This window comes from Schistocerca serialis, chromosome 5 (genome assembly GCF_023864345.2).
Source record: "Schistocerca serialis cubense isolate TAMUIC-IGC-003099 chromosome 5, iqSchSeri2.2, whole genome shotgun sequence".
Lineage (NCBI taxonomy): Eukaryota > Metazoa > Arthropoda > Insecta > Orthoptera > Acrididae > Schistocerca > Schistocerca serialis.
Genome location: NC_064642.1, coordinates 14,871,650 through 14,943,738, shown reverse-complemented (window position 1 = coordinate 14,943,738; position 72,089 = coordinate 14,871,650). Strand labels below are relative to the sequence as shown.

General features: G+C 43.1%; 1 protein-coding gene across 1 annotated transcript; it reads right to left on the bottom strand.

Annotated features, from left to right (window-relative positions):
* Window positions 1-32,753: 32,753 nt before the first annotated feature.
* On the bottom strand, window positions 32,754-60,726 carry LOC126481404 (serine protease snake-like). The gene is made up of 6 exons (XM_050105133.1): window positions 60,667-60,726; window positions 51,465-51,553; window positions 46,405-46,520; window positions 43,946-44,202; window positions 33,965-34,113; window positions 32,754-33,828 (listed from the first exon to the last, which is right to left on the bottom strand). The coding sequence occupies exons 2-6, from the start codon at window positions 51,465-51,467 to the stop codon at window positions 33,667-33,669; spliced, it is 687 nt and encodes a 228-aa protein (XP_049961090.1). The 5' UTR covers window positions 51,468-51,553; window positions 60,667-60,726; the 3' UTR covers window positions 32,754-33,666.
* Between the last annotated feature and the right edge of the window lie 11,363 nt (window positions 60,727-72,089).

The window sequence follows — 72,089 nt, the reverse complement described above, 5'->3', positions numbered from 1 at the left end:
TACTAGAAGTAATAAAAGAATCTCGAAATTAGTCCTTTGTCTCTCAATGATAAAAAAGTTTTTTAGAGTATTCCTCTGGTATGACAGTCGAACAAATTTTCTTCTTGTATCTCTGAGATTAAATTACAACATTTTTTAGTTCCTTTTCAGTCTCCACCCACCGGGGATTTCCAACAATAACATGTACGGGGAATCGTCGGAAAAATGTTTGGAAGCTCTATTCCAGCTGAGCTCTACAAAAGATCTCAGCTGTTTCGACTTTGGGTCAGCACAGACACGCAGCTGTGCCGAAGAAAACGGCGTAATTTCTCGCAAACAGTGTCACAGCCGAACAAAGGCAAGTTTTGAAGCTATTGCTGATGCCATTGTACTTCTCATTGTGAGCACCCACAACGTGCTAGAAGTGTCCAGACATCCGGTTTAGCGGAATCACAGTCAATTATTTCTAGAAATCGATCAGAAATCTGTAATAAATGAAACTCCTGTATGCCAGATTCCATTATCGAGGAGGGGGGCGGGGGGAGGGGGGAAGGTGAGATGTAAGTACCGCTTTCATTCACACTGCTTGTCGATGGCCACGGCTCTTTGTATGCGATGTAATGAACGTGGGACTGTGCTTGGCAGCCGTGACATTCACTGCCCAGGGCTCAGAAAGTGCAGAGTCATACTTGAGCAGTTTACAGCTAGGCTCATGGTGAGCCAGTGTGGCACTGCCAGATTGGACAATATAGAACAGCCAAGTCGTGTCACGCTTTGCAGTAGTTATGCCCTTGCTGTTGGAAGTATGCTCAACTCCTCAGATTTTAACATGATAGATGATATTTGTAGTTTCAGGAGAGTAGTTTTTCGGCCGCCTTTTGGGATATTAGAATTAAGTACGAGATGGTCCACCACTTTCTGCAAACACTAGAAGCAAGTGCAGCGTAGGGCATACAGCATGGGAATAACTAAAGGCTGTTGTTTTGTGTGTGAGATGTGCTCAGTTAGCTCTGGGCTAAGATATTGTTAGACGAAATCAGTTTTGTTGCTGTGTAATTCTTTTTGAAGATTTAATATGAACACTGATGTGAGATGGTGTATTATATAGTGGAAAGCAGGTTTTTTGTGTGCCGTGTCAGTCATTGGCATTGTTCGGAAGGTATTTAAAACAATGTACAGATGCCTGTGTTTGGGTATAACATGTCTATCGATTTATTATGAATCAACCATTATAATTAATATATTTATTTTGAGGGTTCACATTGTCTTGTGTTGCATGTCTTCATACACAGACAATTCACTAAATGTCTGAAATAGTATATCACATATGCACTTAAAGGTTGTTTGCTCGAGAAAAACATTTCATAAGAATTGCTGCTAAAAATTATTATGTATCTACTGGTTGTACAAGGAACCTGAACTCTAATCAATTTCGCGACGCAACGTATAAGACTAATTGTACCTCCAACTAACACATTCAGTACATTAGAATGACACAGGTTCCAGTAGCTAAGCTTAAACGTTCCCTCCGTCTTACTTCGGAGCTCTTGCGACAGTCCCACTCACAGCCACCGCCAGAATCCGCGAATTCTTGATTGTGTGTGGCACGCCAGGCAGTTAGGCCGAGTATAGCTCCGCAGACGTACTGGCATATGTTTAGTGGCGGAACCGGCTTAATCCTTTGCTCTGCTGAAATAAGGATTCCCAGTCTCGTTTCGACCCTCAAAGGATACAATTGTCGACTTCCAATTTCTAAGGGAAAAAATCAACAGCTTGCCTGTTAGCTGCAGACAGACGAAGCACACCATACTGTCAACCTGTTGCAACCGTTCTTAGTGCGGCTAAGGACCAGAATAGCACCACAGTCATTCTAGTGACAGCCTAACATGACTGGGAAGCAAATGGTTTCAATGGCGGGTAATAATAGTACCGCTTCACAATTTCCTTTCCAAAATTCTCAAATAAGACACATACATGTAGGCTTGCAATTCTTGCAGCAGCAAATTTTGCCTGGATATATCTTGCATCCAAGGTTACAATTATCATGGAACGCCTTGCTACTGCAAACAGTGCTAATCGGTGCCTTACTCCATAAAGTGCACAATTTTTAAGCGGAAAGATCGAATCCTTGTAGAGCGGTTTGTTACGCGGGCTTTCCTAATACACTGCCTGTCAACTACTGCATCCACTGATGTCTCTCGCTGCGTTCCTAACCCACAGAAAATGCGTTCCAAAAAACGGAAAACACAAACCGAGGCTAGTGGCGAAACCTATAGCGACGGTATCCTCTGTGGTCAGAGTACTGCGCCCTTTTCTCCAAAGACAAGATGTTGCAGACGCAAGGAGAAGAAACGTAGCAGTTTAGAGGCTTCCCTAGTTCAATATTTGAGTAACACTCAAATAATAATTTTTTTTGCTTCAGGAAGGGAAAGGATGTTCATAATTTGAATTGCTGCAAATAGTTATTTATCTTGTAATGTTATAATGTAATAAATTGGTAATTACAAAATACCTACAGAGCCATCACACGACATCTCTTTCACGATACCAAAAACATCGATGCTATCACACAAATGTTGTCAGTTGCACTAATAAGACATTTAAGTGCAGTAAATGGAACACTGTTCCGTTACAAATGGCTCTGAGCACTATGGGACTCAACGTCTTAGGTCATAAGTCCCCTAGAACTTAGAACTACTTAAACCTAACTAACCTAAGGACATCACATACACCCATGCCCGAGGCAGGATTCGAACCTCCGACCGTAGCAGTCCCGCGGTTCCGGACTGCAGCGCCAGAACCGCACGGTCACCGCGGCCGGCGTTCCGTTACACATTGGTCGTTTCCTTCTCCTGTTAACAGCACTTTCCAACAAACTGATGCTTCCTGACAGTGGTTATCGGCGTCTACTTCCAGTTGGACGCGCAAAACGCCAGACATCCTGGAAAAATCATTACACCTTGACATCAGCGTCCACAATACCCAGAGGGCGAGCCGATAGGGAATGTATCTTATAGACCATTTTACTTTTAATGCTGTGTCCCTTGGAATAGGAAATAATATAGGGTCAATTATGTCTGAGTGACTAACCTCGAGCCATCCAGTCCATAAAGTTAGGAGATGAAGATAGGGTTTGGGGTGGATAGTGGGAATACAGAAGGTGGGAAAGGCAGAGGGTGAGGAGGAGTTTGGTATGTGAATAGGGTAGAGGCAGAAAGAGGAAAGGGATGGTAATGCATGGAGTGGCAATAGGGTGAGGAATCTTTATGGGGAGTGAGATAGGTGGGAAGGGTTGAGGCTGGTGGAAGAGATAAATATCGAGGAGGATATCATTGTCTGGGAGAGGGAGTTGACTTAAGTTGCATTGGGATAGGATGTGGAGTACGAGCTGGTGTAGAGACGGTGGGATGTGCTTGTAAAGGTGTTGCAGTATACCAGGGTTCGCACGATAAGTGGGAGACAATGGGGTTATTGGAATCTAGTTTACAGATAGTATAGGAGATGTGGAGGTGTTTGATGTAGGAGAGGAGGGGTGGGATTTCTATGGGATAGTAGAGGGTCCAGGTGGGGGAAGGTAAACAGGTATAGAAATCGACATAAGTGCACGGCATTCGAAGATCTGGAGGAATTTATAGAATTTTGGTGAGGCAGATATCCATGCATCATTCAGGTAGCAGAGGACGGGTTGGATCAGGGTTTTGTAGGTGTGGATAAGAGTGGAAGGTTGTTATCCCAAGTTAGGCCAGTTACTAGTTTAGTGTTAGTCTATTGTGGGATTTCTGTTCGATGGTTACTATGTGATGTTTCCATTTAGTTGCCAGTCGAGGATTAGTCTAACATATTTTAGTGTGTTAGTTAACTGGATAGGACGGCCATAAATGGTGAGTAAAAGCCGTGTAGATGCAAGGTGTAAGTAGCTCGTTCTGTAATTATTGCCCGGGCTTTGGATCATTTAATTTGAGGATCCATTGGTTGCAACAAGAGTTAAATTAAATGAGGTGGTTTTGCAGGGATCTTTGAGATTTACGTAGTGTAGGGTAGAGGGAGAGAAAAGCGGTGTCAACTTACAGGAGGTGGACTGGTGGAGGAGGTTTGGGCATGTCAGCAGTCTAGAGAAGATAAAGAAGAGAAGAGAGGACGAAGCTTGAGGTACTCCCGCAGTGAGATGGAAGATACAGGAGTGGGCGTTGTTAGTGGTGACAAAGGATGGGCGATTAGGTAGGAAGCATGTAATAAGGTAGACATACTTAACTGGAAATGCGTATGTCTGGAGTTTGAAGAGAAGACCGGAATGTCTTACACAGTTGTATACTTTCTAGGTCGAGGACGACGATGAAGATAGCAGATTTATGGGAGTTGAGTTGGTGGAATAGAAGACGGGTGAAGTGAGGATCCGGTCATTAGAAGAGAATCTGGGACAGAGAAACGAGAAGGGGGAGGCGTTTCCTCAGGTGGTGATGGATGCAGCGGGAGACGATGGATTCAAAGACCTTGCTAAATACTGTGGAGAGGTATATGTAGGAGATTTGTGTGGGTTGAGGAAAGTAGGATTTTTGAGGTTTCCCAGAGCTGACGATAATAATCCATAGAGAGGGTGGTGGTGCAAAAGGTTGCAAGAGTGACTAGAAAGGAGAAAGGGCGTTCTTTGAGGTAATGCGTCCATGACTGGGAAAGTGTTGCGTTTTCTATGGAGTGCTTGTTTTATGTCACGTGATTTCCTGCGTTCTGTACTTGCATTATAATAGACGACACGATGACATATCTTCCACGTACACAGCCCCTTTGCAGGCTCCAAGAATAGCAGACAGGGTGTCCAGTGAAGGAGTCCCTGTTTTCACAATTAAATATCTAGAAAACTAAAATCTATTGACGAGTGCAACAAACGGTATATTTATTGTGAAAGCTGAAACAAATTTATACAGAACTTTCAAAATAGTTCGGAAATCTGCTGACAGAGGGCTCCATAATCGCAGTATGTAGTGCCTGTAAATAGTACGCGGCAGCTCAGAGTGGTGAGTTGCACCTTTGAAACGTGTAAGATGGTTAGCTCACCGAAGGAATAGATTCAAATAGTGTATTCTATTTAATAATTAATTTTTATGGTACTGGAATACCAGAGGTAGAACACAGTCCTATGGCAACAAGGAGCAGCTTTCAACCACGATTTAATGTTCCAAAATCATCCTACGTGAAAACAAGTCGCAATCCCTTCGCCAGATTCCAACGGACAGGTAGGCGTGGCTGATGACCTAGCGGGGAATGTTGGTCTCACGAAGACTTTGGCTACTCCTGAAAACGTCGTCGCAGTTTCTGGAATTATTCAAAAAGAAATCCAAGGAGATCCGTCCGAAGAATTGCAATAGAAATTGGTTTTAAGCGTTCTAAAAAACGGAAAATACTAAAACAGTGTCTGCACACGTTTCCGTTCAAAATCCAAAGCCAGCAGACCATATATGCACGAGCTGTGAGACAGTGGGTTGATTTTGCGAACCAGATTCTCACAATGATTGATATTAAGCTATTTGATGTTGGTAGCACCTCTGCACCTAGTTCACAGGTGGAGCACACTTTTAGGTGAATGGAGTCGCGATTTTGGGGTTCCGAAAGTTCCCATTTGTATAAAGCGAATCCTCTGTACTCTCTGAAAGTTCGTGTTTGAGCTGCAGCATTCAACAGAGGCATTATTGACTATTTTTCATGCGAGAAACGATCAGTGGTGAACGTTACGTTGCAATTATGGAACAATTTGTGGTCACACAACGAGCGTTGGAGCGTCGGCCAGGCACTGACTGGTTCAAACAAGACTGGGCCCCACGACGTAACGAACATGTGTTTCACGTCCTTGGTAATACTTCGGGAATACAAATGGTTCAAATGGCTCTGAGCACTATGCGACTCAACTGCTGAGGTCATCAGTCGCCTAGAACTTAGAACTAATTAAACCTAACTAACCTAAGGACAGCACACAACACCCAGCCATCACGAGGCAGAGAAAATCCCTGACCCCGCCGGGAATCGAACCCGGGAACCCGGGCGTGGGAAGCGAGAACGCTACCGCACGACCACGAGATGCGGGCTTCGGGAATACAGTCACTGCGTTGGATTGTTGCAAATTTACTGGTGCAGGGATGGATTGGCCCAGACATTCGCCCAATCTGACTTCTTATGACTACATTTTGTGGAGCGAAGCCATCGCGTCACGCTGGACGGACTTGAATCGGCGACCTGTGTGGCATCTGAATCCATTTTTCGTTGAGACACTACAGGATGTGATGGTAAATTTCTTTGTCTGTTCGCGCAACCTTGTACTAGGATTAGTGGACATTTAGAAAAAGAGTGTGATGTGGTTGGAAAGACCGTTTGCACAAGACGAATTTAATTATGTACGCTGATATTCTACGAGCTGCGCAGACTATAGTGCCATCTGTTATCAGCTTTTCGGACTATTTCGAAACTTCTGTATAACTTCTGTATAAAATACGTACAGCTTTCGCAGTAAACATGCCTTTTGTTCGAAATATTTAATTTTGAAATCAGGCATTCCTTCGCCGGACATTCTCTATGAAGATACAGCTGGAACACATAACAGTATTGTCAGCGCAGTCGGATAGTACATCTTCCATGGAAAATAAGAGTTGCCAATGAACCTGAAATAATGTAAACTACAAAATCCAGACACCGATATCGATGTTAATGAACTTCGACATTATGGGATAATGTGATCGACAATAGCCGACAATCGAAGATAAGGATGAACTTGGCAGGCGTGCAACGAACTGAACTGGTCATTTTTCCTCCATGAAATGACATCACTCAGCCAGGCGTTCTGAGCGTGAAATAAGAGGTACAAAGCAAAGCACTGTTTCACTTCTTAAGCGTCTGACCTCAGCACTAGAAGCCGACGGCCACTTTGCAAATGACGCTGCATTATGCCGCTTAGAGGCTATTCAGTTCAGTATGCTTTCAGGCTGACAAACGTATATTTTCTGCTAACGCAGGATGTAAGTGGTGGTACGGTCTGCAAAACGATTCTCACCCTAAGACTGACTACACTCAGAAATTCCCATACCCAGACTGCGTAAGAAACATTGTCAAACAATTTAAATCGTTGCATTCGCAGCATTACGTCAGCAGTTGGACCGAGTTACTTCCCAGAACTTCGTCAGAAGAAAACATTCATAGAATTCCCTGTGACGCGAAGCAGCAACACATTAAAAATTGGCCAGATGCGAGAAGGACTCGCACACAAAGGGTTCCGCTCAAATTTGGTTATGTATACAGGGTGAAGCGAAAATGTTGCACTGGGAGGGAGGCTTGAGATTATTCGTCCAGATTCAAGAGAACAGTTAGATAGGTATTCAGCTATCACAGGCCCTGCAGACCACGCGCTGCTTCAACAAACTGCCTCCATTCCTTCCTGTTTTGTACCCCTTTCCTCCAGGTGTCTTCAATTCCGAGGACTGCTAGGTCCTTCGCCAGATCGTCCATCCAGCGCTGCCTTGGTCGTCCAATGGGGCGTTTGGAGTTTGGTTTCCCCGATAGTGCCATCTTCGCTTGTCTTCCATCTTCCATACGAGCTACATGGCCCACCCATTGTATTCTTTTGCTCTTTATCTTCTGCAGGATAGTTGGTTGTCGCATCAGGAGGTAGATTTCCTCGTTTTTCCTCCTCCTCCTCCATTCTCTGTTATCTAAAACTGGTCCCCTTATCTTCCCCATTACACTTCTTTCAAATGTTAATAGTTTTTCCCTTTCTCGTTTAGTCATGCTCCATGTTTCTGAACTGTACATTACTGCTGGGCGTATCACTTCGTTGTAGATTTTCATCTTAGTGTTCACTGAGATCGATTTAGAGCCGAGCGTCTCTCTGAGGGAATGCATGCATTTCGTTCCCACTGCTATTCTTTCCTTGATGTCCATTTTTATGTTGTTGTCCGTAGTAAACCAAGATCCCAAGTATTTGAACTGGTCTACTCTCTTGAACCTCTTGCCATCTATCTCAAGAAATTCTACCTGCTCTTGTCTTCTTCCTAATTGCATAAACTCTGTTTTGTCTCGATTCACTCTGAGCCCTACCTTCTGTGCATTATTGTTCATTTTCCGATACATTTATTTGAACTCGTGCTTTGATTCACTTAATCATCTGCGTATGCGAGACAATTGAAGTTACCGTCCATCTCTACTCCAGCCCACTCCTGTTGCCTACATTCTTTTATTACTTTCTCTAACATGACATTGAACAGAACACATGAGAGAGCATCTCCTTGTCTGAGGCCTGTCTCAATCTCGAATGTTTCTCATGTGGCTCCTCGGAAACGCACTGCTGCCTTTGACCCTTCCATACAAGCTTGCACCATTCTCATTAGCGTCTCAGGGATTCTGAAGTCCCGCATTGCATTGTATAGGCTATTCCTGTGGATGCTGTCATATGCACGCAGAAAATCGACGAACAGGCTGTAGATTATCACATTTCCAATATTTTTCAAACAATTGTCTTAGTGTGAATATGTGATCTATTGTCGATCGGTTTGGTCGATAGCCAGCTTGGTACTCGTGTATGTTGTTCTCTATGAATGGTTGCAATTTTGTGAGGATAATGGTGGGCAGCACCAAATACGTTATATTCAACAAGCTGATTCCTCTGTAGTTACCACATTCCATTTTGCTTCCCTTCTTGTATATTGGGCATATTATAGCCAATTTCCATTCTTCTGGTAGTGTCTCCTTCTCCCATATCAACTGGATCAGTTTATATATGTCTACGTGTAAGCTCTCACCTCTCTCCTTGATTAATTCTGATGTTATTCTGTCCTCGCCTGGGGATTTGTTGTTTCTGAGTCCTTTGATTGCGATTTTGACGTCTTCTTGACTAACTTCCCATTCTTCTGCATCTTTTCTTTCCTCCATAGTGTTTGCAGGTAATATCCCATCTTGGTCTGGGCGATTCAACAGTTCTGAGAAGTATCCTTTCCAACTTTCTACAATTCTTTCCTTGTTATTTATCAAATTGCCGTTCTTAGCTCTAATAAAAAAAGTTGGGCTCTGAAATCCACGTTTCCGATTTTTTATGTATTGGAAGAATTGCCTTGAGTTCTTGTTTTGGCTCTCTGCCTCAACTTGTTCTAGCAAACTCGTTAGATACATTCCCTTCTCTGCTCTCTTCAATTGCAAGTTCTACGACCAACGAAGAATTGACAAGAGAAGAGTTAATCTAGCAAAATTAGATCGAGTGCATTTTGAACACACATGTATGAAATCTATGAACGGGTTGCATTATCACATCGTGCAGCGCATCGGAATGTACAGAGAAACGTGTATCACACTGCACGGCCGTACCAGTCGCCATAACTCACTGCATGAAGTTCTGCCTTACGCGTCGAGCGAGCAGGTTGCTCTTACCTCCGCCTGTACCGCAGCGCCGCGTGTGTCCAACTCCAGATAACTCACTCTTGCGTGTGTATCGGCTGGTGTCGCATCGTTCTTAAGGGGCCTGCACATGGTCAATATTTACTGACAATACTAGTTTGCCAGACCGTCCATGTATTGAAGCGACCTCACACTATCAATAACATGGACAAAATTGACAGCTCGATTTAAAATGTCGAACGGCCAAAAGAAAGCGTGTGCTGCAGTTACATTATCTATAGCTTCGAAGCAATAGAAAACGACGAAAAAGAGGAAATGGGTCAGAGACTCGTTGAAAAAAGTAGCGAATCGCTGCATGTTAATTTATTGACTGAAATCACTATGACGGACCCGAAAGATTTCATAAATTACTTTTCGATGACTTCTGCATCGTACGACATGTTATTAGTCTTGATACGAGATAAAAAAAGAGAATAAAATTATATTAATGAGAGAGACAGTCGCGTTCTTCAACAGATTAGGAGTAACTTTGAAATGTCAGGCGACAGACAGGTCATTCTAATGCTTGAAGTATCCTCCGTTAACCATGCTAAAGTGGCAAGTACGATGACTACCCTTGCATAGGCCTATTAAAAGTCTTTCATGTTGTAAGACCCCTCAAAGATTGAACCTGAGGTGTGATGTACAGCCGGCCGGAGTGGCCGAGCGGTTCTAGGCGCTTCAGTCTGGAACCGCGTGACCGCTACGGTCGCAGGTTCGAATCTTGCCTCGAGCATGGATGTGTGTGATGTCTTTAGGTTGGTTAGGTTTAAGTAGTTTTAAGTTCTAGGGGACTGATGCCCTCAGATGTTAAGTCCCATAGTGCTCAGAGCCATTTTTTTTGTGATGTACACAACGGCGAATTTAAAAAATAAACTCCGCACACTAGTGCCGCGTGGCTGCTTCCTGAGGCTCTGTCAACATCTGAATGGAGAATATTGCCAAACCGTCAATATTCCACCTTTCACGTTCAGTATGTATTGACAATACACAGAATGTTTTGACGTTCATCAGTACTGCCCATCAGCATTTCTAGTATTGACAAAGTGTCAATACGCGCCCTCAGACGGGCATGATTTTGACGGTTTGACAATATTATTGAACGTGTGGTCCCATTTATCTAGCGACGTTCTCTGCCCGCACCGTGAAGTCTGTCGAGCCTCCCAAGGCTTTTCCCCGTCGGAGCACCGTTCGTTTCAGTTTTAACAAGTGTGCGAGCCACGTGCAATCAGGATCATTATAAACGCACAGTTGGTTGGTTGATACGATTCGCGTTACTTCTGTTTAGGTAGAAACTGCATATTTTGATTCGGATTTGTATGCTTTTTTTTTAATTTTTAGATACTTTGCAAGTAATCTGGTTTCTCTTTCGGGTTCGTTCTCAGGTGATGTTTACACGTCGTGATGGTTCCGTTAGTCCAGTCCTTCTTCCAGATGCGGCGATCGAGTATGTCCCGGTTAAAATTTATAATCCACCACCTGAAGTTGCGAGTTTACGAGCATTTCGCTCTCATTTAAGTATATGGCCGAAAGAGACAGCCTTTAGGAATTCTGAAACAAACCGTATGGTCGAGGACCGGGTGCCACAAACGGCGCAAATTCACCACGAGATGGGGAAACTCACAGGCGTCTATTTTCTATTGAGACCTAAGCGCTGTAGTGTGCGAGTGAGACAGACGAGGATCTACGTCACAGGGAAACCCAGTAGAAAGCTTTGTGGCCAAGGAGACGTAGCAGTGTTGAATATGGCGGACCGAAGATCGGCCATAAAGGGAAACATTCCATAAAGGGAAACATTCCATAAAGGGAAACATTTACGAAAACTATTTAATTCTGTAGTAACGCTGGGAATAACGCCACAGTAATTTTAATCTGTCATACTCCATAAAATTTCATGGTGAGCCCAATAAAACTTGAATATTGATCATATCTATAATAGTTTAGGATTTATTGTTAACGTTAAATAAACAAGTTTAGTAACAAAGACCTGAATGCTAAAATCTGAACGCTTTGGTCGATCTTAACGATCGACATTTCATATAGAAGCGCATGATTAAAATTACAAATGGTGTAATTATCAACTCTGTAGCTTTATTTGTTTAAAAGATATAGTAAATTTTAATTATTAGTATTTTCAAATAAGCATCAGGCCATCTTGTGCTCCACACAAAACACATTGAACGATGACAGCATGACACCTTATTGAACCATTAGGTAACAGAATATTTGCTGTAAAGTTTAATGGTGAAAGTGGTCAAGCTTTGATTATTTAAATATGTTAAAATGCAAAATAATATAGAATAAGCTGTAGCTAATCCAGATGGACGGTCTCAGGAAAGGGAACTGCCCTAGTCAGTTGAGCGAGGATATTCGGAGCGTGGGAAACACGGCCGGGGATGTGTAGAGTGACAGTGCTGGAGCAGACGCGAAAGCGGACAGTTCGGCTGGAGACACCAAAGTGTGCAGTTCGGAAGCGGATACAGACGCAAAAGCGGACGGTCGGTCTTTTGGCAGCTAGGAAGTGAAACGACTTAGAAAATTTCGCGTTGTGTGGTATCGCGGGAGCAGCCGCGCACCTGGTGTGAAATCTCTTTCGCTATTAGTTTGCTTTCCGAATAAACATTCTTCTAACTAAATCGCAACTGTGTGGCCTACTTCATCGTTAATTTAGTTCACGATATTATTATTACTGTTATTATGTGTTATATTAACTTTATATTTCGCAAACTTGCCATCAGCCACACAGTTTAACCAAAGGGTGACAACTGTCTAATTTAGGACGTGTAAGACGACACGTGCTGTTCAACCTGTAGACGAGTTTGATCCAAGACATTTCGACGAAGAGGAAACAGATGTGAGCCCGAACATCTTCAGGATGTTAGCTCGCAAAGTGGTTGTATTCATTTCTTAAGGCGGAGTCGCTTTCTTTTGGAGTCGTTCGGCATATCCGGCAGCAAGTCTGGTCTGCACAACATCGCTTGCAGTGTTACAGTGGTATCAGAACCGTAGAAATGTGTGTTGGAAAGAATATTCCTTCACACCTGAACGTCTGTGGTTACCGCATTCATGTTACGTATGCAGGGCAAGAAGGAACATGCTTCGTTTGTAATGAAAGTGGCGATCTCAGATCAAATTGTTCGCGTCGTGTAACGGTTTTAAAGCAGTCGTCCTACGAAAAACGTCATCCGTTGGCAGCGGCTGAATTAATGTCGCCGCAGTCTGCTGTCAGTATCTGCCCAGCCTTAGAGGCCTTGGGGGAGAGATTACTCCCCACCGCGCCCGACGTTTCGCCTTTACCGGCACCTTCAGATGCGGTCCCTGCTACCGTCCAGGCGCCGCCACCGGCAGCACAACTCTATAGTCACCCCTCGCCAGACTCGCTTCCTCCCGTGGCGATACTGTGAGCGCTGACGTTAACTGCGGTTCCTGTTTCGCCAGGGATGACGCGGTTGGCTCTGTCGATGATGAAATGGGTGTTCCACCTGCATCTTCTACTACGTCTGTTTCTGTGGGTTCCGATGTTTTAACGGAGACATCGTCTGCTGCTCTGCCTTTACTGTGTTCTAGTGCAATGCCACCCACTCCTAATATTAATACCGTGGAGCAACAGATTACTAAGGATTCTCTTCCGGGTAGTCGGATGCAGACAGTGCATTCCCTTCTCTTCTTTATCTTATGATGATGTTCATCGCTACCGGTTGTGTTTCTCGCATTGCGTTGCGTGGAGTCGTGACGCCTCCGCCCCCCACCACTTCTGGCGGCGGAGCTTGAGGAGCCCCCCCCCCCCCCTCCCACCCACGTCAGTAAGTTAAGGTGTCACGGAGTGGTGTGAAACAACCTTTAGCAATCCGAGCGTGCAGTGTCACTCCGAAAAAAAAAAGCATGGAATCTGCGAATCTGCACCGTCCGGTGGGGAGAATTCAAAGCCTTTAACTTCCTCTCCGCCGTCCGCCGGTGTCGTGGATAGCGGAACTTGATACGTAAATTCTTTTCTAGTTCTCTTTCCATGCCTTACATGTGTTAATTAATGCAGGCTTATGCCTTTCTTATCCTAAATGTTAATAAGATATGCTCTCCTTTACGGCTTGATGCGTTAAAACATTTTATTTATCATTCCCAGGCTGGTGTGTGTTTGCAAGAAGTGTTAAGAAATCTGGATTCGCAGGACAGAGCGGATCAGGCTGTGGAAAGGGGCCCAGATCAGTTGGTGTTAGTTGCACAAACATACAAACTTTATTTTTCTAAAACACTTAATCAAACATGCCCTTAAAAGAATTCAGAAACAATACGGCTGAAGGCCAGAACACAAGTTATTAAAATTGCGTTAAGGAATACACACGGCTGAAGGCCATAGTCACAAAATAGAAGAACTGAGGGCTCAAGACCTGGATAACAAGAATTTCAGCAAGAAAATTTTAAAAGGTTTTAAACAAATGACCATTCAAATTTTAATTTAAGACGTCCGAAGGCCTTAAAATATTTCACATAAGGTTCGGCTGAAGGCCATTTACTGAACATAGAACAACTCAAGGCTTAAGGCCTACTTAACAAAATTAAGACAGAAAGGAATATTCTCAAATTTTCAAATGATTTTTCTAATTTTAATTTAATTCAGCTGAAGGCCCTATCTTAAAATATTTCAAGTAGAAGTTCGGCTGAAGGCGACATACTGAACATTAAAACAAACTAAATTAATACTCAGCTGAAGGCCTCGCACAGTACTTGACAGTAAAAGAAAATCATAATCCCAAACAACAGAACAGTGGCGCTCAGGATTGTTCCAAAGGTCGGCGTGGGGAGGAAACTCTGACACAAGTTTAGGTGTGACAGGCAGCCACGCATAATACTAAATAATCAGATGGCGACACGGCCTAGGTACAGCTGAAGAATCAACCAACAACCTAATCAATTCCCTTCCACCCGACCAACGGCAAAACAGTCGAAAATATCAGCGAGGGCGAAGATACCAGCAGCACTACGTCTTGACAATTGGCATCTAAACACAGTCAAGGCACAATAACCACTAAAAAAAAAATGAACATCACCAAGGCTGTTGAACTACACGCCGTGCCAGACAGCATCAACACGGGGAGGAAAACACACTGTCGGAAAACTACGTCAACGACCAGGGCAAGTAGCCGGGGCGTTAACGGCCACAATGCAGAAGACACCGCTGGTACACTTCACAAATAAGTTATAATCATCTCAAAACTTAAACACCACACAGGAAGACGGCTGTAAAATTTTGCCGACTCCAGCACACCATATGTTCTACATCTACATCCATACTCCGCAAGCCACTGACGCTGTGTGGCAGAGGGTACCTTGAGTAACTCTATCGGTTCTCCCTTCTATTCCAGTCTCGTATCGTTCGTGGAAAGAAGGACTGTCGGTATGCTTCCGTGTGGGCTCCAATCTCTCTGGTTTTATCCTCATGGTCTCTTCGCGAGATATACGTAGGAGGGAGCAATATACCTCTTGTCTCTTCGGTGAACGTATGTTCTCGAAACTTCAACAAAAGCCCGTACCGAGCTACCGAGCGTCTCTCCTGCAGAGTCTTCCACTGCAATTTATCTATCATCTCCGTAACGCTTTCGCGATTACTAAATGATCCTGTAACGAAGCGCGCTGCTCTACGTTGGATCTTCTCTGTCTCTTCTATCAACCCTACCTGGTACGGATCCCACACTGCTGAACAATATTCAAGCAGTGGGCGAACAAGCGTACTGTAACCTACTTGCTTTGTTTTCGGATTCCATTTCCTTAGGATTCTTCCAATGAATCTCAGTCTGGCATCTGCTTCACCGACGATCAACTTTATATGATCATTCCATTTTAAATCACTCCTAATGCGTACTACCAGATAATTTATGGAATTAACTGCTTCCAGTTGCTGCCCTGCTATATTGTAGCTAAATAATAAGGGATCTTTCTTTCTATGTATTCGCAGCACATTACACTTGTCTACATTGAGATTCAACTGCAATTCCCTGCACCATGCGTCAATTTGTTGCAGATCCTCCTGCATTTCAGTACAATTGTTACAACCTCTCGACATACCACAGCATCATCCGCAAAAAGCCTCAGTGAACTTCCGATGTCATCCACAAGGTCATTTATGTATATTGTGAATAGCAACGGTCCTACGACACTCCCTTGCGGCACACCTGAAATCACTCTTATTTCGGAAGACTTCTCTCCATTGAGAATGACATGCTGCGTTCTGTTATCTAGCAACTCTTCAATCCAATCACACAATTGGTCTGATAGTCCATATGCTCTTACTTTGTTCACTAAACGACTGTGGGGAACTGTATCGAACTCCTTGCGGAAGTCAAGAAACACGGCATCTACCTGGGAACCCGTGTCTACGGCCCTCTGAGTCTTGTGGACGAATAGAGCGAGCTGGGTTTCTCACGACCGTCTTTTTCGAAACCCATGCTGATTCCTACAGAGTACATTTCTAGTCTCCAGAAAAGTCATTATACGCGAACATAATACGTGTTCCAAAATTCTACAACTGATCGACGTTAGGGATATAGGTCTATAGTTCTGCACATCGACGTCCCTTCTTGAAAACGGGGATGACCTGTGCCCTTTTCCAATCCTTTGGAACGCTACGCTCTTCTAGAGACCTACGGTATGTTGCTGCTTGTGGGAACGGCCCAGGAAGCAACAACCAGCAATGAACGTAGAGCTGTCACAGCAGTTGAGATTTCATAACAGTTTAAATGATTACTCAACTCCAGCACCCAGGTGCTGTGGGCTCTCGCAGCTAGTGCCTCACAACCCCGACCGCTGCCAGCGGCCGCGGCCTGACCTAGCGCCACGGAGACTTCCTCACTGCTCTGTCGCAACCCACCCACTCCCTCACACACACCACCACACGGAAATATAGTGGTCGCACCAAAGATGGTACAGCAGTACTAGTAGCGATAAAAGCTGCTGCTGCCACTGATGGAGGCAAGTCAGCAACTCGTTATGGTAGTAACTCAGGGAGCAATAAGACCTCACTCGATTGTGAGAAAATGCCAAAGAAGAAACGGCATCAACGCGAGCCGACCAAGGGCTTATTTTTTAATGTAGCACCGGAGAACTCTCCTGGCATGGCCGTCCTATTGAGGGATAGAATTCCGTTGACAGCCTTTGAAACGCTTAGTAATGGTCGAGGTACAGGGTGTAGTTTTTATGATTTCACCTTATTTTTTCTTTATGATCCACCTGGATCTGGTTGTACATATCACTCGCGTTTTTATGAGAAAGATGAGCCGGCCGCAGTGGCCGTGCGGTTCTAGGCGCTACAGTCTGGAGCCGAGCGACCGCTCCTGTCGCAGGTTCGAATCCTGCCTCGGGCATGGATGTATGTGATGTCCTTAGGTTAGTTAGGTTTACTTAGTTCTAAGTTCTAGGCGACTGATGACCTCGGAAGTTAAGTCGCATAGTGCTCAGAGCCATTTCAACCATTTAGGAAAGATGCCATTTATTTACTTTTTCAAAAACCGCCAAAAATTTACGTCCTATTGATCAGACTCTAAATTATAACTGTTGTTGTGAACTTAATGATATGGTGGTATCGTTGGGTCTACATCATGCTCGCATTTGCAGATATCCCACATTAGCGTGATTGATGTATTTAACAGCTACTTCTAGTACTCTACCGTTTTTATTTGTCCGCAGCTTTTGTTAACTGATGTCATTCCTGCCAGTTTCATTGACCACTGTGCTGCTTCAATGACTCTTTATCACGTCCCGCAGTGGATATATCTTGCTAGCCCTTTTTCGAAGCTAAATATTTTACTTCCCCTCTCTTGATAATCTCATTGCTGCCGTGTCCGGGCGGGCAAGCTGTTCCCAAGTGCGTTCGTTATCCCTCTCCAACGGAACGGTGGGCTGCCATTGCCAAACTTCGGGTTCGCACTGCACTCAGGCGTTTTAGCACTAGTACAGCGGTCGAAATGAGGAGAACTCGAAATTTTATTACGCTGTCCTTCATGGCCTTTATAGCAGAGCTCGAGTCGTCCGTTTAGGAGTTATGGATGTTCACTGCGTGAGGTCGAAACTCACGCAACTTTAAAGAACGCAGTTAGATAGTCTTCGTTTGCGTTCCCAGCCATGTTCGATTCTCCAGAATGAGTTGGCATCTCTGTGTCATCTAATTCGGCTTCGAACGGGATCTCAAAGAACATATATCACTACAATTCGTTCTATAGATGGACGTGAGTGGTCATACGAGTCTGAGATAACGCGTGCGTAAACTTTCCCGGTATTTTTGCGATCTTTATACTGGAGTGGAATCAGACGGTATACCGTCCGCTGATTTTATTACCCTCCTTGATCGTGTTGTTACGCCAGTTCTCCGTGAGAAATTTTTGGCAGCTCTTCATCGCGATGCCGTATTTATTGCAATTCGCTCTCCTTCCCGCAAATCGCAGGATTTGGATGGACTTCCCAAATAATTTTATGTTTGGTTTTGCTCTGTGATAGGAGGTACGATAACATCTATGGTGAATGAAGTGGTGCAAAGAGGGATACCATCTCCTTTGATATCGGAAAAATTGTCTTAATTCCCAGGAAGACGCGACGTCTGTTCGTGAGTCAGGTCCGACCGATAACGCTACGTTTGTTGGTTTTCCTTCCCGACATTTTCGCGTGTCGTAATCTCCCAACTCACGTTGCTGAATTTTGGGATCTTATCTCGATTGCTTCCGCTGTTCACAAGTCCGGAGCTTTACTTTATATGGGGAGTTCAAAAAGTCTCTCCTCAGTGCCGTACGATTCTTAGCCGCGCGTGCCGTATGCCGCAGTGAATATACCGAAATGAAACCTAGTGAAAAACAAGTTATTAATTTATTGAATATTCATTTTTACTTACAAATTTTCACATTAAATGTGTCCCCCCTGTTCTTGAATACACAATTCAATTCGTATAATCATGTTTCCAAACACAAGCTGTAACATTTCTTCTGTAACAGAAGCGGTGAAAGTGTATATTGCAGTTTTCAATTCATCGGTCGATTTTGGACTATTTTATAGAGAGTTGCTTTCGTTGCACCCCAGAAGAAAAATTCAGGTGGTGTTAGGTCAGACGATCGTGGAGGCCAAAGTCCCTGTGAAATTATGCGATAATACAGTCTCTTGCCATGATCAGTATTTTTCAGTTCTTGCACGACTGTCACTTTGTATGGTAAAAGTTCTAATTTTTTCCTTACAGCTGTGTGGGCCGTTCCGACACTAACATCGATTTCATGGACGAGTTTTCTTATTGACTTGTTCGGACTCGTGGACGTTTTATCGGCAATATCGAGTAGTTTATCCTCAGACAAAACGCTAGGACGACCACTTCTCGGTGCATCTATCACTGAACCCGTACTTCGAAATTTGTTAATCAAATCTCGCACAGTACCGCCAGCTTTGAACACTTGTTCAACTAAATACATACCTTCTTCAATGGTTAGCACTTTAACAGCGCCAAAAACGAAACAAACGAACAAGGGAAGCCGGCCGGTGTGGCCGAGCAGTTCTAAACGCTTCAGTCCGAAACCGCGCGACTGCTACAGTCGCAGGTTCGAATCCTGCCTCGGGCACGGATGTGTGTGATGTCCTTAGGTTAGTTGGGTTTAAGTAGTTCTAAGTTCTAAGGGACTGATTACCTCAGATGCTCAGAACCATTTCGAACAAAGGAACTATACTTACACGTTCACGTCAACACGTAACGACACACACCAACGACACTACTGACGCTGGCTGAGATAAACAAAACAGTGGAATGTTGGGGGAGTCCACTTGAAGGGAAGTAATCCAGACAGGCGAACAATCATACAGCACGCGCGGCTAACAATCATACGGCACTGCGGAGAGACTTTTTGAACACCCCGTATTTATTTCAGTTATGCGCTTTATCGAGTTACTCATGATTTTCTGCGAGTGTTGACTGCTGATGGTTTTAATAATGCTGCGCTACTGATCTTCACCTCTCTAATTACTGGTATTCAGACGTCTTTTGAAGTGAATGGTGGTCTTACTCCGCCCATAGAAGTGTACGGAAGTGTCCTGCAGGGAATCCCCCATCGACATCGTTATTCGTGCTCTTTCTGCAACCCTTATTTCCATCCATAGCTGCTCGATTGGGTGGTTGGTCGTTATTGGGAGAAAGGTTTATCATCCGCATGTTTGCCGATGACGTAGTGGTACTCACGACGACATACTGATGCTCAATCACGTTTTAGATGCATTCTGTCGTCTTCCGGGAATACAGGTTAATGACCTGAAACGTTTGACTCAGTTTGCGGGTATCTGACGTGGTTGAGATTCCATTATTGATCGATGTCCTATGAAGATGGCTGCGTTGAATTGTTAAGTCCGTCGCGGACAGGATTCAAGGAGCGATCCTTGAACACAAGCGTCTCTCCCTCTCATTACTTCGTAAGTTTCTGACCTTGGAAACTTATGTGCTGAATAAAACTTATTTTGTTGCATAAATGTTTCCCCTTTCTGCAATGACGTCCCGAAAGTTACAACGATTATGGGCCGAGCTTATCTGGCGAAACTCTGTTTTTCTGGTGCGCTATGAGGCTATGGTGAGACACCGGCTGATGTCAGATTTGGGCCTCCCTGACGTTTGGGCCGAGGTTTGTGCTTTATTTCTTCGGCGCCCTATTTTCACGTGTCTCCAGGTCCTCCACTAACTTACAGCCCGTCTTTTCACCTGCCTCCGATCAGCGAGCTTAACCCCTCCAACAGATGTGGGTAGGATAAATGATAAGTTAAGGCATATTCTGGAATTTTTTTATTGATGTCAGTTGTTTGAGGGTTGGTATCCTTTTCCAGTTGCAGCTTTCAGCAAAAATGCTGTTACGTCGCTGGACGTTTCTAAATTGCATTTCCTCTCTGGACTCCTTGTCGCCTGAATTGCATTTCCTCTCTGGACTCCTCGTCGCCAGAGACAGTTTGAAAGATTGCCTGATCTAATGCCAGCCTATCTAGTTTCCCGATGGAAGTGGCGTCCTCTTGGTACCAAGTCATTCATAACCTTGTCCCCACCAACGTTCGACTTTTCCGCATTGAGCTTAGTGAGATATAGCGATGTTCGACAGCAAAGTGTGTGGGAATCATCGTCCCAAAGGAAGCGGTGATTCCCCTTACGCACTTTGTGCCACTACTTGCACTTTGTGCCACTACCTCAGGCCTTTTCGTGTCCATTCTGAGCGGCGGTGTGTTTAAAATGTTTTCCTCGGCGACCCATAAGAAAACCACGCGATTTCAACTCTGGGCGTCGTGCTTCTGACTTCCATCGCAGTGGCGTCAAAAGAAGTGATGAAATGTGGATAAGAGGGTGTGTGACAACCGTACAATCGTATGACAAGCCCACGATGGTGTTGGGTAAAATTGTGGTGAAACTTGGTACTTATGTGGCGTCATTAACCCTGCTTGCACCTCACATGAACTTCTGAGACCTGGCAATTTTTTCGCCTGTGTCGATAGCTTGCCGTTTGAAGAGTCGCCTAGCCAGAGGGTGACATCGCAGGGTGTCATGCATTTGCACAATTACAGAGGAAGGTTGTAGCCACCTGTGACCCAAATGTTAAACTTCTTCGTCGCATTGGGAGACAGTTACGGAGTTTCGAAAAAGTGATCCTTTGACTGTATTACGCAGTGTTCCTAGGTTTTAAGATTTTGAAAATAAACGTCACCAAATTGCGAAATTTTGCGACAAATGTTTTTCGGCGTATGCATAATACAAAACTCTTAAAATTGGGCCAGTCTAGAGCAGAACTATCTTTTTGTGTAAAGAAACACTATGTCAGCTTGTAACATCTATTTTCGACCTATTTTTTATCTGTATCGACATTTCTATCTAAGTTTGCAGTGTTGCTTATGTGAAATGTTGTATCTGCCATGCAAATTCTTTTTTTATGTATACACATTTCAGTTATGTGAATTTTTTTGAACGATGTTGTGAATTTAAGGGGGGTTGGACGTCAAAGGGGCCGACTTGGAGCAGAAGTATATCTCAGGATATTTTAATTTCCAGTGTCTATACTTTTACAAATAAATTCATAAAACTTTGTCAGCATCACCAAGAAGGATTCAGGATTCACACTCATTGTAGTGGAAGTTCGAAAATATAACAAAATAAATTTTTTTCACGTACTAATGGCTGCATTTGTTGCTATAGGTACACTTTTCTTCATAAGTTAGAGCGAGTCTTAGATGAATTTTGCACAGCATATATACCATACTTACAGGTGTATGAAACTCCTTTTAATTTATGAAAAAACGAATGAGCTGTTGTATTTTAAACTTCATGATTACAAAAACACAAATTTTATAGTTATTTACCTCAATTTTAACAAAGTTTTTAATAGATTCGGAAAATTCTAGAGTTTCATGCACCTTTAAGTATGGTTTCTATGCTGTGCAAAATTCATCGAAGGATCTCTCTTACTTATGAAGAAAAGTGTACCTATAGCAACAAATGCTGCCATTAATAAGTGAAAAAAATGATGACAATTCACATGTAAAAAAATTATTTCGTTATTATTTTCGAAGTTCCACTGCTAAGAGTGTGAATTCTGAATCCTTCCTGGTCATGCTGACAAAGGTTAATGAATTTATTTGTAAAAGTATAGACAGTGGAAATTAAAACGTCCTGTGGTGCCTCTCCTGCTCCAAGTCGGCCCGTTTGACGTCCTACCCCCCTTAAATAACTACTGAAATGATTGTTATATAATGTACTGGAAATGACTTGGTCGATAGTTAGGGAACGCAGGATTGAATGTAAACGACGTGGAGAAGCCGCGCAGCTACGGAAGTAGCCTGGCGGAGTGGAAAAAGTCTGATTCGCCCACAAGTGGCAACTCGTCCTTTGTGACGGGTAAGGAGTCTGGGCTGAGCAGTGCTGTGGTTGACACCTTGCTAGCAGCAGCGGATCATTGTGGCTCATATTCCTGGCGTTTTGATGCTAGAAGAGCTTAAGAGCAGTATTCATGGGCCTCGAATGCTGTATTTAGTGACATTACCATGGCATGGTTCTTGGCCCTATAAGAATATAATTCCGACGCTAGGAACATCAGTAATAAGGCGAGGCCAACACTACTGTCATGACTGCATCGTCGCAATGTTAACAGCTACTGTAAATTATGCCACCAGTACCACCAGCCTTCCACTAAACTGTTTATATTTGGCACACTGTAAGTGGACCAGGTATTTGTGGAATTTGGTTGATTTTAATAATAACTCTATCTCCCACCCGTGATTATCCCAAATCACAAACCTGGACAGAAATCCTATCCTAGTGAATTTAATTCGAAGTGTCCTAATTTATTATGGAAAGGCTTATTCGGCAGCTGTAAAAATAGTTGTGACTGCTTTCTAATGTGTGAAGTTATAGCGTTTAAAGTTCAGTTTTATAATTTGAGCAATACTCCACTTCCAGTATAATTTTAAGCTAATCTGCAGTCATTCCGTCAAATAATATGCCTTAATTTAAAAGCTGCCTGAACTCAGTAAAGTTGTTATTGTTGCATTTATGCACTTTGGTCAGAATTACAAAGTTTATCAGTATTCATTCCATGAGAAAGTGTTTGAACTTGAATTTAATGTGGTGTTGACATTTGCACAGTCAATTATATTTTGAATAAGTTAAAAGACTGCTCATCAAAGCACATTTGTTATTTAAAGAGTTAGAGTTTGTTGTGCTTTACATAATCAATAACGAAGCAAAGCAAAGGCTCCGCCAGAGCCACTGTAGTTAGATTTGCATTCCATTTAATTGCTTCAAATCGAGTTTAAGAAAGAAATATTTACTTTGTTGGTTATTCGGATGCAAGCTGGTTAATGCATTGGCGTAGAGACCCTGTACTAAGCAGTGACGTATAGAATGTGATCATTAACAGACCCCCTTATTTAAATCAGAATCATTTCATTCTCTTCCCTGCTCAGTATTGTTGCTAGTTTCATGTGACTTGGTGATTGGTTCCATTAAACTGTTGCATGTAATTCATTTAAGGTACGTGATGTTGAGAGGAACTGTTTACTATCTAATTGGCCATTTGTTTGTCCGACTTTCTAATTAGTAGCACATTTATCTGTAAAGTTAGGTTACTGTGTTGTGGTGTGAGCAGATATAAGGAAAGAGTTTAGTGTGTGTGTCAGGGAAGGTTAGGTTAGCCTTAGCACTGCTTGACACGAGAATGCCTAATTCGGCTGACTATCGGTTTTAATACGTAATGTTACAACTTGCTTTTGTGCTGGGAGAATGTCTGTTCCTGACCCACCTGTTTACTGTTGTTTATACACTGCTGGAGAGTTTCGGAAACGAATCCCAGTATGATCGTTCTGTTTCCATTGTGTTATCCCACGGCCACATCTTCTCAAAAATTCCTCGCAGAGCTATACCATTGGCATCGATTGTCGCTTACCGTTATCTCAGCATAGTGAATGGTTAACCATTCCCCCTGTCTTAGAAGTCGTGTCGCTATGGTGCCCTTTGCAGGGTGTTAGCAGTATGATTGGTTTTATTTAGGCCGGCCGGAGTGGCCGTGCGGTTCTAGGCCCTACAGTCTGGAGCCGCGTGACCGCTACGGCCACAGGTTCGGATCCTGCCTCGGGTTTGGATGTGTGTGATGTCCGTAGGTTATTTAGGTTTAAGTAGTTCTAAGTTCTAGGGGACTGATGACCACAGCAGTTAAGTCCCATAGTGCTCAGAGCCATTTGAACCATTTTATTTAGATGCACTTAACCTTCCATACGCCTTCAGGATAGTTTAAAATTGTGTAAGAGGTTGTTTGATCTAAGACGTTTCGCAGGTCTGATGTACGTCTTGGTTAACGCCATAAAAATGACATCACAAGTCACTATTATACGAGTCTATTTGATTTGAGAGCTACAGCTGTGCATCCCACCAAATGCCGCTTTTGAGTAGTTTTGTGGTGGTAACAATGGTGACAGATATAGTGGGGTGCATCATGCGTACGTTTTTAGTTATTTCAGAGGCTCTTGCTCCGTATTCAAACTTTCTAAGACGTCGAATGAATCGGACCTGTAAACAAGGACTAAACAACACCTGCTGTCGTAAAGGTATCCACAGTTGCGGATTTGCGTATCTACTAATTGAGGCTCGATTAAACGGTACAAAATAAACATAGACATATCTCAATTGGTAACCGATTCACCTATAATCAATTAAGACAGTTCCCTTATAACATTGCGAGAGGTGTGGCCGCTGCGCAAGGTATTCTAAAACGGCGTGTGGCTGGCAGTTTTCTGTGTGGTGTGGGTGGGTCAGGTACGCAAGCGGCAGCTGTGGAGCGTTCCGAGCCACAGCAGCGGGCCGAGGAGGGAGCGGCTGTGCGTGGCGAGACGGTGAGCGTTACGCCCAGTTGTGTGCCGCCGCGTGCTTACGGACGCGGAACAGTACGGCCGGGCTCAGTGCTGAGGCTAAAAGCTTCAGATGTTCCCTAAAAATATGATAACACCTTCCAAACAGGCTTCAGAGAAGGTAATGGCAGTTCTGAAATCGTGGTAAAGAAACGAATTTACGGCAGTTGCTACCATACTAGCTTAGCACCCGCTGCTTGGCTGACGTAGACTCTATGGTCTGCACAGATTTCTTTTGTTTCACTTTTCATTTAATTGAATTTTTGTGTTGGTTACAAACTGCAGCGTCTTCTAAACGTTTCGCGCTAATTAGCATTCTTGTGGTGATATTTCTTTACAAACTTTCATCCCTTAGGAGTTGAATTTCCAAAAACAGACAAACACGTATTTTTTGTTTCTAACCGAAAAGGCAATTACCAGTTTTAAAAGATTTAGCTTTAAAATGCTTTCACAATGTAATATTTTCGTAAAACGTTCCACCCCTTAGAAGCTGAATTTCCTAAAACAATGAAATACATTATTTTTTATTTTTAACTGAGAAGACAAATTCAGAGTTTAATTGGTTTACTTTTAAAAATGCTTTCATAATTAACCATTTAATAAAACATCTCATCCCCTACTTCACCTCCTTAGGGGCTGCTCTTCCAAAAATGCTGAAACACATATTTTTCATTTCCTGTCACAGCAACCAAATACCAGTTTTCGTAGTTCTAGCTTCAAAAGTCTCTTATTAGCGACATACTTGCAAAGAGCCTTTCGTTCCCTACTTCACCCCCTTAAGAGTTGAATTTTGGACAATTGCTTCTTAAACGAGGCCTACAGTATAAGATCCATACCCTCTCCACGCTTCAAGTGTCCATACTTAGTGGTTTGGGCAGGGTGATGATCAGTCAGTGAACCAATCAGACGATATTTCATCTCTTTAGGGGTTCATTTTCCAAAACAGTGACATTCGTATGTTTTATTTCTGACAGAGAAGCCAAATAAAAATTTTCATAGATTTAGCTTTAAAAATGCTCGGACAACGAAATATTTCCATAAACACTTTCATCCCCTTTTTCACCTCAATAGAGTCTGAATTTCTAACTGAGAAGCCAAATTTAAATTTTTATAGATTTCGCTTTACAGCCTCTTTCATAATAAATATTTTCGTAAGAAATCTCATCCCTATTTCATCGTCTGAAAGGTCAATTTCCAAAAACACTGGGACACGTATGGTTTTATTTGCAACCGAGAAGTAAAATACCAGTGTTCATAGATGTAGCTCAAAAATACTTTAGAACTTCTTTAATAATGATATATTTTCAAAAAAGCTTTCACCTAATGTTTCACCCCCATAGTAGTCAAATTTTCAAGAATACTGAAACACATTTTTTTTTTATTTCTAACTGAAAAACCAAGTATCAGTTTACGTAGATATAGCTTCAAAATTTCCTCAATAGCGAAATTTTTAAAAAAAAATCTTAATCACCTGTTTCACCCACTTAGGGTCTGATTTTGAAAAAAAAATCGATGCCTACAGTACAAGATCCACACCTTCTCCAAATTTCAAGTTTCTATCCTTAGCGGTTTGGGCTAGCCGATGAAGAGTCAGTCAGTCAGTCAGGGCATTGCCTTCTATATATAGAGGTTTATAAAGTAAGTGTTAACTAAGTTACTATGATTTATACATCAAATTATTTATAAAATCAATAACAAATGTTAGAGATACGCTACTGATGCGTACAATGCACTGTCGGATAGGTCTTGACGCCAGTGATAAAATGAGTATATTTACCTTATTGTTTAATAGATAAATAAATTGTTATAAATAAATTATTTAGTATTTCATATAATAGTCCAGAAACAAAGAGTTCTTCTCATAAATGGTGCAGGGAATGGCAATTGAATCTCAATGTAGACGAGTGTAATGTACTGCGAATACACAGAAAGATAGATCCCTTATCATTTAGCTACAAAATAGCAGGTCAGCAACTGGAAGCAGTTAATGCCATAAATTATCTGGGAGTACGCATTAGGAGTGATTTAAAATGGAATGATCATATAAAGTTGATCGTCGGTAGGGCAGGTGCCAGACTGAGATTCATTGGAAGAATCCTAAGGAAACGCAGTCCGAAAACAAAGGAAGTAGGTTACAGTACACTCGTTCGTCCACTGCTTGAATACTGCTCAGCGGTGTGGGATCCGTACCAGATAGGATTGATAGAAGAGATAGAGAAGATCCAACGGAGAGCAGCGCGCTTCGTTACAGGATCATTTAGTAATCGCGAAAGCGTTACGGAGATGATAGATAAACTCCAGTGGAAGAGTCTGCAGGAGAGACGCTCAGTAGCTCGGTACCGGCTTTTGTTGAAGTTTCGAGAACATACCTTCACCGAGGAATCAAGCAGTATGTTGCTCCCTCCTACGTATATCTCGCGAAGAGACCATGAGGATAAAATCAGAGAGATTAGAGCCCACACAGAAGCATACAGACAATCCTTCTTTCCACGAACAATACGAGACTGGAATAGAAGGGAGAACCGATAGAGGTACTCAAGGTACCCTCCGCCACACACCGTCAGGTGGCTTGCGGAGTATGGATGTAGATGTAGATGTAGATATAAACTACAGATTAACATCAGCATGAATAATCTGTTCTAGTGTGTCCATTTATATAAATCAGTTAATGAGAATTTAGTAAGTTAATGTCTGTAAGACGACAGTTTGACTAGTGCAGTACTGTAATCGGCACTCAGCTGTCTTGTCTGAAGTGCTTTCATAGGCCGTGATGTACGCACAACGAATGCTGTTGCTGCAAGATTAACTGAACGCCGACAAATTGAAAAGTTTACTCTTACCTTTCGTTGCGTTGTTGGCCTTCAATTGTAGAACTGCGTTGTGTATTTACAGAGTCTAGAGACCATCTAGATTTTTATTTTAATTTCCTCTGTTGCCTCTTAATTAAATAAATAGGCCGTTGACTTCGGCAAATACGTTACTTTGTTGACTGGTAGGTTAACACCTGCCTAATGTATACACTGCACCATTTCATCACAGCTGAGCAATAAGTTCAATGGTTCAAATGGCTCTGAGCACTATGTGACTTAACAGCTGTGGTCATCAGTCCCCTAGAACTTAGAATTACTTAAACCTAACTAACCTAAGGACATCACACACATCCATGCCCGAGGCAGGATTCGAACCTGCGACCGTAGCAGTCCCACGGTTGCGGACTGCGCGCTTAGAACCGCGAGACCACCGCGGCCGGCGAGCAATAAGTAAATTTACAGAGCAGAACTATAAAGACGGCAGCATACTAGAGAGTACACATTACAAAACAGTTTTGTTTCAGGAAAGTGTAGGGTCTTTGACAAACTCACACGTAGCCTTCAGCTTTACTTTCTTGCACACGTGTTTATTAAAAAACAAATTGCCGAATGGAACAGGAATTAACGAATCGTTTCAGAAAAGTGTAAGATCTTTGACAAACTCACACGTAGCCTTCAGCGTTACTTTGTTACTCGCGTGTTTATGCAAAAAAAGGAAAAATGGGAACAGAGCAGATATTAACCAATTTTTTAAACAAGTACACTGCCGGAAAAAAATATTTCCACCTGGTAAGACGATGTCAATTTTGATCCGATAACGGTATATGTCATCTGGAGGATAATAGATGTGCCGATAAAGCTTTCAACACCGTCCGCCAACAGAGAGCGTACTTCCATGGCTACCAGAGCGCCATCCGTGTCTACACTTTAATGGGAAATGTTCACAGCCAGAAGGCTCAGTGTGGCGCAGACATGTGAAGCAAGCAGGCGGTCATGCCACGAAGACGCACTCGTGCTTCCTACAGCCAACTAAACGTGTTTGAAAGGGGGTGAAACTGTGGCCGTCCGAGTGGCGGGGCGGTCCTTCCAGAGAACTGCCACACATGTTGAACGAGCTGCCTCAGGGAACATGCTGGTATCAGTGGTCACGTGAACATTCCCGCACTCGCAGACGACGTTCTGGACGTCCACCAACACAGATGCCCGCCAGGATCTTTGTATTGTAAGGACAGCAGTGGCAAATCGTACAGCTACCACAGCACAGGTAAGACTTGTGAGCCCAGAAATGTCAACACAAAACTGTTGCGAACTGGTTATTAACAGTGTGACTGTGCACGCCTCCAGCCAGTCTTCCACTCAAGCCACAACATCGACGTGCACGGCTCAATTGATCTTGTCAGAGGATTACTTGGAAGATAGAATGGCACGCCGTGCTCTTCAGCGATGAAAGCAGACACTGCCTGCATGCAAACGATGGTCACTTGGCGCACGACGTAGAGCTAGAGAGCGCTATTTCGTGGAGTACATTCGTCCAACACATACTGGTCCCTCCCTAGGCCTTGTGGTCTGGGGTGCGATAAACTACACCTCTCGTTCACCTTTCGTGTTTCTCGAAGGACGCTAACGAGCGCTCGGTATGGGCACAATGTTATAAGTCCGTTCTTTTGCCGTCATTTAACAGGAAGGTAATGTGTAGTTCCAACAGGATAACGCTCGCCCACACGCTGCCCCTGCCCCTGGAACCCAACGCGCTCTGCAAGACGTGAAGCAACTTCCCTGACGAGCACGATTTACGGACTTGCCTCCAGTCGAGCACGTGTGGCGTATGATGGGACGAGGTGTGACCCGTCAGACAACAACTCAGACAGAAACTACGTGAACAGGTAGAGCAGGCACGGCATAAAGTACCCCACAACAGAACTCGCCACCTGTGCAGTGGGCTGGATGTCGGAGTCAGCGCCTGCAGCACTGTCCGTGGAGGCTACACGACGTACAGGGCTATTACAAATGACTGAAGCGATTTCATAAATTCACTGTAGCTCCATTCATTGACATATGGTCACGACACACTACAGATACGTAGAAAAACTCATATAGTTTTGTTTGGCTGAAGCCGCACTTCAGGTTTCTACGGCCAGAGCGCTCGAGAGCGCAGTGAGACAAAATGGCGACAGGAGCCGTGAAAGCGTATGTCGTGCTTGAAATGCACTCACATCAGTCAGTCATAACAGTGCAACGACACTTCAGGACGAAGTTCAACAAAGATCCACCAACTGCTAACTCCATTCGGCGATGGTATGCGCAGTTTAAAGCTTCTGGATGCCTCTGTAAGGGGAAATCAACGGGTCGGCCTGCAGTGAGCGAAGAAACGGTTGAACGCGTGCGGGCAAGTTTCACCCGTAGCCCGCGGAAGTCGACGAATAAAGGAAGCAGGGAGCTAAACGTACCACAGCCGACGGTTTGGAAAATCTTACGGAAAAGGCTAAAGCAGAAGCCTTACCGTTTACAATTGCTACAAGCCCTGACACCCGATGACAAGGTCAAACGCTTTGAATTTTCGGCGCGGTTGCAACAGCTCATGGAAGAGGATGCGTTCAGTACGAAACTTGTTTTCAGCGATGAAGCAACATTTTTTCTTAATGTGAAGTGAACAGACACAATGTGCGAATCTGGGCGTTAGAGATTCCTCACGCATTAGTGCAGCAAATTCGCAATTCACCAAAAGTTAACGTGTTTTGTGCAATCTCACAGTTTAAAGTTTACGGCCCCTTTTTCTTCCGCGAAAAAAACGTTACAGGACACGTGTATCTGGACATGCTGGAAAATTGGCTCATGCCACAACTAGAGACCGACAGCGCCGACTTCATCTTTCAACAGGATGGTGCTCCGCCGCACTTCCATCATGATGTTCGGCATTTCTTAAACAGGAGATTGGAAAACCGATGGATCGGTCATGGTGGAGATCATGATCAGCAATTCATGTCATGGCCTTCACGCTCTCCCGACTTAACCCCATGCGATTTCTTTCTGTGGGGTTATGTGAAAGATTCAGTATTTAAACCTCCTCTACCAAGAAACGTGCCAGAACTGCGAGCTCGCATCAACGATGCTTTCGAACTCATTGATGGGGACATGCTGCGCCGAATGTGGGAGGAACTTGATTATCGGCTTGATGTCTGTCGAATCACTAAACAGGCACATATCGAACATTTGTGAATGCCTAAAAAAACTTTTTGAGTTTTTGTATGTGTGTGCAAAGCATTGTGAAAATATCTCAAATAATAAAGTTATTGTAGAGCTTTGAAATCGCTTCAATCATTTGTAATAACCCTGTACTGATACAGGTGTTTCAGCATGGGTCTATACCTGGTAGCTCAGAATCGCTTGTGCTATTGATGCGTAAATGTAGTCATTTCATCTACTCCATATGCACTGTTATAACCCTAAATCTTGAGTGAACTGGAAATTTCTGAAAAGATGTACTACTTATTTTCGGCAGTGTAATGTTCTTATGTCGGTGCTAAACTATGGGAATATGGTTTTACAGTTTCAGTTGTTAACAGTACATGTAATGCGACTAGAGAGTGAAACTTGATACTTGGTCCTCAATATTATAGGTTAAAGTTAAGTTTCTTAAAAGTTTGACTTTTGTATTGCTGTTAATTAATTTAATGGCGTAAAAATATAAGTGGCGTTTTGTTATTAACATCAACGTGAATCACTAGTGATTCAAAAATATTATTTACGATGAAATTTAGTTCTTATTCATAGCAATAAATACTCCATCCAGCAAACATGACAAAATGTTGAAGGTTTACGGTTTCTCCGTCACGTGAGCTTTCTAGTGAGATTAAAAATTCAGAAAAGGTAAATAATTTTTGTAATACCAAACTTTGTAAATTGTCTTTTCATGAACCTCAGTGTTACTTCCATGTCGTGGTAGGTTTCAAGGCTATTTAAGAATTGTCGCCAATAACATGCAACGTTGTTGGGCATTAAATTGCTTCGCTTTTTGTAGTATTGATTTATTACGCATATTCAGTCATGGTAGAAATTTTGGCTTGTCACCAGCCGTCACTAATTGCAAGAAGTTAATACGTTCGCTATGTCAATAAGTACATGTCAGCATTCCTGAAAGCAAAGAGAAAGTTGTTATTTCAGTTACAGATGTTATTCGTTAAACAGCAGCTTAAACACATCAACCGGACTGCTCGAAAACCGAAATAGTTTCATTGTTTCGTTGTTGATGTCAGAGAAAATCCGGCCACGTCTTGCTTACCATTGGTGAGTTGATTTGCCGGAAATCCATGAAAATTACTGCTGCCTTAGTATCTGAGCGTGCCACTGGTACCTCGCACGGATGATAGCAAAAAATACTAATTTGTTCCACGTGTAGTCAGATGGTGCAGTGATAAGGACATTGGACTAGCATTCGAGAGAACAGGGGTCTCAAATTCTGTTTCGGCCGTTCAGATTTAAGTCAAATGTTTTTTTTTTTTTTTTTTTTTTCTAAACCGCTTGCCTTCTGTGATAAAAACCGATGTTCCATAGTTTTTTTTTTTTTTTTTTAACAAGTTTCGTCTGAAATTAACCCAAATTTATAGGATTGCTAAGTTTAAAACCTAACCATAATTTTCTTTTTAGTTGAACCACGTATCAATATTTATATCGTGTCCTTTTGTGCTCCCCATTGTGTATTTGGTCATCTCCCTGCAAATTAGCTTGAACTAGTGTTTAGTAATGGTTGGGTTGTGAATTGGGCGCAACTTGGAGCTGGAAGCAGCCATGCCCTGAGGTTGGGTAGCAGTCGTATGAGGCTCGAGTTGGCTCTCCGTCTTGGAGCTGGTGCCATCGGGTTTCTTCCATCCTCTTTGCGTCTTGAAAACAGAGCGTATTGTGTTTTAATTATTCTTCTGGCACACATGTCTCTGGCAGTAAACTATGCCTTACGTACGAGTAGTTACATGATCAGGAATCACTTATGCCGAGATATGGATAATCCCCACAAAAAACGTGTTCAAGACAACTATCAGTAAGACTGAAAGAAATAAGGTCTTGTTATGGGAATAAGAATTTTATTATACGTAAATACGGTAGCTAAAACTCATTACAATTGCATAAATAAATAATACAATACTGGTAGCGTATAGGACTAATATCTACAAAAGGGTAACACTCCAGTACGTACATAATTATAGGATAAAAATTCAGTTCCTTTGGTGTCGTTGCAGTCTATATAAAAACACAGTGAGAGTTTTGTTTATCTCTTTCTGACATAATCATTAATTTATGAGTATTATAATAAAAGGACGATAAATTTTTCTATACCCTATAAAGGAACAGTCACGGAGTTCAACAGCATCCACTATGGATGAAATTCAGATAAATTTCTTGCAAATTGTCAGAAATGAGTTTAAAGACAACGAAAACTGAGCTGGTCAGAGTATTCCCTCAAACCAAGAAATTATCTATATAATTACGAAGACAACTAGTCACAGATTCATGCCATTCATTCACACTAGTAAAGCGGGCTACTACTGAATTAAGAACTTTTGTCACAATTACTCAAACTTCTCTATTTAGCCGATCTTTTATTAACAGTACGTGAAATAAGAACGAAAACAGAATCTGATATTCATTGTCTCTTAATTCGAAAGATTTCTGCAACACACATCTTCAGTAAGTTTCATCTGCTTCACTCAAATTACGTACATCCATTTTTATTTATCGGCCAATGGAACTAACTATATGCGAGTTGAAAATTTTCACAATACTGTTTCGGTATTCATATTCACATACATCCACTTTCAAAAAATAAATAAAAATAAACTACTTGTTACGAAAAACTTATGTCACATTGAACAACTCATTGACACACAGGCGTCACATACTACAACTATGTGACTAACTGACTGATCTCGCTCTAACAAGCACATTATTACAGCCACAAGTAAACAGGCTTCTTATTGTTACAGTTCACAATAGAGGACTGCTATTCACACTTCCGATTGTTTTCCCAAACGGTGTATCACTGAAGAAGTCCAAAGATTTGTCCTGAGTTGCAAGAAAGAACCATATAGAAGAACCAATGATTCTATGGCCAGACGTATTTTTCTATCCAGTCAATGTAGCTGGAAACACGGGTGTATAGGCTTGGGATGTTTCCTCCGCATGGACTGGGTCCTATGCTAGTTATTCCGACGATCGAGTAGGTGAAGGTGTCTTCTTTTGCAAGGAGGGGACCCCCAGAATCACCCTGAAAGAGAAATACACGTCTTCAGAATGGTGTTCTACACAGCAAAATTTTGCTTCTTCTTACAAACGAATGTACGTTTGGCTGAAGCGATACTTTAATGTATTTGAAGAAAAAAAGACATTTATGTATAGCTTACGTCACAGATGGCAACCACTCCTTGTGGATCACCAGCGCAGATAACAGACGAATCGAGGCCTTCTGGGAACCTCTGCCTGTACTGCTGGCAGCGTGAGAAGGGAAGCGACCGGACGGTGCCCTCTTGCAGAACTCGACTCTGCTTTGTACCTGGGTAGAGGAATATGTGGCTGTAACATTACTTCTATTTTGGATTTTTTTTTTGAGAGTTTTCAAATGGCTCTGAGCACTATGGGACTTAAAATCTGAGATCATCAGTCTCCTAGTACTTAGACCTACTTAAACCTAACCAACCTAAGGCCATCACACCCATCCATGCCCGAGGCAAAATTCGAACCTGCGACCGTAGCGGTCGCGCGGTTCCAGACTGAAGCGCCTAGAACCGCTCGGCCACACCGGCCGGCTTTGAGAGTTTTATGCTCGGCAGAAATATTCCGTAAATTTGCATTTCTGTTGACAATTCATGTGGACATATAAATATTTACCATTATGCTAGAGGAGAGGTGTTAAATACTCACCATTTTCCGGCATTAGTTAGCTAAAAGGTGCCAAGAACAAGCGAACTTCTAGGTGAGCGTGTAATGAAACAGCTCAGTTACACAAAGACACACTTAACACAGCTACTATATACTACACGAACGTCTTTTTGTTCACACAATACTGTCAATGTGTGTAATGAATACTTTTCAATTCTGCACATTCATTCTGATTTTTCTTTTTTTCGAACTAAATGTGTAATCAGTGTGAACATTTCAAAGGGATTGTATATAGTGAAGCGAATGTAATTCCACGCTGGTTAAGGCTTGTCCTATATGAGTCCATCGATAATTATCTGAAAAGACAGGGTAGCCCGTGCGTGACTGAAGCGCAAAGCAGGTTGGCGCGCACGCTGACAAAAGTGAAAGAGTTGGTATGAGTGTGTGCTCGTGGTATGAAGCAACTCGTTGGTGCAGCCAGTGAAGCCGGAAGTAATGACTGAGCAGATGAAATAGAGCTGGGATGGACGCCATGGCCCGTAATGAGGTGTAGATGCAAGAAGAAGGTGCGCACGACGTGCTTGCTGCCAACATTACGCAATAGTTGTGAACACGTATGAAATGACCATGCGTAATCCGCTGTATTCATCAAAAAGAAAGTTAGTAGGGTGAAGATTAGGTGCTTTTTTGTGAATTTAGATCTACACGTCTTGTTAAATGTTTTACGCTCGTTATGCTGACTTGAAACTACCCTAAATCCAATTGTTTTCTGTATTTCCCGTTATGTATAGCTAGATGTCACCAGAATAAGATTTTCACTCTGCAGCGGAGTGTGCGCTGATATGAAACTTCCTGGCACATTAAAACTGTGTGCCGGACCGAAACTCGAACTCGGGACCTTTGCCTTTCGCGGGCAAGTGCTCTGCCAACTGAGCTACCCAAGCACGACTCACACCACGTCCTCACAGCTTTACTTCCGCCAGTACTTGCCCGCGAAAGGCAAAGGTCCCGAGTTCGAGTCTCGGTCCGGCACACAGTTTTAATCTCCCAGGAAGTTTCAGCAAGATGTCATTCAGAAACGTACTAAACGGATAGCAGTTCTAAAGCGACTGCTATCAGTGCTGTATCAAAGCTTTGATATTTTGAGTGTAACGATTAAATTGCAACTTTCATTAAATTTACTATTATCTTGGAACTTTAAACGTTTTCATCCCTGAACTGCTCTCACTGTAGAATTAAAACAGATTGTCACTAATTATTCAGTTTGAATTTACGTGATCGAATCAGTACCTTCAGTATATGTGCTATTAGCAATGTTTCTGCTTACTTGAAACTGTCACAGCAGAGATTATTCAAATTCAAAAACAGATTTCATCTCTCCAAAGAAAAGTCTCAATCATATTTCCAGTAAAAATAAAACTTTCGGGGGGGGGGGGGGGGGGCGGATTTTCTAAATATCGGTATTGGGCACTATCTCAGTCTGTGTGTGCTGTGCTACCACAAACATTGTGTCTTCAATAAAGGATTATAAAGTAGGTGAGAAGTGAAATGCTTAGATTGACAACCACTGGTTCAATGTGCCATTTGCTATCGGAATTAGGATTGTTTTATAAACAGACCACAGTTACCTCGAGCTCCGACTGCTTGTTAGAAAGCACGTTAGGTACAGTGAAAGTATGTAGATAGATAAGTTACAGATCAATTTACAATAAAGATGTAGTAATTAAGTTCAGTTCGAAATACAGTAAAATAAGAAAACACTAACTTGTGATAATTAGATCATTGTACTAACAGGATAGAATGTTTAGACGAGTAATAATAAATTCATAAATAAATAATTACTATAGATAGATGAAGAAGGCCGTTAAAATGGCAGATGCTTTATAAATTAATTTGGAGTCTGTTACCTGGGGTCTCCACTTTCGTCTTTTGTGTGGTGTCATCCTAGTTCGTTCTCATTTTTTTCTCCATCTTTTATTCTCTACTCGTGGAGGCACAAAGGGATTTTGTAGAACCTGATTCCCTTCAAATACTAGCAGTCTGCTAGGTCAAAGGGAAACATATGGAACATTTCCAATTGCAGCATATGCCTCATGAACGAAAACCTTGCTCGCAACTGGAGAGATACAAATGCGAGTATTTTATGTCACCCGTCGTCCCTCACAAAAGCAAAAATTTGTGTGTGTGTGTGTGAATAGTCCAACCATAACCATAAAAATTACCATTACCATGATACCTGTGACCACAGGGTAAGGAGAAGAGCTGAAAACTTCTGCAACTGAGGTTACTACCGTTCTTTCGGACATATTCAGAAAGCAGACTTTGAAAAGGTTTTAATTCTTGATTGCTTAAGGTGCGTTTCTCAATCAAATAACGTCTTACCACCTGAATCATCTCTCAACACCCAGAAATCGTTAAGTGAATTCAGCAGGATGTCAACAAAAGCAGTCGCAAAATTACTAATGCAAATAGTAGATGAACTAATATGACACAGTGTGTCGGTTGATAAACTTCTTCAGAAACAAACACTTGCCAGAGTGAGGTTTCCACATTATAAAGTAGAAATTACCTAGCAACCCGAAACATAATAGCAAGGCAAAAAGAAGCAAACGTACAACATTCAGAAACAAAGAAGGATGTTACTTTGTTTCCCTAACTTGTAAGAACGCGATCACTTAACGTACTTGACAAAGGGTGAGAAAAAACTGATGTTCCGGGAAATTTAAATGAAAAGTTTTGGCACACACGTATAGAATTACGCAGCTGGGAGAGCCGACGTTCATTCCTGTGCTGTAAGCTGCCTCCTCTCCGAAAGGTTTCAGACAAAAACAACGAACAACATAGCCCTTTGCACTTTACAATAATTTTTGCTTGTGGGTGCTTTTACTCTTCTCATAGACAAAAAAATGCAAAATAGGTCCGTTCATTGATTAAAAATAAGTGAAAAGATTCTGCGGGATTTGTTTGCATTCAGCGCCAAGGATTCCGTAACAGCTTATAGCAGTTGGTATCAGGAATGAAAGAAACAATAAATCCTCTTCATGTATTAAACGATTATTGCGTCTTCAACGGCCCAAGACAATGTAATTATGATTAACAAGTGCAATCGTGGATATAATCATTCCTGACAATGTAGCAGTAATTAGAACGAAACAGTAAACATTGTGGATTGCCCAGAAATGATTGGCGCCCGTGTGGCCGAGCGGTTCTAGGCGCTTCAGTCTGGAACCGCGCGACGTAGGTTCGAATCCTGCCTCGGGCATGGATATGTGTGATGTCCTTAGGTTAGTTAGGTTTAACTAGTTCTAAGTTCTAGGGGACCGATGACATCAGATGTTTAGTCCCATAGCGCTCAGAGCCATTTGAACCATTTGCAGCAGAAATGATTAGGATGGTAAGCTACGTATTCTTCGCATTGAAGTAACTGCTGTGTTCGCGAGAAGACACGAGACACAGCCATAAACTGGAGAGCGCTGAGCTATATACAGATCAGGCGCAAGTGAGAGGAGGCTAGAGCGGCCACGCAAGACAAGGCCTGTATTACTGCTCCATCTCCAGTCACATAAATAGTTCCCAAAGGACCGTCTGTCGGCCCCATGCGACTATAAACCGATACACGGCTCTGCTCAGCACAGTATCTCAACACACTCAAGACGTCATCAGGACCGGGAGTCAGAACTGATCCAAAGTCGCCATCAAGAAGACCCGAACTGGACAGCCAACAACTGTCCTTCATCTACATCTGCATCTACATCCTGACGCTGCGAACCATTGTAATGTGCATGGCAGAGGGTCTGTCTCACTGTACCAGTTAACAGGGCTTTCTCCCATTCCATTCACGTACGGAGCACGGGAAGAACGATTGTTTAAATGTGTCTGTACGTTCTGTAACTATTCTAATCTTGTCCACATGATCCCTAAGGGAGCGATATGTAGACGGTTGTAGTACAGTCCTAGACTCACATTTAAAGCCGGTCCTCGAAATAGTATTACGTAGGCTTTCTCCTCTGTCTTTAAGAGTCTGCTGGGACAGTTCCTTCAATATTTCAGTGACATTCTCCCACGCGTCAAACAAACCTGTGACCATTCGCGCTACCCTTCTCTGTGTACGCTCAGTGTCCTCACTACTCGAATTTGGTGCGGGTCCCACACACTTTGAGCAATGTCCTGGGATGGGACCCACGAGTGATTTACAATCAGTCTCCTTTGTAGACTTACTGCATTTCTCTGGTACTCTACCAATAAACGAAGTCTGACACCTGCTTTACCCAAGACTAGAGCCTACGAGATCGTTCCATTTCGTGTCCCTGCTAAGTGTTAAGGTACTTGTACGAGCTGACTGATTCCAGCTGTGACATAGATATTGAGATAAACGATCGCGCAATTGAAGAGCAGCTACGATCGCTTAGTAGTGGAAAGGTGTCAGGACCACATGAGATACCTGTAAGATTCTATAAACATTATACGAAAGAACTTGCTCCCCTTCTAGGAATAGTTTATTATCGATCGCTTGAGCAACGAAACGTACCTAACGACCGGAAAAAAGCGCAGGTCATTCCGTTTTTAAGAAAGGCCGTAAGATAGATCCACACAATTATAGATCTATATCGTTGACGTCAATCTGTTGTAGAATTACGGAACATGTTTTGCGCTCAAGAATTATGACGTTTTTGGAAAATGAACATCTCCTCTATAAAAATCACCAAGGAATCCGCAAACAGAGATCCTACGAAATTCAGCTCGCTCTGTTACTCCATGAGATCCACAGCGCAGTGGACAACGGTACCCAGGCTGATGCCGTGTTCCTCGACTTCAGTAAGGCATTTGACATCGTCCCGCATTGCCGTTTAATGGAAAAAAACATGAGCTTACGGATTATCGAAGCAGACTTGCGACTGGATTCAAGACTTTCTTGCAGATGTAGCTCAACACGTCGCTCTTAACGGAACAAAATCGACAAATGTAAAGGTAATATCCGGAGTACCACAGGGAAGTGTGATAGGACCTTTGCTGTTCTAATAGACAGCGTCGGATGCTGTTCAAGGCTATTCGCAGATGATGCAGTTGTCTACACCAAAATAGCAACTCCAGAAGATAGTATGAATTTGCAGAACGACCTGCAGAGAATTGATGAACGGTGTAGGCTCTGGCAGTTGACCCTGAACGTAAATAAATGTAACATATTCCGCGTACTTAGGAAAAGAAATCCACTACTATACAGCTACACTATTGATGAAAAATAGCTGGAGACAGCGTCTGCCGTAAAATATCTAGGCGAAACTATCCATGTCGACCTTAAGTGGAATGACCGTATAAAACAATTAGTGGGAAAACAGATACCAAACTCACATTCATCGGAAGAATCTTGAAGGAAATGTAACTCATCCACGAAAGAAGTGGCTTATAAGGCGCTTGTTCGCCCGATTCGTGAGTATTGTTCATCTGTTTGGGATCCTTCCTTATCAGGTAGGACTGATAGAAGAGATAGAGAAGATCCAACGGATCACGGGATCGTTTAGCTGGCGAGAGAGCGTTACGGAGGTGCTAGACAAACTCCACTGGCAGACGTTACAAGAGGAGCGTTGCGCATCACGCAGAGAGTTACTATTGAAATGTCGAGACAGCTCTTTTCCGGAGGAGTCTGACAACATATTACTTCCCCCTACATAGATCTCGCGTATTGACCACGAGAAGAAAATTCAAGAAATAAGAGCCAATACAGTGGCTTACCGACATCGTTCTTCCTACGCACTATTCGCGAGTGGAACAGGCTTGGAGGGATCAGATAGTGGTACCGAACACCATTAGGTGGCTTTCGGAGTATCACGTAGATATGGATATTACAGTAATAGTATACAATGTTTTTTTTCATTTTGTGAAGTGCACAATTTCATATTTCTGAACATTTGAAGCAAGTTGCCAATATTTCCACCACATTGAAATATTACGAATGTCTGAATGAATATTTGTGCAGCTTCGTACAGACGGTACTTATTTCTAGAATATTCTTCATCTGCGAAAAGTCTTAGGTTGCTGTTAATATTGTCCGCAACGTCATTAATGCACAACACGCGTCTCCGGGTTACACACGAAGTTACTTCTACATCTGTCGATGACTTTCCAACCAAGGTAACATGCTGCGTTCTCCTTCTCAAAAATTCCTCAGTCCAGTCACAAATTTCGGCTGATATCCCATACGAGCGCACTTTTGATTATAAGGGTAGTTATGGTGCTGAGTCGTTAATTTTTCTGACGTCGAGAAATACATCCACCTGATGATCCATGGCTTCAGCATATCATGAGAAAAGTGTGATTTGGGTTTCACACGGTCTATGTTTTCGAATTCAATGCTGGTTGGCATGCAGGAGGTCGTTCTGTTCGAAATACATCATTACGTTTGAGCTAAGAATATGTTCTGAGAGTCTACAACAAATGAATGTCACGGGTGTTGGACGGTTGTTTTATGGATCACTCCTGCTACTTTTCTTGTAGGGAGGTATGACCTCTACTTTCTACCACCTACTGGCCACGTTTTACTTTTTTTTTCTTTTTGTTCGAAGGCTGTGTGACAAACTATAACTAGCACAGGGGCTAACTAATCCGTAAATTGGGTATAGGATCTGACAGGTATTCAATCAGGGCCTGATTTAACTGATCTAGTGATCCTAGGATTAAATTTGGATTTAATACCTAGTTAACTAATCTTTTAAGTGGTCGTAGGATTAAATTTGCCAGTACCCCCACATTTTCCTTTGTAAAGGAGCGTCTGAAAACAGTGCTGAGAATTCCTGATTGTGGTTTGCTATTTTCAATTTCAGTTCCTGTCTTGTCTTGAGTGACTGGACATAAGTTTGATGCCACTGACAGCTTTTACATACGGCACGAATTTCTTTGGGTTCTGTGGAAAATATTTCGACGATATTCTGCTACTGTAGTCATTGAAGGATCCACGCCCTGCTCTCTTGTTGCCAAACGCGCTTTGTTTACCATATCTCTATCTATAGCTCTACGCTTTTGTTTTACCTATTACACAGCAGCCCCTTTTTCCTTATAAGTTTCTTTACATCGACTGGATACCATGGAGGGTCTTTGCCATCATGAACTCTTCTACTGGGTACATATCTGTCCAGTGCATGATAAACTATTCTCCCAAACTTCAGCCGTAGTTACCTCCACGTCCTGAGCTAAAAGCTTCAATTTCCTGAGATATGGCACTACTGCTTCGTTGTGTAGTTTGTTGAACATGTTTCCTTTGCCATTTGTACTTTTTGTTAATCATTGCTGCTATTACTGGCTCATGGTCACTGACAGCCGTTTCTATGTGCGCGTCGTCAAAGAAGTCAGGTGGACTTCGCTGTATTCACGACCACCATACTAGTTTTCAAATATTGATTAATGCAAGTGAACATTCAGCTACAGTCCAACGTACAGGCTTCATACACCAGTTGAGTAGCATAACAATTCTATTAACAAGTTATTGTAAGTAATTACTAATTTTTTTGCCATCATTTCTGCTACAGCTGTTGCGTAACCCTATTTGGCCGGCCCGGTGTGACCGAGCGGTTCTAGGCGCTTCAGTCCGGAACTGCGCTGCTGCTACGGTCGCAGGCTCGAATCCTGCCTTGAACATGGGTGTCTGTGATGTCCTTAGGTTAGTTAGGTTTAAGTAGTTCTAAGTCTAGGGGACTGATGACCTCAGATATTAAGCCCCATAGTGCTTAGAGCAATTTGAACCATTTTTGAACACTATTTGGCCCTATGACGAGGTCGTATAGTTGTTGTGTGCAAGCAAGCCACCTTATAACAGGAGTAACCTTCTGTTGGAGGTGATTCAGTTCTTGCCATATTTACATGTTTGATGTCAAGTATACTTGGCGAGTACGACGATAACAAACATGCGCGTAAATAACGTCCTCAGAACGACGTCATTAAGGGTTCATTTTAGCCATGGAGAGTCATGTCATTTTTATCCCTTTTATTAATGTTGACTACCGCTTTGTCTTCAGCACCTGTAACCTCTTGAAAATGCTGAAAATGTCGAAACTGGAAAAGTGAATGCTGTCATAAATGTACAGTCATGGGCGAATATGAAGACGTTTAAAAAATCGTATAAGAATGTGAGCCCGCAACAACAAATACAACTGTGTATGTGAACAGTTGTTCAAATATTTGCGAACATAAAGTAAGAATAGTAATTTTTATTTATTTATTTCTCTTTTATTTATTTATTTCCGATTGGGTGAAAAAAAGAAGCTGTGAACTTTAAAGTTCGCAAGAAATATACTAAGCGATGTAAAACTGATCCAGCGAATGGTGGGAGTGTACTTCAGAGATATTGCACGGTACAATGCTTTTCCTAGATGACGAACAGAAATTTGAATAAGTGAGTTAAAAAATCTCTGACTTAGAACTGTTTTGGCGGGAAGTCTTCGCAGTGCAGATAATGGGGAAGCCGGAAAAATTACGAACTGAGAAAGAAAAGAAGTCGCAAAAAAAAAAAAATTCTTATAAACCCAGGAAATGCACAGCAGGTGGCAACGAGAAAGAAAATGAAAAGCCCACTAATGATAGTGAAACTTCAGCGAAACATGTCTTGCATATAGAAGAAAAGATAAAATTGTATTATGCTGAAGGCTGACCCCTCCAAAAACAGATCTATTTACAGGAAAACGCAGAGAAAGGAGCTTCAACCTCAAGGTGATACACCAACTCGCTAATATGACAGCTGCTGAGTTCAATGCGTTACTAAATACTAAAACTCACACTGTAAGATGAAACTGAAGACCAATTTTGCATTATCAAGTGGGGTGTGAAATTCTTATGTACATGCTCATATCTTACAACCTTACTGGTTGTAACGAAAATGTTGTGACTGATGAAAATCTGTACTAGACTGGGACCCGGACCGTCTCACCTGGTACCCGTCTCCCCGTCGGTGCTTTACCCACCGTCCATCCATGTTTTCATCGTCACTACGTTTCATGCCACTTCATCGTCATTGATTTCATTCCCAGCGAATCAGATTCAATTTACGCCAGCCCGGATAGCGGCGGGTGTTAAAGCACCGCTTGCAGGTCTGGGAGTTGCTCCGACACCGAATGAACGACGAGGTTTGGTGTGTTGGCCAACCTGGATGTGGTTTTTAGGCGGTTTCCCACGCCTCAGTCAGTGAATAGTGGGCCCGTATCGAATCCCCCTCAGCTGCACGATTCGCAAACATTTAGAGAAACTTTCACTTAGTTTCACATGAACAACACTACACATAGATACTCGGGGTGCACATATTCCGTTCTAGGGGCTAGCTGGGTGGCGACAGCAACGGCATCCGGCCACCCCTTTGACTAACCGTGCCAGGTGCGTTAATAACCGTACCGACCCTGCGCCGATGCGGCACAAGGAAAACAAGTAGAATGTAATTCAGTGTACGTTGTGGTATTCGCAATGACTTTTCACCGTGTAAAGCCGGAATGTAGTGGAGTTGAACTGGCGCCAGACGGGGTGCTTACCCAGGGGGTTGGTGGCCCCCCAGCCGGTGACGATCAGAGCGGCCGGCGGGTCGCCGCCCCTGGTGTAGAGGCAGGCCGGCGAGACGGTCCTGCTGAACGAGACCCTCCTGTCCAGCCTGAGCAGCGCGATGTCGGCCCTGTAGGAGGACCTGCTGTAGTCCGCGTGGATGACGATGTCGCTGATGCCGTAGCGCGAGCTGCCGGCCCTGGAGGAGCTCAGGTTGGCCGTGCCCAGCTGCACCCTGACTGGCGCCGGTCTGCAACACCACAGCAAAAGTCCACACTCAGTTACAGGGGCCAAGGTGGGACGTGCGGAAAGGTGCGATCTTACGTTGTAATACACTGAAGCGCCAAAGAAACTGGTACAGGCATGCGTACTCCGATACAGAGATATGTAAACAGGCAGAACACGGCGCTGCGGTCGGCAATACCTACATAAGACAAGGGTCTGGCGCAATTGTTAGATCGGTTACTGCTGCTACAATGGTAGATTATAAACATTTAAGTGAGCTCATAGCTTCTCGGAAAACTGCTTCTTCCAAAAAAATGCATTTGACGAGGGTGCGGGTCTGATTTTGTTTATAGCTGGATGCAAAATGAAGAATGTAAAGAACGCTGGCACGAGGTCTGTACGGATGACGAAAGTTGCTATTTACCTCTGGTCAAGAGTTTTGTGTCCAACAGATACGTGTTAAGTAGCCTTCCAGCTACTTCTACCATTTCGGAACAGTAGACGTTGCTGTCCGGTACGGTACGAACCATGCATTGCGTTGTGGCGTAGGTTAACAGCCACGCCACTCGGAAGTAGCCGAAAGGCACGCGTTAACTCACGCAGGCTAGAGATAGGTCTGAAACAGGATACGTAATGAATGCTATAAAGAAAAGTACGTAGCTGCTGGAATACTTAACTTTAATCCATCCTTGTTGTACATCGCTATTGACGATACAAGTGAGACTCTGTAGATTCAGGCAATAAATTACTAATGGGGCCTTGCTAGGTCGTAGCCATTGACTTAGCTGAAGGCTATTCTAACTATCTGCTCTGCAAATGAGCGAGGCTTCGCCAGTGTGCATCGCTAGCTACGTCGTCCGTACAACTGGGGCGAGTGCTAGTCAGTATCTCGAGACCTGCCTTGTGGTGGCGCTCGGTCTGCGATCACTGACAGTGGCGACACACGGGTCCGACATGTACTAATGGACCGCGGCCGATTTAAAACTACCACCTAGCAAGTGTGGTCTCTGGCGGTGACACCACACATTGAACAAGAGCTCCTGTGTTTAGCTTAACCTTCGTTGAGAAAATCACGTCCGCAAAATGCTTCCTATTATAACTGCAATCCTTAGAGGAGTGACGTAAGAAGTCATCCTCTCAAGTGTCTTCCGATGCCAAGGGAATTACTGTGTCGTGACAGATGGCACCTTAGTTTCTTTCTATAGGATCAGCGGGAGATGGGTCTCCTTTCCAAGGTTGATGGACACCAAAAATACACACTAGGTGGAATCAGAAGTGTATTTATTAGCAGACTTTACTCCCCCCCCCCTTTTTTTTTAACGGAAACGCGTAGGAGGTGGCTTACAAAACACTCGTTCGACCTATACTTGAGTATTGGTCGTCAGTGTGCGATCCGTATCAGGTCGGGTTGACAGAGCAGATAGAGAAGATCCAAAAAGCGGCGCGTTTCGTCACAGGGTTATTTGGTAAGCGTGATAGCGTTACGGAGATGTTTAGCAAACTCAAGTGGCAGACTCTGCAAGAGAGGCGCTCTGCATCGCGGTGTAGCTTGCTGTCCAGGTTTCGAGAGAGTGCGTTCCTGGATGAGGTATCGAAGATATTGCTTCCCCATACATATACCTCCCGAGGAGATCACGAATATAAAATTAGAGAGATTCGAGCGTGCACGGAGGCTTTCCGGCAGCCGTTCTTCCCGCGAACCATACGCGACTGGAACAGGAAAGGGAGGTAATGACAGTGGCACGTAAAGTGCCCTCCGCCACACACCGTTGGGTGGCTTGCGGAGTATAAATGTAGATGTAGATGTAGGAGATCTCGACGGTCGTTTCGGAAATCCCATGGTGTGTCCAAGAAGGACAAAGCTTCAGCAGTTACTTATCCGACATCTTAGGCGATGTCGTAAATAACTGAATATGGAATACTAAATGTCCAGCGACTGGGAAGTTACTTCTCCGGTTCCTCGAGATCATGAAGACGTGGCTAGCAGACTTCTAATTCTTTCAGCTGCCAGCGAAATTATCCTGTCAGAGTTTATGTATCCTTCATTCAGCAAGTAATCCAAATTTTAATACGGGTGATCTGCTTGCATTCATTCCTGAATCACGCCTCACAAGTAGTTTGCAGTTCACACTCGGTTCCTCAGATCGAACAAACTCGCTGTGTTCTAGTAGATGGACGGCAGTGTGCCGGGTGACCTTATATCGGCAGCCAGCAGGACGTGACGCACCTGTCCCTGTTGTTGCAGCAGTGCGCCGCCGTCAGCACGTACTGGTCGCTGATTAGGGAGCCGGCACACAGCCAGCTCAGCTCCTTCTTGCCCGGCACCTGGTAGCCGAGGGCAGCCTGCAACACCAACACAACACAACACGTCACTACATGCAGCATCAGGAGTAAGACATTACTGATTCTTGGATGCAGCGATATGTGGCGGCAGCGGGTCTGCAGCAGTCCTGAGAGACTTCCATTTATCTGCGCCTCTTCCAAACGATTGCCCAAATGCAAGGTTTCCCCTATTAACCCGTTGGTGTGATGTTCCTGTCGCACAGTTACTTTTCATGAAATCCGTGTGCTACATTTGTTATGAATTGCGAAACTAAGCTGGTATCGACGCACGTGCTGTCGCAAACGTTACGTGTCTCTGTGAATTGAGTGATATTGAAGCTGCTTACAGAATCGTGTTCTTGCCACTTACAAGTAGACCGCGCCTACTCGTCACTGCCGATTTCGTGCAGATTTATCGTACATACTGGACTCGGCTAGAATGAAAGTGACAGCAGAGGGAGCTCCAGATGGCTAAGCGTTTAAAAAAAGAATTACGTTTTTGGCGCGTGTCGTGTGAGGTATAACCCACCACAGACGCTAGCGCAGTTTTCAGATAGCGGCTGGCGCAGCGGTAAGAGTGCGCATGGTAATCTGAGGGCCGTGGGGTCGAGTCCGTATGCGGAAACTATTTTTTCATTTTCAATTTTTGCTGAAATTCTTACTGCAAATAAACCAGAATTATCCTCAATATAATGCACTAGCTCAGCGCCCGTTATTTCACTCGCGTAGAGTGTATGTATGGCCTGAAGAGTTTTTTTTGTTTTGTTTTTTCGTTTTTATTTAATCGAATTTTTATGTTGTTCACAAACTGCAACACCTTCTAAGCTTTGGCTCTGAGCATTATAAAACTTAACATCTGAGGTCATCAGTCCCCTAGAACTCAAAACTACTTAAACCTAAATAACCTAAGGACATCACACACATCCATGCCCGAGGCAGGATTCGAGGCAGGCGGTCGCGCGGTTCCAGACTGAAGCGCCTAGAACCGCTCGGCCACACCGCGCGGCTCCTACGCTTTTCCCTTTAATTAAGGCCATATAGACAGGGTCTTTTCAGAATCTATTTCTAAACGAAAAGTGATTCTGGTAGTTGGGGTCCAAAGTTTTTGCTAATCATGCCATTCTTGTGGACATATTTCCATAGCAACTTTCGTCCCCTCATAAATATTTCTTTATACCCAACTGAGAAATGAAATACCAATTTTTATAAATTTAGCTTTAAAAGTTTTTAATGCAACGAAATATTTTCTTAAAGGTTTTCATCCCCTATCGCACTCCTTTACGGGTTTAAAATCCAGAAACACCGAAACACGTATTTTTTTTTTTTTTTATTTCTAACCGAGAAGTCAAATTCCAATTGGCACGGCTGTAGCCTTAAAAATCCTTTAGTAGTTCTTTAGTAATTATTTATTTTCAAAAACACTTTCACCCACTATTTTACCCCCTTAGTATTTGAATTTCCAAAAATGCTGCAACATGTATTTTTTATGTGAGTGTCGAAACGTCGCTGTTTGAAGACACCGCCACCCGGCTGGAAGCCCGAGAACTCTTCGCCAGCTGTATTTTTTATGTTCTGCCTGAGAAACCATATTCCAGTTTTCGTAATTCTAGCTTCAAAATTCCCTTAATAACGGCATATTTCAAATAACCTTCCATCCCCTATTTCACCCCCTTAGGAGTGGAATTTCGGACAACCCTTCTTAAGCGGGGTCTGCAGTATAAGACCCACACCTCCAGATTTCAAGTTTCTATTCTTAGCGGTTTGGGCTGGGCGATGATCAGTCAGCCAGTTAGGACATTGCCTTTTAGATACAGAAATTTATTAATATCTTCATAAAATACATAAAAAGGAAAGCCAAAAGAATTCGTATTCCAAGTAATTTGGCCGAGTGGTTCTAGACGCTACAGTCTGGAACCGCGCGACCGCTACGGTCGCAGGTTCGAATCCTGCCTCGGGCATGGGTGTGTGTGATGTCCTTAGGTTAGTTAGGTTTAAGTAGTTCTAAGTTCTAGGAGACTGATGACCTCAGAAGTTAAGTCCCATAGTGCTCAGAGCCATTTGAACCATTTTGAACCAAGTAATTTCCAAGAAAGGACTGTACTTGGAGCATCCACGAGATGAGATAATTTAAGGCGAAAACTTCTTTGTATTTCGTTAGTTTTCTTTTGGCCTTCAAAAAGCCTTCGGCAGCAGCACGCGAACAATAGTTTCCCTTGTTTTTACGATAAATATCAACCAACACGTGCAAATCATCAACTGTAATATAATATTCCGATTTTATATAGGAAGTTGTCGTTTACGCGCAATTTATTTCCAATCCCAGAATTTCCTTCTCTTTTCCTTTTCATGTCTTTTTATGTAAATACTAATAAATACATTATATTTAGCGCTATTTCGGTTTATTTGCAGGATAAGTAGCGTAAAAATGAAAGAACTTGCCACGTAGGGACTCGTGGGTCGTGCCTCCCTCGACCCGCACCAGGAGCGATGTGTTTTCTAAACACTTGCCTATCTGGAGATCACAATTCTGCCACTTTCATTTCTGACCAAGCCGTGCATACACCACAGATGTGGAGAAATCCGGCGACAAGAAACACGCGCGTCTCCTTGTTAATCTGAAATGTTATACAATCAGTTCAATCACTCTGTCCTTCACTTCCGCTCATTCTGTGGTTTTGCTGTAGTCGTGCACATGTATCTGAATCTTGCTGATCGCTAATACTCAGTCGAGGTATGTTCACGGGTTTGGAATCAATCATACAGTCTAGCTGCGTATCTTTATTTTAATTTCCGACATCCTAAGTCATTTATTGAATATTTGCGTATATAATGATGTATGCTTCGTCTACCGCCATTTCGTGTTCACGTGTTGCAGGGTACCAATTTGTGTGACTGGTGATTGCGTATCACAAGGTTAACGAAGCATTTCAACTCTCACATGCTTTGTCCTATTGACAACAATGCATACGCCGTTCTCTGCACAATTTCAGCTGTGAAGGCAGGTCTTAATTGCGGCCGTTGGGTGAAGAGATGTTCGTGCTGGCTTTATAAAGTGTAGTTGCTGACGTTCGATAAACTAAATTCCAGAGAACATTACGACGACCCGGCTCGCTTTACTTGCTGAATTATAGTCATTATAGTCACTTAAAACTTTGTTGCTGCACATCATTCATATGACTCTGAGACGTACTACCGTCAGTTACACCGCAATCACAGAGAGAGGTACAGATACTCACTGCGCGGTGTTGGACTATGAGCTGATCACTATTACACTTTAGTTATTTTGATAAGATCTCACGACTGATTTCCATACTCATTGATGCTCAATTATTAATAAAATGCGTGTCATTCATTACACAGCGCTATTTATGTAAGTCTAAACTGCTAATTTGATTCTCTTTTCATTGTCGAAGTCAGACAGTGTCACAAAATTGATTATTTTGGTCGTGAATTTATTTATAACAAGGCATAGTTTCAATAAATCAGGGCGCAATCATTCTACTTATATTGGTAGTTCACTTATAAAAAGGACAAAGAGCAATCACCTTACGTCATGAACAATACAGATGAGTCAATTGTCTGTCTTTTTCAATTCCTGAAAAAAATATTGTGGAAGAAGCTAAGTTGACAATAAAAGACCGAACTGAAACTTTGTTAGGATCACCGCACATGTATTCTGTTAAGCAGAACACAAGACACCGGAAGGATGGAAAGAATTTGCCGGTCACTGACTACTGAGTACATTCGCATAACTTATGAAGATGGTTAGAGCAACCATGAACATTTCTCTCAATACAAAGCGCAAAAGTGCCCTAAAGGAGTTCAGGGGAACACGTAAGCTAGTGGTGTTCACTCACGCCCATGGATTATTCACCGAAACACTCCAGATTTGGGCATGGTGATGTAATGCCTCATACTGGCCACGATATAGTCAGGTACAATAAGTGAGAAAGGAATGATTGAGATGTGTTTGAGGATTTCTGTGCCTTTCACCGGTGGAGACAAGGCTACACTTGTGATGATTCAACGCACGAAAACATCACTTCTTCTAGGACACTGCCAACGGTTCAAATCGTATCATTTTCCCTATCACCTAATGCAGATATCCTTTGACCATTTCTAACAAGAAGTTGAAGTAGTCAGTATTTATGGCCAAAACTTGCCGTTTTATCAACTCACTAAACTAATTTCTTTAAGAACGTCCAAAATGTGCTTGTGCAGACAAACTTGTAGATATGGCAACCACAGCCATGAGTAATCATCTTGAGTATTAATAGACCGCTTCAGCTGTATTTAGTCCTTTATTTTTGGACCACTACCAGTTTCATGGCACTAGGAGCCACAGCTTCAGTTGAACATATAACTACAACATTACAGCTACGTAAAAAGCTAGGAACTTCTAGTGCTATGCAACCCGTAGCGATCTAAAAACGAAGAACTAAAATACAGCGGAAGCGGTCTGTTAATACTCAAGATAAAAATGTGTCTGTTTTTAACATTGAAGTCTCATTATTTCGTTCACGCAATATTTATAACGATTCTGACTATTTATTAATTCACGACCTTGTACTAGATATATCTTCGGTTTTGTACCCATTGCTGAACTAAAGGCAGACACCACTGCAGTTAATTCTGTTAACCATCTGAATTTCATCATTCCGGGACAGCGCATTACGATTATGATTGTTCGGTATTTGAATAGCTTGATCAGATTTTTTCCATACCGCTTTCGAAATACAGTATTTTATATCATCAGGAGTTCCCATGAATATACGGTACTCAAAAAAGTGACCATCGGACAGTCAGGAACATTACATTGTAACAAAACTCTGCATACATGCTGGTGGAATCAAAGTTCACAATTTGCACGCTCCATACTGCCGCCAACAATCGCTTCTGGCTGTTTTTAATACAGGCTGCTGCTAACAGCGCGGTGAAAACTGGACGTCACATTTCCTTGCTCACCATGTGCGGAAAATCTTCGTCCCGGGCATCGTGGCCGCCCAGGATGTGGTTGGTGGGGCCGTTCTGGATCGCCTTGTAGACCTCACACTCTGCAACAACAGATAACAGCGTCTTCAAGTACAGTGCTATATGTTCCGTGGAATTTATGGATACTGTTACTCTCCAAGCAAAGTTCCTTACACGTTTTCTTTTCTGTTAATAAAAGATAGCGGAGAAGGAGGACAGCTGCCAAATGTCAACTACAATACTTTGTCCATCAGATTCTGATGCACTGAGCACTGTTATCGACAGAAACCTGTACAATTCATAAAAACATTTTACTGAAACAAAAATTTTGCTCACACACAAGTGTTCAAATGATTTTACTCTATTAAGATAGTCTCTGTTCATAGACATTGCTCGTAACCCTAATGCTAATATACTAATCTCGCACTAAACAGGCTCTGTTTCAAATGACACTCTAGCTCTCAGTATCTCACAAAAACGAGAAGTAAGCTTGTCATTAACAAGGGCTGACATAAAGTGTGTTCAGAAATGCTGCAAATGCAGTGAAAGTTAAAACTGATTATTTGTTCAGTTAGAGTTGCGTTTTAATATAGGCAGCCGAAACCGGCAGTAACATGTACTGAAATAAATGATCAGTTATGGATGGTCATTTTCCAACTGCGCTAATTTTCAAACAAGAACAGTACGTTCTCACGATATCTGGCGTCTCATAAATGTGTTTCATTTTGCTAGATTTCGTAGCTAATACGTCGAAACTTAAATCTCGAAAAGCATTAAATCTAGATTTACTTGTGTACCAGAACAGAGTCAGGAGATAAATTAGGCCAAAAACAGATAATATACAGCCTGAAAATTGAGGTAGCATACATTAATACAGTCTAGAATCATGCACGTATTATTAGGCGGAGACAATATTATTGTTCATTATACCGAATTAGAAAGGAACTTGGTAAAACGCAGTATTGGTAGATCAATCCTACCGTGTATGAGTCCGTTAGAAACTCTAATAAATCTAGCAGCATTCCAGTCTGCCTTTGGAAAACTTTTTATTTGCCGAGATTGCAAAGAAAGATACGTCTATTACTAGTTTCGGCCAGTTGGATGGCCTTATTCATATCACTTAACAAAAAGCAGTGCCTACATAGGTTATTAGAGCGAGACGCTTTTCACAATCATGATTACAACTCCAGACTCAACACTTTCAAAAGATTTAAAAATGACACAAGAAATTGGGACAGCAATCACTCTACCTTTTACCTACACCTAAAAAACTAAAACCACAGAGCAAAACATGTTGAAAATGCATTAGAGCTTTTATAAAAAATACCAAAAGGACATGCTGTGAACTTTCTTGCAGAATTACAGATGTATACGCACACAAAAAAATCATCCAAATGGTGTTCTCAATGAAGAAATCTGTCTTAAGCATAAAACTTACCTAGAATACTTTATTCACTTTTGGAAAACGAGAACGAATAAAAATACACAGTAAACGAAAACAAAAGATAATCCTATGTATAAATTGTGACAAAATTATAAAGTGAATGAAGCACAATTAATATCAGTGACTGTCAAAGACTACGCTGTAAACATAAAGCATCAACGAGAATAAATTGCCAGTCTAGCTGTGAAAAGTATTTCACGGAAAGAGTTCTTTACAAATAGAAGTAACATGACTTACTACAGTCAAGCAACATACAGACAATTGACAGTTTATTCATTGATGAAGTATGGGCCTCTGTTCCAATTAGACGTATTACAAATGTAAACTAACCTTTTATAAACTTAAGTAGACTCATCAATTGTAACATCTACAAGTTTGCTCGAGAATAGCACTATTGCGAAACAAGCTTGTACTACGGGAGAAGTATTAGTATTTAAACTATTTGCACCTTGCCTGGAATCATTCATTATGAAATGTCATATTATGACGTATTCTATGCTGCGAGCCCGGCCGAAAAGAAAATCGAAAGGTATAATTACAATATACAGGGTGAGTCACCTAACGTTACCGCTGGATATACACTCCTGGAAATGGAAAAAAGAACACATTGACACCGGTGTGTCAGACCCACCATACTTGCTCCGGACACTGCGAGAGGGCTGTACAAGCAATGATCACACGCACGGCACAGCGGACACACCCGAACCGTGGTGTTGGCCGTCGAATGGCGCTAGCTGCGCAACATTTGTGCACCGCCGCCGTCAGTGTCAGCCAGTTTGCCGTGGCATACGGAGCTCCATCGCAGTCTTTAACACTGGTAGCATGCCGCGACAGCGTGGACGTGAACCGTATGTGCAGTTGACGGACTTTGAGCGAGGGCGTATAGTGGGCATGCGGGAGGCCGGGTGGACATACCGCCGAATTGCTCAACACGTGGGGCGTGAGGTCTCCACAGTACATCGATGTTGTCGCCAGTGGTCGGCGGAAGGTTCATGTGCCCGTCGACCTGGGACCGGACCGCAGCGACGCACGGCTGCACGCCAAGACCGTAGGATCCTACGCAGTGCCGTAGGGGACCGCACCGCCACTTCCCAGCAAATTAGGGACACTGTTGCTCCTGGGGTATCGGCGAGGACCATTCGCAACCGTCTCCATGAAGCTGGGCTACGGTCCAGCACACCGTTAGGCCGTCTTCCGCTCACGCCCCAACATCGTGCAGCCCGCCTCCAGTGGTGTCGCGACAGGCGTGAATGGAGGGACGAATGGAGACGTGTCGTCTTCAGCGATGAGAGTCGCTTCTGCCTTGGTGCCAATGATGGTCGTATGCGTGTTTGGCGCCGTGCAGGTGAGCGCCACAATCAGCACTGCATATGACCGAGGCACACAGGGCCAACACCCGGCATCATGGTGTGGGGAGCGATCTCCTACACTGGCCGTACACCACTGGTGATCGTCGAGGGGACACTGAATAGTGCACGGTACATCCAAACCGTCATCGAACCCATCGTTCTACCATTCCTAGACCGGCAAGGGAACTTGCTGTTCCAACAGGACAATGCACGTCCGCATGAAATCCGTGCCACCCAACGTGCTCTAGAAGGTGTAAGTCATTTACCCTGGCCAGCAAGATCTCCGGATCTGTCCCCCATTGAGCATGTTTGGGACTGGATGAAGCGTCGTCTCACGCGGTCTGCACGTCCAGCACGAACGCTGGTCCAACTGAGACGCCAGGTGGAAATGGCATGGCAAGCCGTTCCACAGGACTACATCCAGCATCTCTACGATCGTCTCCATGGGAGAATAGCAGCCTGCATTGCTGCGAAAGGTGGATATACACTGTACTAGTGCCGACATTGTGCATGCTCTGTTGCCTGTGTCTATGTGCCTGTGGTTCTGTCAGTGTGATCATGTGATGTATCTGACCCCAGGAGTGTGTCAATAAAGTTTCCCCTTCCTGGGACAATGAATTCACGGTGTTCTTATTTCAATTTCCAGGAGTGTATTTCGTAAGCCACATCAAATACTGACGAATCGATTTCACAGACCGAACGTGAGGAGAGGGGCTAGTGTAATACAAACCATAAAAAATGCACGGAAGTATGTTTTTTAACACAAACCTACGTTTTTTTAAATGTAACCCTCTTAGTTTTGTTAGCACATCTGAACATATAAACAAATACGTAAACAGTGCCGTTTGTTGCATTGTAAAATGTTAACTACATCCGGAGATATTGTAACCTAAAGTTGACGCTTGAGTACCACTCCGCCGCTGTTCGATCGTGTGTATCGGAGAGCACCGAATTACGTAGGGATCGAAAGGGAACGGTGATGGACCTTAGGTACAGAAGACACTGGAACAGCACATTACGTCCACATCCAGTATGCCTTCAACTGTTCAGTATGTTTCTCCTCTCTGTCTTCAGACCATTTTGAACCAGTCTTCTTAGCTACCCTGTCTTGGAATCCTTCCATTTTCAATACTTTTTCCCGAAAGGCTTCTCTGTTGTTTGTAACTTCTATTTTTATATTGTTTCTTTCTACATCCTTTTTTACTTCGTTGACCCAGCTTGTTGTGGACTACTTACCCCACAAATATTTGAAAATCTTATTATTTAATCTACTGCCTTGCATTCGAAATAGATATCCGAAAGACATGAGTCTTCTATTTCTCATTGCGTTTAAAATATTTTCTATATCTTGGTACATTTCAGCATTACTTCGTAATTTCAAACCTTCTGCTGTGTTTTGTTGTCCTAATATTTTCCTTCCTGCTACTATTTCACCTAAATTATAGTTTAATGCCAGGCATTCACTTACATGTAGGCATTCTGGCTTTTGTACTAAGCTGTAATGCCTTATTTTTGCATTTTGAGATAGGCACTTATTATTGTACAGGTCTTTGGTGATACCACATGGTCTCCCCATTTTATGCAACCTCTCCTCTATTGCAGGTTTTTCCAAAGCATCTCCAGATATTTGATTTTTCTTACCCTCTCTATTTGGCGAGTATCTGTTTTCAGATATTTTGGGGAATCCTTAATGTTTGTTACAAATTTTGTTTTTCTTTTTTCTGCAGAAATTCTTAAGCCAGTTTTGCTGGCTATTTCTTCTAGGAGATTTATTTGTGTTATAGCAGATGCCACATTTTCTGAAAGTGTAACTACCGTTTTATTTGTTGAGTGTTTTATTATACTGAACAATGCCAGAAGCAAATTGGTCAAATATTGTAAGCAGACACATTGGACTTCGTTCTGTTGATCAGGATATGTCGTACGAGGTCACTCGAGATAAAGGGTTAGTGTGTTACATGTCAGCTCCGAGAAAGAAAAAATACAATGGAAGTCAGTATGCCTCCGTTAACAGATTGAACGAAAGAAATGCGGCAGATCTGAGCATGAACAAAATCATTATTATAAGGATCGGCAATGAAATTGATGAGAAAGAAAGGGAATCTGGAAAATCTTCGAAGATGAAAACCCTTCAGGAAAAGCGTTGCAGCGATACGATACTCATTTGCTGAGGATGTGATGCATCATGTTTGTTATTACTCAGAACAGAGAACACCAGTCACTCAGCGAATTATTGATCAGCGTTAAGGGAGCAGGTCTTTCTCCAGGTAGCTCTGGCAGCGTTATCTGCAGTTCTGCACGAACTGGGCTCTCACCATGGGCATTTCTCTAGTCATGAGCTTCGTGACTGATCTTAAAACGTTATAAGAGTTTAATTATGAACCCAGCAGCCGGTTTCTCCTAATGAGGAGCAACGAACGCTATCTAGTCTCTCGGCCCACAACATGGTGGAGCATTATGCTCCACGTTTAACTCAAAGTGTCCCGTGTTACAGAGTTCTCTCAGAGGTCTGCTTTGTAACTTCTTAGTTGCATGTTCCTACGCTGTATTTGCCGTAATAGTGTGGAACGAGTAATTTTACATTCAAATAGCAAATTAGTGTGTAAAGTTGTAAATATGACTACATGCTGAAAATTAATAATTTTTTTTTCTAGTAAGTATATAGATGTGAGTTAATATCAGCACCTGTTAAACGTTAGAATAATAGAAATTCTTCTACAGAATAGGAGGAATTGTCAAGGAGAAACTTTTTCAGTTCATTTTCAAATGTTATGTTGCATTCTGTTAGACATTTTATATCACCGGATCAGTTATCAAAAATTTTAGTTGCAGCATTGTGCGCTCTTTTTTATGCTAAAGAAAACCTTAAGGTGGAGTAATGAATGTCATTTTCCCTTTTGGTATTCTAATTATGTACATCATTCTTACGTTTCAACTGCAGTGGATTATTTATAAAAGACTTCATGATATATTGTGAAGCAGTGGCCATAATACCCAACCTCTGAAACAGATATTTATAACATTATTGTGAGTGGACATCACATATTATCCTTAGGACATTTTTGTGTAGTGAAGACATTCTTTCTTAAAGACGAGTACCCCAGAATATTATTCGTTACGACATGACTGAACGAAAATATGGCAAAAAATCTCAGCTTATAGATTTGCCTATCCCCAAGATTTGCAGTGATTCTAAGTACAAAGTTGGCAGAACCAAGTTGTTTTACGAGTTCCAAAACGTTGTATTGTAACAAATAAGCCCTTGGTCACAAATATTAAGTTAAAATTGACTCGTTGCAACCCTTGTCCAAAGTACGAGCAGCCCTTAGCGGCTCGCCATTTCAAAACTGTTCATGACGTCGCCTTTCCGGCCTAGATCTTTTTTAATATGTGACTTGTAAGTTCTGCATCTTTTCGAGTCAGTACAAACTTTAATTTTATTAATGTACTATATACCTAATGTTTTAGTACAGTTAGTCTAATTCTGAAGACGACGCTCATAGTAGCGTTGAAACCAGGTCAACTTTGACTTAATATTTGTGACCGAGGGCTTATTTGTTACAATATAATTCTGACACGGTCACTGAACCTTAGCAGCTATGTTCAGAGTTCCAAAACGTGTTTTGTACAGTTCAGATTCTGATCAACATGGACACATAAGGGTTTGGAGTTTCCACCCTATTTATAATTTCTTTACCATGTGTCACACTTACCACTGGTGTAGTACCCATAGGTGTTCAGAACTGAATATGCTGTGTCTTTTTAAAATTGAAGGTGAGGCTTTCCGCAGAAATCCAGTCAATAATACTTTTAAGAACTCTGTTAACAATTTCTTCTGTTTCTATATGCGCGCTTGGCTTGATTACAATACTAGTGTCATCTGCAAAAAGAATTAATTCTTCTTGTTGTATTTTAGACGGAATGACCCGGATTAAATTGGTTGAGTTACTGAGCATTCTTTTACTTAGATGTGACACCATCCATTGGTTTGCTACAACATCATTCCCAGATGGAAATATGACTTATTTTTAAGATTTGGTTTGCATAGTTGATACGCCTAATTTCAATAGCAAAGATCTTTGCCGCTAGATCTAATTTAGTTACCAGCACCAGGAAATGCATTTTGGAAATCTATTCTTAAAAATTAGTTGCCGAAAATGAAGCTAAAACGGAAACATGATGCTACTGTCCCAGAACACATTAATACTGAACTTATCTTTGTACGATCAGTAGTTTATGAGTTAGAGCCAGGTGAATGAAGGGAAAACATTACGCATATCTTCCACGTGGGATGTAGGAGCTTTAGCCCGTGCCTGCGCGTGACCATCTTGAAATACCTGTCCTAAAGTAATTTTGAACATTTGTGCGATTGTGGGGAGGTTCTTCAGATAGAGCAGCCAACGTACAACTCTAACATAGATCAGTACAGTGTGTTCAGAAGCGTACGATTTTGTCATATGAGAATAATACTTAACTTGCGAAGAACTATTGCTTTAGTTTCTCCTAAAAGAAGCCATTTATCCTGAGTGCGGCTGTTTTTAATCTGAAATACTTTAGTTTATTTCATTCGCTATTCTTTGTTTTCACTCCGTTGGGCATTATAAGCTATCATCTCATAAAACAATTACGCCTTGTGCTTGTAAAACATCATGACCGACAGCGCAGTGTGGAAAAAACAGCTCGTAGTGAAATTTCCAACAAAACACCATAAAATAACAGGTATGAGCGCGAGAATCACGGATGTGAAATTCTACTTACACCAGATATGCGCGCTTAAGACCCTGAGCACGCTATATGTGTTGTTTATTGAAGACATAATTTTGTGAGATGAGTGTTGTCATACTGAGACAGAAAAACGAAAAAAGGGTTGCACTTTATTCGTGTGGTATATCGAATCTGACATCTGTGACTGTTGTGCCCATACCAGCTGCGACTGTTCTGCATTCTTATTTGGTGTGCCACTAAATGTTATTCTTTCCGTAACACTGTGCGCGTGGTGACACGCCCTAGGAGCACAACGTAAATTTTTTACGCTACATCGACTGCCAGTGTACGAGTGAACGAAATTAGACAGTATAGAAAACTGAAATTAAATGTATTCACTTCAAATAAAAAATGGCTTGGCGTAGGAAAATCACTTCTCTGAAGAAATTCTTTGCGACTGGGTATCGAACAAGGCTATCATTATCAATAAAACTTGTCTGGGTTTGGGTTTGTGTCCACATTTTCAATATGCAAAACTACCGACGTTTCGGTCACTATTGCAAGTGACCTTCTTCACGGTGTTTTTGTTTACTGCTGGATGAGAAAACTACGTTTCTTATATTCCTGCAGACGTGGCTGTTATCTAATTCTGTTAGGCTGTTAAGGATGAAGCAAAAGGATATTAGAAGTTGTTTATTGGTGTTTTTATTATTTATTGTTATTGGTGGGAACGCGACATTTTGATTGGTATTTGGTGTGTTGCCTTAGTCGGATATATAAGTCGGCGGTGGCAGAACACGAGGATGAGAGCGGCAAACAGATTGATTTTGCAGAAGTTCGCGTGCTGGCGAAAGAAGCCTCTTACTCTCAGGAGGAAGATCTGAGAGGCAATAGAAACAGCCATCGGGCCGCCAACATGAATAGAGAAGACGGCCTCTTGCTGCCAGCAATAACAGCGCTACGGGACGACAGCTCACGTGAGGCGATACACACACAAGCTGCGACATTGTCGCGAATGAAAGAGTGACCCGAATATAGAATAAATTTCCTTTACTTTACGTCGATAATCACAAACTTTTTGTTGTCAAACTACCTGTCTATTTTGCTCCAGATCTGAAGATGGTCATTATAGACCGAACCCGGCAGTCTGATGACTAAAAGTTTGTGACCGTAGACGTAAAGTAATGGAAATTTATGAAATACACACAGGTGCGCGGGAGACCGCAGCGGCCGCAGGTACGTAGCCGGCGCTAGAAAGCAGGAAAACAACGTCACGTCACATCTGCCGCCTGGTTTTCCGTTCACCGATTTCTACCAATCACGAGCAGTACTGCAAACACCAATCAAAACTTAGCGTTTCCACCAATAAAAAGAAATAATGAAAACACCAATAAAGAACTTGTATTAGCCTTCTCCTTCATCCTTAACAGCCTATCAGAATTAGATAACAGCCACGTCTGCAGGTATATAAGAAACAAAGTTTTCTCATTCAGGAGTAATCAAAAACACCCTGAAGAAGGTCACTTGCTCCGAAACGTCGGTAGTTTCGGATAGTGACAATGCGGTCACTAATCCAGCAAAATCGGAAGCCTACGTTTATATTTAAGACTATCATTGTCTTTTATTTATCTTTTTTCCCTTTTCCCGTGGTTTAGGTACAGGGAGGACGCCTTGCTGCGTGGCTCACCCACTCACTCACCGGCGTCGCTGCGCCGCTTCGAGGCGGCCGGCTGCTGCCGGCGGCGGAAGTCTCGGCTGCCCGCCGTCGCGGCGCTGCCGTCGCGCTCGTCACGGTCGTCGTCGTCGTCGTCGCCGCCGCCGTCGCTGCGCGGGTCGTCGTAGTCGAGGCCGTTGCCGCGGAAGCGGTCCCCGCGGCGGCCGCCCCCGGCGCTACCGACCACGACGTTGGCGGCCTCGGTGCAGCAGACGACCTCCTGGTCGCCCACGAAGCCGCAGCGAGCGGGCGGCGGGCGCCGCTGCCGCAGGGCGCGCCTAGCCGAGGCGCAGGCACCCACCGCCACGCACCGCCCGGAGGCGCCGCCGTCCCGGCACCTGTCGCCCTCTGCAGGCGGGAAAAACACCTCTGGTTGTCACGTGTAAGCACGACAGGTGCTCCGCGAAAAAATAACTTCTGTGCTGCCGAGTGTTAACCGAGGTACGAGCATACGGAAAAGTTTGCCACGAATGTCAGTGGCTCCAACACATCTTAAGCAACAGAACACATTGCGTTGTCTTCGACGGCGAGTGTTCATCAGACACCACGTATAGTTAGGGATGCCCCAGGGAAGTATGATAGGACCGCTATTGTTTCCTACCAGGTGTAGAAGATTGAAACGGGAATTTCCCTATAGATGGTGCTAGCCGTCAATGTAGGGCCCGTGAGACCGCGTCTGCAGCGCCATCTGCTTCCTGTAACGGCTGACGACGAATGTGAGCACGCAGTAAGTCAAGTTCCATACATCCGTATTACTGTGGCCTTCTCCACCAGACATCACGGCGCCTTGAGTATCAGCAACCAAACTGACAGCCTGCAGCCGCGGGTTGCCCGCCTCGCAGGCACACCGAATCAATACACAACTGACAGGCAATACTGATGAACGGCCACAACAACAACCACAACAACAACATCACAGCAAAGACACCAGCGGCCACCAGGGGCCACTACCGGCCCACATAAACATAAAGAAGAGGTCGCTGCTAATCCCGGAACTATTTTCACACGTGAAACCACGTGATGGAAAGTAGTTCCGAGGTACTCATCAGCCGAAGCGCTATAAAGGCCGGCGCTCGGCCGCACACCGGCAGTTCATCGACCGCCAGCAGATGTGGATAGCTGCCGCTCTGGCAGCCTGGCTTGGATCTTCTCGCTGATCTCTGGATTAGGCTCGGTATATCGGAGAATTCTCTGGTGGAGACTAGCAGGAAATTATTTCAGTTGTTTTCTATATTATTCTTGTATGTAGTTGTGATTCGAAGACGGATCACTGTTTTGTGTTGGTGTTTTACTTGGAGAATTTGTTTGGTTTAATTGAACAGTCCGATAAATTGTTTTCGGACTTTGATCGTTAGTTTCTTCTGCTTACGCAGACATAACACGTACCTCTTACAAATCCGCAAACATGTCGAGTTTTCTGCCTACGTCCTACGATTTTCTGACAGCTTCGGTTTTCTGTGATAACAGAAAATCGCTGCAGAATGGCATCGAACGCTTGTCGAAGCTTTCGGCGAACATGCTCTAGGGAAAACACAGTGTTTCGAGTGGTTTAAACAATTCAAAAGTGGTGATTTTTACGTGAGAAACTACGAGCGCGGGAAACCACTGAACAAGTTCGAAGACAAAGAATTTCAGGCCTTATTGGATGAAGATGATACTCAAATTCAACAGGAACTCGCGGAACAATTGAATGTGGCAGAGAGAGCCGTTTCTCTTCGGTTGAAAACTATGGGAAAGGTGCAGAGAGTGGGAAAATGGGCTCCGCATGAAGTGTATGAAAGACAGGAAGCAAATCGAAAGACCAATTGTGAAGTGCTGCTCGCCAGATACAAAAGAAAGTCGTTTCTCCGTCGAATAGTGACACGTGATGAAAAATGGATATATTTTGGGAATCCAAAGCGTCGTAAATCATGGGTGAATCTAGGCAAACTATCGACATCCACTGCAAGACCAAATCGCTTTGGAAAGAAGACAATGCTCTGTGTTTGTTGGGATGAGAAGAGTGTCATATATTATGAGCTGCTAAAACTTGGTGAAACCGTTAACACCGATCGCTACCAACAGCAAATGATCAAATGGTTCAAATGGCTCTGAGCACTATGCGACTTAACTGCTGAGGTCATCAGTCGCCTGGAACTTAGAACTAATTAAACCTAACTAACCTAAGGACATCACACACATCCATGCCCGAGGCAGGACTCGAACCTGCGACCGTAGCGGTCGCGCAGTTCCAGACTGTAGCCCCTAGAACCGCACGGCCACTCCGGCCGCCAGCAAATGATCAATTGAAATCGAGCATTGCGTGAAAACGACCAGAATATGGTAAAAGGCAACACAAAGTCATATTGCTCCATAATAACACCCCATCTTACACAGAAAAACTGGTCAGGGAAGCGATAGAGGCGTTCAGTTGGGAAATACTAGGGCATGCGACTTATTCTCCAAACTTGGCTCGGTCCGATTAACATCTATTTTCATCACTGGGACACGCTCTCGCTCAACAAAGCTTCAGTTCGTATGAAAATGTACGAAAATGGCTCGCTGACCGGTTCGCTTCAAAAGCAGAATTTTTTTTTTGACGTGGCATTCATAGCCTGCCGGAGACGTGGGAGAAGTGCGTAAATATCAATGGAAATTATTTTCAGTAAAATGCTGTATGTCAGTTTCAAACAACAGACGTGTAATTAATGCAACCAAATTCCGGTTTTCGTACTTCTACACCTGGTATGTACGTAAATGATCTGGCGAAAAGGATGGGCAGCAGTTTGCGGTTGTTTGCTGATGATGCCGTGGTGTAGTGTAAGATATACTTGCTGAGTTAGTGCAGGATGAGGCAAGATGACTTAAACGAAATTTATAGGTGTGACTGCAGAAAAATGTATGTTAATACGGACAAGAAGGAAAGACCAGCCATGACGTTCGAGTACAGCATTAGCAGTATGTTACTTGACAGTCACGTCGTTTAAATACTTAGGCGTAAAGTTGCAAAGTAATAGGAAAGGGAATGAGCATGCAAGGATTGTAGTAGGGAAGGCGATTGGTCGACTTCGGTTTACTGGGAGAATTGTAGGAAAGTGTGGTTCATCCGTAAACAAGATCGCATATAGTGCGACCCATTGTTGAATATTGTTCGAGTGTTTCGCATCTGCACGAGGTCTGGTTAAAGGAAGACATCGAAGCAATTCAAAGGCAGGCTGCTGGATTTGTTAACGGTAGGTTCGAACAACAGCAACTGTTGTGGAGATGCTTCGGGAACTGAAATGGGAATCACTGGACGCTAATTTCGAGGAGCATTACTGAGAAAATTTAGAGAACCGGCATTTGAGGTTGACTGCAGAACGATTCTATTACCCTCAACGTACATTTCGTGTAAGGACCACGAAAATAAGATACGAGAAATTAGCACTCGTACGGAGGCAAATAGCAGTTATTTTCCCCTCGCCCTACTTGCGAGTGGAACCGGAAACGAAATGGCTAGTAATGGTATGGGTTACGATACGCCACGCACCATACGGTGACTTGCGGATCATCTGAGTATGTGTAGATGTAGATTTGCTTCTCCTTCCATGTTTATATTCTCACGGCGTCACTTCTCTAGCCTCACTGTCTGCTTTGGTTACTATGCTGCGGTGGCAGTCGCACTTCTCAGCACAGTGTGGTCACACACGGTCTGAAAAGCTTGTAAGTGTCTTATTTGGTGTGTTGTGCTGAGAAATAATTGTCAAGACAAAGATTCCACACGTCTGCCATTACCGAGATAATTGGCATTGACGTTATCCAGTCAGGCCGTTGTGCGTGCAGATTCAAGCGGACGCCAGAGACCAGATCACCAGACGTGTCCATTTGGTTGCCCCATATCGTACAAGAGAGCTGCACAAAAACTGAACCTGGGACAGTAGTACGGATCGCACTCGTGCCAAAGGCTGAGCAGCCTCGTGCGGTATCATCAAACACACTGGCTGTCTGATTCTTACCGCCCAATAGTGCCAGGTTTTAATAGAGGGTAGCAGGTGGCTGGGGGTTAAAGATATTTCCATTACGTTTTCATAAAATCTTGATACAAAGTACTTTGTAAATGATTATTATTACATGCTTTAACTTGCTACAACTCTGCTTTACAAATTTTATAACAGAAAGTTATTTTATTCCTACTTAAATCACTATTACTGTAGAATTGGAGGACAGTTAAAAGTTTTTATTACTATGAGAGACATAAGAGGTTGACTCCTCCAGATCTACGCTATGAGAGCAACTGGCACTGATTGTATCTGGCGGGCCGTTCCAGTTTGTGCGTTCAACGGTCTCATTGGCTAACTTGAATGCTAATTAACTCGAAAACGGCGCAACGAACGGAATTTTTTTCTGAGTAATTATTTCTCAGCAGAACCTACCTTGCAACACCCATACAAGATTTTTAAACTGTTTCTGACGAGTTAGTTGCTGCGGAGGCCTCAAGCTGTGATATTTATCATTATTACTGAAATTACTGTTGATGTAAGTGCTAGTAAATACTCACCGTCAATATGTACTCCTGTATGCTGTACTAACGTCCCGTTATAACTTCATTACTAGACAGTGCAGCATATTCAATACCAAAAAACAAAAAAAAACCTGTTGAACAGAAGTTTTCTGTAGGTGGATTTGGATTTATTGGCGCGTTTTGAGCACTATTTTCACATTTTCCACATTTTTAAAAACATGGTGCGAGTTTTCATTGCGGCAGCCTACAACTAGCTCTTGATAGTATTTGTGGTCTTATGCCCTTTTTAGTGTTTGGCTATATCCAGGAGGAAAAATGCTTAATTACAACTGAAGTAAGGCTGCAAATCGAACAACTGTTACAGAAATTATAGTTCATCTGACATAACAGATTAATCACCTTATATCTCTACAATTGCAACGCTTAGAACTTTAAACTACTGCTGCTGTTGCTGTTGTTGTTGTTGTTGTGGTCTTCAGTCCAAAGACTGGTTCGATGTAGATCTCCACGTTAATCTATCGTTCTTCATCTGTGAACAACTGCTGCAGCCTTCGTCCATTCATCCATTTTAACCTGCTTACTGCGTTCATCTCTTGGTCTCCCTGTATGACTTCTACCCCCCCCCCCCCCCTCCACTACACACACACATGTACAGAAACCGCTTCATTACCAAACAGACGGTTCCTCGTTTCCTTGTTGCTGCAGACTGTATCCTATCAACCGGTCTGTTCTTGCAGTCATGTTGTGTCACTAGGGAAAGCAGTTAATTCGACTGAGCACCTCATTTGTTATTCGATACATTCCTCTACTCTGATTTTGTTCTTTAGCACCACATTACAAAAGCTTCTATTTTCTTCTTGTCTGAACTGTATGTCATCCACGTTTCACTACCGTATAGGGTTACACTCAAGACAAATAACTTCAAAAGATACTTCCTAATACTTAAATTTATATTAGCTGTTAACAAATTTATCTCGTAAAAAAAATGCTTCTGTTGCTGTAGCTAGTCAGCATTTAATAATTTCTCTTTCGGCCATCCTCAGTTAATTCACTGTCAAACCAATAAAAGTCATCTACGTTCTACGATATACTACGAATGTTTTCTATGAAATGTAAGCAACTTTATTAAGGATAAGTCCTTTCTGTGCTAGTAAAGGGAAGTCAGTAATAGTATCTTAGAGTCCTTATCAAACCGTTGTATGAAAGAAAATAAGGTGCTATTGAAGCCAATTATTAGTGTTAAGTAGTACGAAAAGAATTCATTTTTGGAAAAAACGTAGATTTCACATAAAAAGTTCCGTATATGTAGTAGTATAGTATTTACATACCAGTTCCGCAGTAATCTATAATGTAATTTATTAATACCTTGAAACGTACATACGGAAAGTAAGTTGCACTACATACCGGGCACATCGCCAACAGTGGTCTCATAATGCAGTGATGCGTGTCTCGGTTTGCAAAATTAGTTAACGAGTACAAGGTACAACCCATGTTCTGTGCTTACTGAATTGTTCGAGCCGCTAAGGTTAAATGGATCACTTAGTTAGAATCGAGCAAACAAGACAGGAAGAATGGAATTAAAAAAATATAAAACTTTGAACATAGCTGCTAAGATTCAGTGACCGTGTCAGAATTATATTGGAACAAATAAGCCCTCGGTCACAAATATTAAGTCAAAATTGACCTGGTTTCGATGCTACTATTAGCATCGTCTTCAGAATTAGACTAACTGTTGTAAAACATATTAGGTATATAGTACATTAATAAAATTAAAGTTTGTACTGACTGGAAAAGATGCAGTACTTACAAGTCACATATTAAAAAAGATCTGAGCCGGAAAGGCGACGTCATGAACAGTTGTGAGATGGCGAGCCGCTAAGGGCTGCTCGTACTGTGGACAAGGGTTGCAACGAGACTCTTTTATTAATGTACTATATACCTAATATGTTTTAGTACAGTTAGTCTAATTCTGAAGACGATGCTAATAGTAGCGTCGAAACCAGGTCAGTTTTGTCTTAATATTTGTGACCGAGGGCTTATTTGTTCCAATATTTAAAAAATATGGTCTCTCTGCACTTTGCCCACTTTTAACAGTTATCTCTCGACAGTTGTTACTCCAAGTTTGATGCGTGTTGTAGTAACTACAATCTTAGCAATGCTACAGAATATTACTCTGTCGCAACTTGCACGAGTTTCGAAACTCGTGTCAATTCTGTGGGAAAATGGTCCCATTCGAACTGCAGTTGTGTCACTCTGCTATTGACGCAGCTGGTTTACAAGTACGCTATGAATGATAGGATGGACGTGAGCTGTAACACGGAGAAATTCTTATTGTATCTGCTCGTCGCTCGTGGTATGCACACTGACCGAATTTACCGTTGTTGCCGTAGAGCCCTGAATACAGATTCCTGCATTAGATCACCTGTGAAGGCTCCCTACGCGATGCGAAACACCGCTACTGGTTGTACAGACACGCCGGACTCACCGTTGAGCTGCCGCGGGACCGCGCCGGCTGCCTGCAGGAAGACGGCGATGGCGCAGGCGGCCCACAGACCGGTCCTCAGGCACACACGAGCCGACGTCATTGCCCTGTCTGCGTGTGGAGAGAGAGGCGGGCACTGACAGACGGCGGTCCTCCGCCGGCCGCTCTTATAGGTCCCTCTTCCCTCTGCAGCAGAGAGGGCCTCCTGCCGCACCGTGGCCGGCCCGGGCCTCCACCGTGCTCTCTAGTGGAGGGGGGGAGGGGGAGGGGGCGGCATTGACCGCGGCGCCCGCCCACGCCGTCAGCGAGATCGCCCCCGGCGCCAGTCACAGTGACCGCAGCTCCTGGTAGCCGTAACGGAAGCTTTCCCCGCACACTCTTTATCTCGAGTATTTCGCAAAACTCGGGCCGCTGCTCAGGCAGAGAGAGCTTCGCGCGGTTCATCCGCGTAGCAAAGTAATGGACCAATCGCCTTAGTGCGAAGAGCAAGCACGTCGTCGCTGACTGGAATCTGTTAAGCAGAGGTTTCGAGAGTAGTGTCTGACGTCTCAGTTCAATGTGATGTGGCCAGTCTATGATGGCCTGTAAAGCCCCGAATGAGAAAGTGCAACGTGCAGAACACTGCACTGGAGCGCGATTCCACTCTTTATTCTAGTATACTGTTTGACGTTTCCCGTGATTTTCCTACAACGTTTCAGTCGATCGTCACACGGGCCTAGTTGTATTTCCTCCCCCAAACTTTTCAAATGGTTCTGAGCACTATGGGACTTAACATCTGAGGTCATCAGTCCCGTAGAACTTAGAGCTACTTAAACCTAATTAACCTAAGGAATCACACACATCCATGCCCGAGGCAGGATTCGAACCTGCGACCGTAGCGGCCGCGCGGTTCCAGACTGTAGCGCCAGAACCGCTCGGCCACCAGTGGCCGGCGTTCGCGGGAGAGCTTCTGTAAAGTTTGCAAGGTAGGAGACGAGGTACTGGCGGAAGTAAAGCTGTGAGGACGGGGCGTGAGTCGTGCTTGGGTAGCTCAGCTGGTAGAGCACTTGCCCGTGGAAGGCAAAGGTCCCGAATTCGAGTTTCGATCCGGCACACAGTTTTAATCTGCCAGGAAGTTTCAAAAGAAGTGTCGCTTACCCGTACAGGAAGTAGTATTGATCAACAGTAGAAGAAATGTTCCGGTAATTGCATGTCCGGAAATCAATACCTGTTGAGACATCGACCCATCTGTCTTCTCATTCCCGTCTGTCTGTTACGTATGAGAAGACACTACAGGCAGTGGTGCATGTGGTTACCATGCATCCTGACACATCCTTCAGCCCGTTCTCGCAGTGAACCAAGCACTCTTTCGAATACACTTGGCACCATTCTGATTGCACACAAGCCCCTATAACGATTGAATATTGTCGATGGTATGGCATAAAGCAATGCCTATAAATGTGCCATAGTCAGCATATTACTGTCGGCAAAACACCATCCACACAATTCCGAAGATGGGAAGAGAACATAAGTCCGAGAATTATCGCATAATTAGCTTAACAGCTCATACACCCAAGCTGCTGACAAGAATAATATAGACAACAATGGAAAAGAAAACTGAGGATGTGCTACATGACGATCAGTTTGGCTTTAGAAAGGCAAAGGCACCAGAGTGGCAATTCCGATGTTACGGTGTATAATGGAAGCAAGACTAAAGAAAAATCAAGACACGTTCATAGGCGCCTCAGTCCGGAACCGTGCTGCTGCTTCGAATCCTGCCTCGGGCACTGATGTGTGTGATGTCCTTAGGTTAGTTAGGTTTAAGTAGTTCTAAGTTCTAGGGGACTGATGACGTCAGATGTTAAGTCCCATAGTGCTTAGGGACATTTGAACCATTTGCACCACGTTCATAGGACCTGTCCACCTGGAAAAAGCGTTCGACAATGTAAAATGGTGCAAGATGTTCGACATTCTCAGAAAAATAAGGGTTCGTTACAGGGGGAGACGGGTAATATACAATATCTACAAGAGCCAAGAGGGAACAATAAGAGTAAAAGTCCAAGAAAGAAGTCCTCGGATTAAAAAGGATGTAGTCTTTCGCCCCTACTGTTCAATCTGTACATCGAAGAATCAATTATGGAAAAAATAATGGTTCACGAGTGGATTTAAAATTCAAGGTAAAAGGATATTAACGATACGATTCGCTGATGACATTGCCATCCTGAGTGAAAGTGAAGAAGAATTACATGATATACTGAATGGAATGAAGAATCTAATGAGTACAGCATATGGATGGCATCGAATAAAGACGAAAGTAATGAGAAGTAGCAGAAATGACAACAGCGAGAAACTTAACATCAGGATTGTTGGTCACGAAGCAGATGAAGTTACGGAATTTTCCCAGAGACGGACGGAGCAGCGAAGACATGAATATCAGGCTTGCATTGGAAAGAGGGCATTCTTGGCCAAGAGAAGTCTACATCAAACATAGGCCTCAATTTGAGGAGGAAATTTCTGAGAACGTACGTTTGAGCATAGCATTGTATTGTAGTGGAAAGTGAACTGTGGGAAAACCGGAGCAGAAGAGAATCATAGCATTAGAGATGTAGTGCTACAGACGAATGTTGAAAATTAGGCGGACTGATAAGGGAAGGATTGACGAGGTTCTGCGCAGAATTGGAGAGGAAAGGAATATGTGGAGAATACAGACACGGAGAAGGGACCCAATTCTAGGAGATCTGTTAAGACATTAGGGAATCACTTCCGTGGTACTAGAGGGAGCTGTAGAGGGTAAAAACAGTAGGGGAAGACAGAGATTCGAATACATCCAGCAAATAATTGAGGACGTAGGTCGTAAGTGCGACTCACAGATGAAGAGGTTGGCGCAGGAGAGGAATTCGTAGCGGGCTGCATCAAACCAGTCAGAAGACTGATGACTTAAAAAAAAAATAGGGTCAGCAATAGATCAGCTACGCAAAGGGGAAGCCACGCTGCCGCACCTCCTCGGCCAAACTGTCGCCTGTCAAACGTTGTGATGGGGTTCTGTTGCACGATCCGCAGCAAATGGCGTGGTGTCCCACTGTGCGTGTACTACAGTCTTTGCTTTTCTGCAATGATAACGTTCCCCAGCAGCGGAGAAATGGCTGATACACAGCACGTCTTGATCCGTTTGTTAAGGTGTTTGGCCCTATGAGTCTGTCGCCGACAATTCCTGCCCATACAGTGGTGCTCAAGCGATCCTGATGCCTCATCCCATGATTGCCTGAAGATTTTCGCCTGCCCACACGTGTGTACTGTGGTAATTTGCTACGCCTTCTCTTGTGGTGACCAACGACACCGAATACTACACACTAATCATCACAGCTAAACGGCCATATCTGAACAGGTATTGGTTTGCCCCAGAACATCCACTTCTGAACAATGCTACCCACTGTAGGAATAGGTGCCACTTTCTTTGAAATTCCATTTTAAATAAACCAAGTATATGTCTTCCATCTGTGAAGCGCACACAAGCAGACCGGAAATTGTAAAATAAACTAACAGGGCATGGTGTACCTCGCTACACCTTAAGACAGGTCGCTCACCAGTCGCTCACTTGTTGGAGACACTGTCTTAAAATATCAAGCAAGAGTTTTACGTTAGAAGTAGTAACAACCGTAAACTTCTGTTTGTCTCATAGCAGCCACGGTTTAAACACATTTATAACGACCTTGAGATTTTGGTAACTGATGACGGTCAAATTATTTTTTCTTTCTCTTACGAATAAATGTAACTTTCAAACTTATATGAATAACCGAGACCCAAGGCATTATTTAATTCTAAAAGTAAATATTTGTGACTAATCTCCTTAAATTCTTCCTGCTGGCTCTCCTAATAATTGTATGTAATCTGCTAAATCCTCACTGTATATCCTCAGTGTATTTTAAGATATAGTAGTTCATTTTTATTTAATATGCAAATGCCGAACTCAAGAGCAATTTTATGTAAACTGGCGTAAAAAATCACAAGCCGGCCGCTGTGGCCGTGCGGTTCTAGGCGCTTCAGTCCGGAACCGCGCTGCTGCTACGGTCGCAGGTTCGAATCCTGCCTCGGGCATGGACGTGTGTGATGTCCTCAGGTCAGTTAGGTTTAAGTAGTTCTAAGTCTAGGGGACTGATGGCCTCAGATGTTAAGTGCCCTAGTGATTAGAACCATTTGAACCATTTGAAAATCACAACACCAAATGACAATAAATGTAGAACAATGAAAATTCTGGAATACATTTGACTAGGTAACATATTTAAGTGATTAACACTGCAAGAACACACGTTAATGTAAGCTCGAGATAAGCCATTACATATGTGATTTGTGGTAAGATCATATGGGATCAAACTGCTGAGGTCATCGGTCCCTAAGCTTACACACTACTTAATGTAACTTAAACTAACTTACGCTAAGGGCAACACACACACACCCATGCCCGAGGGA

Coding starts and splice junctions, on each gene's coding strand:
- LOC126481404 (XM_050105133.1), bottom strand. Junction 44,203..46,404: donor TGCTGCAACAACAGGGACAG/GTGCGTCACGTC, acceptor GTGGTGTTGCAG/ACCGGCGCCAGTCAGGGTGC. Junction 34,114..43,945: donor GGGGGCCACCAACCCCCTGG/GTAAGCACCCCG, acceptor TCCTCTACCCAG/GTACAAAGCAGAGTCGAGTT.